At 33.1% G+C, this 72089-nt stretch overlaps 2 protein-coding genes and 1 long non-coding RNA gene across 4 annotated transcripts; 1 reads left to right on the forward strand and 2 right to left on the reverse strand.

The window, feature by feature from the left end:
* Positions 1-1217: 1217 nt before the first annotated feature.
* LOC131651151 (uncharacterized) lies at positions 1218-2834 on the reverse strand. The gene has a single exon (XM_058920821.1). The coding sequence runs from the start codon at positions 2832-2834 to the stop codon at positions 1218-1220; it is 1617 nt and encodes a 538-aa protein (XP_058776804.1).
* Positions 2835-10246: 7412 nt separating this feature from the next.
* On the forward strand, positions 10247-11745 carry LOC131648036 (uncharacterized). 2 transcript variants are annotated; one of them, XR_009298030.1, is made up of 4 exons: positions 10247-10853; positions 10935-11025; positions 11382-11479; positions 11576-11745. It is a non-coding gene; the product is annotated as an uncharacterized LOC131648036 (long non-coding RNA). The 2 variants fall into 2 exon arrangements; XR_009298029.1 differs by having other exon boundaries at positions 11382-11745.
* A 21878-nt stretch (positions 11746-33623) lies between these two features.
* LOC131651152 (aspartic proteinase CDR1-like) lies at positions 33624-34502 on the reverse strand. Its single transcript, XM_058920822.1, has one exon. It carries the CDS (start codon positions 34500-34502, stop codon positions 33624-33626), a length of 879 nt encoding a protein of 292 aa, XP_058776805.1.
* Positions 34503-72089: the final 37587 nt, after the last annotated feature.

Genomic DNA, 72089 nt, shown 5'->3' on the forward strand with positions numbered 1-72089 from the left:
CTGTTTAAGATTCGTTGGATCACTCTGCTATCAGGTCGCCCATCATTTAGTTCCACGCTCCAGACTTTCAATTCTGGATGTGAGAGAGGGTGTTAAGAGTCTTACATTAGACAATATATAACTTGAATATATGCTTATAATTGGGAACAATTCTCACCCTACAAGTCAATTTTGTATGATTGAATTAGGCCAAACCCACACATTCTACGAAAAACCCTCTTAAAATATAAATTTTATGTTTTAATTAACAATTAAATAATCAATAAACTCTAAACAAGAAGAAAAAACGTAAAGACTAAGCATCCTTAAAATATGTGCCTGTTTGGTATATGTGATTATTTTTTGAGTTGTGGTCTAAGTGTTAGGGCATGTTATGAATGAGGAACACAATTCTTAGTTTAAAAAAGTTAAGGTCATAAATATGCAGGATTTCTAAAATCGGAAGAGGGAGATGGTGTTCACTTGAGTCTTGATGAGAGATAATATGGTGCTTCCAAGAAACATTGTGATGATACAAAAGAAAAAATGGTCACAGTGCAACTACTAACTATCGATTATATTAATAATGCACGACACAAATTAAAAGAGTTTATTATAGGTCTAAGATTTGATATGCAACATGTGATAAGATTTTTGGTCGGAAATAAATATGTGTGTAGTTACATATTGTTTGTTGATTCATAAATTATCAAAGATATTTTTGGAGCCATCTTAATTGTATTAAATTGTCTAAAAAAAATTCGATTGTTTTGATGATAGATTCATCTTATAAAATCAACAAATAAATCATATGTTTTGGTGTTATTTCTAGTGAGATAACATACTCAATTTAATTTGTTTTTATGACGTACAAGAAGGAAGAAAGCGTCATTTGATCTTTAGGGGTTTGGGTTCTCTCCTTCCATCTTTTCTCTCCATTTCTCTCCTTCACTAATTTCTCTCTATCTCTCTCTTATATTTCATCTCTCTTCTTTAATTTATTATTTTTTATTATTTTTCTCTTTCATTTTACACTTATTTGAGTGAAGGAGAAGAAATGAGGGAAGGAGAGGATCCAAACTAGACCTTTAGAGAGGTGTCATAATTTGTTGAAATATACTAATAAATCTCCCAAAGTAATTATGATTGATTGAGAGAACTTTTTAAAAAATTTCCCCCCTCACCCCCAGAATGACTGATATATGTAAATATTTTTTTTCGATAAAACACCTCTTATATTACGAGAGCGGCGCAACCACCGAATTGATACAAGAAGGACTGGAATACAAATTAGGGATACACCCAATCCAAGTTTTGTTGCCTAGAGTTCTGCCAACACCCACCATATGATGAGCATCCACATTACCTCTCCTACCTATGAAAGAAACAGAAACATTCCTAAAACAAGTAATCAAATGTTTACAATCAGCCACAATTGGATCTAAATCAGCAATATAATTCAGTCCATAAATACTATCTATGACATTCAGCGCATCAGATTGGAGCACTGCATTATCCAAGTGTATGGCTTGCATCAACGAGAGCGCCCACCTAATGGCCATAGCTTCAGCAACATTCGGGTTCACCAGCACTTGTTCACGTCTGCAGGCAGACATAACCACACCATTGCCATCAGGTTTCACCACACATCCCATGGCCATAACACCATTATCATAGCACCCTGCATCAACCTGAACAATAGTCACTCCCCCCGCAGGACTGTGGTAGTCAGCTTCATCCGTAGCCATCTTCTTCTTGGCAAGATCTGGATTCGCATAATTGAATTCCTTGATGACTTCTACTGTATCCATGGCTACTTTGGCAGGATCCTCAAGCGTCCTATTGAACACACAGTTATTACGGACATTCCATACTTTCCACATGGAAGTTATCTGCAGCTGAGTTACCAACATGTTTCCACCCCGCAGAATCATGCCTATCCAGTCTATTATCTCCACGTTACTAGGGAGTCTAAATCCCAGCGACGGGGAAAAGCACATTCTTCTTGTGAATTCACAGTTTAAAAACAAATGGTGTGCACTTTCAGCTTCATGTTGACAAAGGGGGCAAGAGGGGTCCAGAACAATACCTTTTTTCTGGAGATTACTACGAGTGGGAAGAATATTCTTTGCTAGACGCCAGACGAAGTTGCGAATCTTTGCCGGAACAGGGAGCTTCCAGAGTAATTTCCAGAAATCATTCCTTTGGGATCCCGAGTGACTTGCATCATTGCTTCTTCTGTCTCCACCCAGCACGTGATACGCACTTTTAACTGAGTACTCACCATTAGCCTCAAAATGCCAAACTCTTTTATCTTCCAAGCACCTTCTGGAAACCGGTATGTTGGCGACACTACGGGCGTCATGAGGATCAAACAGAATACTCAAAGCTTGCCTGTCCCAGCATCCCAAGTCATGGTCAATGAGAGAAGAAACATACAGGCCCGTGTCCACATTCTCCTGCCGGATTAGCGGTTTAAACGTTGGACTCGAGGGAATCCAGGGATCCTGCCAAACTCTCACCTGTGATCCATTACCAATCCTCCATCTTAGCCCTCTGCTGACCACTTCCCTCGCACTTAAAATACTTCTCCAAGCGTAGCTCGGAGAGAAACCCAGAGTAGCCTCCATAAGATCACCACGTGGGAAATATTTTCCTTTGAAAACTTTGACAAACAGAGAATTCTCACCTTTGAGCAGCCTCCAAAATTGCTTACCAAGCAGGCTAATATTAAAATCGCTAATGCCACGGAACCCCATACCTCCCCTACCCTTTGCTATGGACAGCCTATCCCAACTCATCCAATGGACTTTGCTTGTGCCATTGTTAGATCCCCACCAAAACTTCGCAAGCATGGATTCGATCTCCTTACACACCCCTTCAGGAAGTTTATATGTAAATATTGAGAATTAGTTAGCAGTGTAATACAACTGCAACGTACAAAGATACAAGCATCATTGTAAGAGAACGCATATTAAATAAAAAGTGTTATAGTCACAATTAGTTGAAAATATTTCTATAAATGTTTTTCACTTAATGGATAATAAAGAAGGTCGAATGGATGGATGTGGTATGGATAAGTCCAAATGTGGTTGCTTAAGACATCATATAAATTATTGTGTGCATGTATAGGTTGTTGCACGATAAACCCATGTGTTTGGACAAAATTCACACTCACTGGAATAGGTTGCAATTCAATGATGGTAATGAAAACTTAGAGGAAGTTCATCTAGATATATATTGTCTAATAATGAGAAGTTATTATAATGTGTCCATTGTCGTTTAAGGTATATATAATTCAGTTTTTGCTGTTAGTTTTGTTTCTTGTGTAATTCATATTCTACAAACAAAACTGCATTTTAGAATTTAAATTTCAATAGTACCATAACTAATAATCATACCATAACTAGTAATCTCATTTATTTGTTCATATATCATAATACATGTTTGTGAATTACAGGCTAGATTTAAACTTAATGACTTTGGTATGAGGATACATATAAAAAAGAAAATTTCTTTGGCCACCTCCCTATGGGGTCACCCCCAGCGAAAATTCCAAAATACCCCTGCTTCGGAAGTTCATTTCCGAAAGCGTCTTTTTATGAAAAAATTGACTTATTTCGGAAGTTCATTTCCGAAAACATTATTTCGGAAGTTCACTTCCGAAATACTGCGATTTCTGCAGATTTATCAAAACACTCCCCCTCCCCCAATCATTTACCCTAAATCAAAACAAAAAGTGGCAAAGGCGAAAATTTGTGCAAACAGAATTCCAAAGCTGCATCAAGGCTCCAATCACACTGCTAAACAACATTCAAAAGCCCTCAATCCTAACACTTTGTAAGTTTTGAAATTTTTAGATCTATTATTCAAATGCATGTTATTTAGGGTTTTAATTGCATAAATGATATATGGTTAGGTTGTTTAGAAGCATTTTGATTTGGTTTGAAGTTTGGTTTAGGGGTCTGCCATGGAAGTTGCAGAAAACTCCATCGCAGGGGTGTTTCGGAAGTTCATTTCCGAAAACACCTCCATCCCAGTTTTCGAAAATGAACTTCCGAAATGTATCAGAAGTTCAAATTTTTTTGTTTTTTATTTTGTCTATGCATATTAATCGTTTTCAATTGTGTACAGGAACATGTCAGGCAACTAACCAACACGCAGGACTGCGTCTTCTAAAGAGGGCGCTAAGGGAAGAAAGGGTTCTTCAAAGAAGGAGGTGAAAGAGGTGAAGGAGGTGAAGGAGGTGAAGGAGAAGAAGAAGCTTTTGACTGGTTCTGCTTCTCGTCCCCTGGGGGTCCATGGCTCGGACGTGCAGGCTCAGCCTTCAGGCGTGATTAACGCTGATGGCATGGTTCTGATACTGAGTGGGATGAGGATTGGTATAATTATCTTCATTCGGAGGAGTTCGCTCGTCGGGAAGAATAACGTGTTTTTATTTTGTTTGATGTGTATTTTGTAACGCTCGTCGGCCAGAATAACATGTTTTTGTTTTGTTTGACGTGTTTTGTTTTGTTTTGTTCTGATTTCGGATTGTATCGCACAGTGTTTTTGTATTGGATTTATCATGTTAGTTTTTGGAAGTGGTAACCGGGGTCGGAACATATGACGGAGGAGGTGGATGTTCGGAGGAAGAAGAACCGGAGGTACGTCCACCGCGAGACAAAGGAGCCAATCAATGTAAGCTATAGTTTATCATTATCATCTGGGGACGTCATTTCAAAAAATCAAGATTAAAAATAATAAGATTTTTTCCCCAATTTTTTGTAATGACGTCCCCTGATGATAATGATAAACTATAGCTTACATTGATTGGCTCCTTTGTCTCGCGGTGGACGTACCTCCGGTTCTTCTTCCTCCGGACATCCACCTCCTCCGTCATATGTTCCGGCCCCGGTTACACCTTCTCCGTCATTTGTTACTTATAGTAGTACGTATTTTTATTAAAAGAATAAAAAAACCTTTTGAAATTTGGAAGCCTTTTTTTCTCCCCACCACTCTCTCATCCCCACCTACCCGTGTTCAACAATATGTAACTTTAATTTTATGTAATATTATCGTTGTAATCTTCACCCGATTAAATAAAGCGAATTGTTGTTGTTTTTCATTTTATTCTGTCCAGACATATTTTCGGAGGTTCATTTCCGAATTCTCCAAGGGGGGTGCGTTCGGAGATGAACTTCCGAAACACCACATTTTCTGAAAAGTAACTTTATTTCGGAGATGCATCTCCGAAATCAATATTTTATATTAAAAAAAACACGTTTTCGGAGATACATTTCCGAAAACACATTTTTTAAGAAAAAAAGTACAGTTTCGAAAATGAACTTCCGAAACAAAGGGTATTGTGGTAAATTCATCAGGGGTGGGCAAGAAGGTTAGGAGGTGGGTGAAGAAATTTTCATAAAAAAAGCACTTTAATCAGTTTTTTTTATCTATAAACAACTTTTTTGTGTCCACCTATAAATAAGGCTTAGGAACTTTACAAATAAAAAAAAAAATTTCTAATCATCTAAGAATACACATAATGTGAATTATAATTACATATCTTTCAAAATCAATTTCTTTTTCTTCTCAAATATTCATAAACTTTATAAGAATGATTCTAACAAAAATCCACAAATTAAACTAAACAAGCAAATATTTTTATTTTTAAATTTTCATTTTCATTTTTCTAATAAAACTGTATTAAAAAGCCTCAAATTTCTAATACGGCATTTAAATTGATGACGAGAAAATGAGTTGTTAAGTGAAAAATGAAAAATCCAGCTAGTATTCAAGAGAGCAAAAATGTACTAGTAGTACTTACACATTACTTATGAGACAGGTTATCCGTCTGAGTACAACAACATACGGTCCAAAGACGCGCGTGAGAGAAAATGCTACGACATCAATGACACTAATCTTCATTTCATAGTACTAGCAACACACGTGTTTGTCTAAGAAGCAACTATTTGACTCTTTTGACCTTACGTGGCTACCGCCCACAACCTGTCTCCAACGGTTTTCTGTGGTTGCAGACTCTATGGGTAGCCCACGTGATCTACATTCGGGCCCAACTGACCTGGATGGACCCACCTCATAAATTATTTATGAAAATGATGATACAAGATACAATGTCGATAGGTGATTTATTAATTCATATTATCAGCTGCATGGTTTTATATATTCATCACATGTTTATAACTTTGTCAAATAAAACATTGTATACCAAAGTTCGTATACGGTCAAGGAAAATTATTCTGGTCGTACTAGCATATAGAAAATGGTTAGTTAATTAATTTATATGCATATGTGAACCATGTTTATTGAGTGTTCACATGAGACATCTTGTATTCAAGAATGATCGATGCATATGCAAATGAAGATTAATTAAACTATTGTATATTTTGATTAACGAATTTTTTAAGGAAAAAACTAAGATCATGTCCCTTATATGCTTGTGGTGTTGTTGTCTAGTCATATTATCTTTTTGTGTTGACGGGGACACCAAAGTTTTGATACTTTGCGAATATTAAAAAAACTCCTGTTGTGACAAGGAGTTTCTTGGTACGACACTTATCTTTAATATGCACATGAAACAAGAAAGTTCGATATAATCAATTCAATTTAGTAGTACATTTTAGAAAGAGGATGTCTTTCAAAAAGGAATATCACCAAACGTGAAATCTAGGAGTAATGATCCGCTCCATTTTTTATCCTCTATTTCTTTTTTATTATAATTGTTTTTTTTTGTATATATTACACATATTTCTAAGATATGTGACATATATTTATTATTTATTTAATTTTTTTTTAAGTATAGATTCTAATTTTAAAATTATTCTTTCCTCTTTCTTATTTTTATTTGTCTTAAATTATTTATCTTTTTAGAATATTAACTATAGTATTTATTATTTTTTGACTAACTTACACTTATTTATTGTGTTTTAAATCATATTTACTCTACTATTTATTATTAATAAAATTATTTTAATAAATATATTTATTTTATCATTGAAATCAACACAATTAATCATTATTTTAAAAAAAATATGAAAATTTTTAAAAAAAAAACTTATTGTAAGATGGAGGTGTAGTATTAGATTTCGTTAATTAATTATTTTAAATAAGTTTTCATCAATAATTAAAAAAAATTGAGTTTAATTTTTAAATATATATATTTTTCTTTATTTCTTATTGAAATTGTAATTTAAAAGAAATTCTTCATTCATTTTGTTTTCTGAAGGTGAGTTTGTTTTAAGGTTACAAAAAATATTCTCAGCAATATGATCATGAGAATTTAATATTCTTATGTTTGATTCAAGTTTAAACAAATTATTCTAAAGAAATTTTTATTCTAATGAATCTACACATAATTCTTTTATTTTTATCCCAAAGTTTAAAGGGGGAGAATATAACATTTCTATGAGAATAAGTTCAACCAACTATAATTTTCCACTACTAATCACATTTTCTTTTATTTTCATTTTCATTTGTAATTTTTAATTAAAATTTTTTACAATTATTCTTAAGAAACATTAATTTCTACCAAACACATAAGTAGAAATAATATTTATATGAATAATAATCCTGTAAATACTATTCAAAGGAATATAATTTAAAACCTTGAAACAAACACACCCTTAGTTAACCAAGATTGATTACATAAGTTCTACTAATTTAATTGTATTATTCATAACAAACTTCTAACAACCACTATTTCTAATTAATTTCCTAATACAATGGTCAACAATAGTCAAAGACATTGTATATTCCTAATACTCCCCCACAAATTCAGTGTTGTGAAAGTATTACCACGAGCTTGTTCTTTAAGTTTTGAAAGGTTGCAGTTGACAATGGCTTTATTCATTCGTGACATATGATCAATGAGCCCTTAAAGTTTAGTTGAGTGATCTGAAAAAAAGTCTCTCCCTAAACTTCAAACTTATGAAGTTATTCAACAAAAACAATTTATTATTTTCTGATTTAGAGACATACAAGAACTATATCTTCTCCCACAAATTTTTTGCATATGTCTCATTAGCAATATGAGTATAAACATTATCTTCTACATATTTTTGATTAAAACCACATAATTGCAAATGTTCAAACTTACATTCTTCATCATATACAGAATCTGACTTTGTGGAACTTAGCACCGGTAAGTGCAAGTTCTTCATAAATAATAAGTATTTCATCTTGCCCTTTCACAAATGGTAATTAGAACCATTCAAAAACACCATCTTCATATTTGTATTTGACTCCATTATTCAAACAGGTAAAATAGCCCTCAACCAAGAGCTCTATAGCACTCTGATGGGAACTCACAAGGAACATCCATATTGGTTCAAGAGTAATACACGAGTGAGAGAGACACCACATATTCACCCAAAACCTTAAAATTTTAGGTGAATATGTTGTGTCTCTTTCACTTGTGTGTTGCTCTTAACGCAATATGGATGCTCCTCATGATCACCTAGCATAACAAACTAAAAAAGTTTAAACCATTAATAGATGTGGCATGCCTTAGTGACAAGAATATTTTGAAGTTGTTATGAAATATCACATATTAGAATTAGTCTCAGATGAATATATTTGACCATAATCAAAATCAATTGTAATAAGAGCATGGACAACAATAAAAATTGGACGATCAACTCTTAAAGTTTTTGTTATATCTACTCTCAACAATTTAGGACATTGTGTTTTTCAATGACTATTCCCCTTTCAAAAAGCAAATTCATCTTTGGTGATCTCAACTTTTCCCAGAGGTTTTACTTTGTGAATAGGAGCAGTGAAAATAGATGATGGAGTGAAAACACTTTTTTTTAATCTAAAATCGGATTGAAGTGGAACTTTAGTTATATTTTTTTCTTGTTAATAGTTTATTAATAAAATAGAATCGATGCTACAAAGAGGAATGCATTGTGGAACTTCCAAAAAGACCCTCAAAATCATCTTAAAGTGTCATCTACAATATAAGAAAGTTAAATGTTCTGGAAAAGACCGAACCGCCCCTTTGCTTTGTTAGTGCACCACGTGGCTGGCTTCTTTGCAATCCTTTGCTTCTTACTTTGCCTATCCTACGAGTTGCGACTTACAACGTCTCATTTCTCTGCTTTTTGTAAAATTTGATTTCTAGAACAAACTCAAATCTTTTCCAATTGCTATCTTTCTTGAAAACCCAACTATATTGTTTCCTTTACTCAACATGTCTTATCATTTCGTTACCTAAAATCTCAAACAACTCTCTTTCATCTTCATCGGTAATATCTTCATCTTTATAGGTTGGAGTTAGGGTTTGGAACTATGATGAATGTGGAAGGTTGGTTAGGGTTATCAGAGAGATTTATAGGTTTGGTTGAAGGAAAAACACAGTTGGATTTATGGGTTTGCGATATTTTTTTACACGCCTGGATTTATGGGTTTACGTTCTTCATTTTCTGTTTATATTAATTGGTATTTTATTTGTGCATATTTTAAGGTTCCTTCCTCTTTCAATTTAAAGGTACACAAAAAGACAGATCCACAACCATGGGATAGGGTAAGTTAAATCGGTATTGATTGCTTTTAATTTCAAGTTTAAACTATGAAATTTTATATGTTAATTGTTTTGTTTGAAGCTTGCAGGTTGTTTGGCCAATATTATGACTTTATTGATGATAAAAACAGTGAGGAAACATGTGTGTTGTTATTGATGCTAATAGAAAGCAGGTATGTTGTTATTGTTATAATTTATAAAGTCTGTTGGCTGGAATAATGGGGGAAGTTGAAATTGAAATAAGTGATTGCTTCTATGAATACAGATCCATAATGTTGAAAATGCTGTTGGTTTTTAATCTCTTAGTTTTTGTGTTGTCAGCTGCTGTAAAAAAATTTCCATATGCGATTTTAGAGCGCCTGAACCATGGTATGCAGTGGTTATGAGAATTTATAACTCAAGCTATGGAATAGTTGTCATGACAAAACATGGAATAGTTAATTAAAGTAGCTCTGTTATGGATTATCGATATTGTCGCTAATGATTCTTAAACTAATAGGATGGGAGAATGCCAAATTCTAATATCTAAACTTTAACACAAAAATTTGGTGAGATTGTTGGGATGTGTTTTAGAAGGAGATGGTGAAGCTGTTGAGTGAAGCTGTTGATACGACTAATTCGAACTTGGCATACACAGCTTCAGATGCTTAGATGTGAGCAATTTAAAAGCTGGTTTTTATGCCATTGTGAGGGATAAGAATATCTTGATCCACAGTTACAGGATAAGTAAAGCTATTCTCAACTATTCTTTGGAAACAGATAAAAGAGCTTATTACCTACTCTGCCTGTTTTTGTCTTGAAAATTATAGAAATAGAAATTAGAAACACATTAAGAAATTTCATTTTTCCTATTGGTTTGATTGGTTGAGTTTCATGGTTATTACTTGGTTTGATTGGTTGAGTTTCATGGTTTGGAAGGTTTTGTTCAGGTAGCATGCTTGATGCTCCATGTATTTCACATATATATCCATTTTTTTGTGGCTTCAATTTTCCTGTAAGTTACCATACTACCGACGTCACGAAAGGGAGCTGCATTTTTGGTGGCATGTAAATGTTATATTTATTCTGCACAACTTCTAACAAAGTAACCAAATCCATGTCGTTACCCGTAATCGAGAGCTTGATGCCTGGAAGTAAACCTTACAAGAACATCAAACCAATGTCATTTGTAATGGAGAACCTATGCTAAATGACATGCCATTGAAAGTTTATGATAACAAGCTCAAACTTTTTATTAATTTTGGCACTGCTATCACAGCCATGGACATCCCGGAGATTCCACATCACAGCTTCAATTTCAAGCCATTTAGAGATTTCTTAAATGGGGATTTTGAAGTCGACCGCTTATATGGTAATTTCTATTAGCATACTCACTCCTAAAATCCCTGTTATTTTCAATCATAATTTCACGTTTTGATATTTTATTATGCAGATATGATTGGTGTTATCCACCAAATTCACAGGACCCAAGTTGTTGGAGCTGGCTAAAAGGCTTGCATCAAACTTACATTATACGATGAAAGGTTTATTACAATTCATTTCCACTTCTTCATAAACTAATTTTGATACTAATAAGTGTTGATATTTTGTTTACATGGCTGATGGTTCTCATTGAGGTTTATAATTCAAATGCTCACAATTTCGTCAAATTATTACGTAGCTAACTCTTATTGTTGATCTTTAATTATACTATCCTGCTACAAAATTCCCTTAAATAAGTGAAGACGATGATGATTTGTATGGCGATTTTGATATGGTTGGCACTAGACTTTCCGCATTTACATTCTCTTCAAATCAGAAGAAAAAACAAGTTTTAGTTTCTTTGACTTATCGCATTAACATTAAAGTTAAGTGACTTCATCGACTTTTCGCATTGCAGGAATGATGTGGTTATGAAAGCAACCATTGGAGTTCTTGGAGATATAACTGATACATTTGGAAGCAATGCCGATTCTTTAATTGATGTTGAAACTATTTGTAAGATATTGAAACTGACACTAAATATCTTATGTTGAAAGATTTTGAGATAAAATCTCACAATGACAATGATTCAAAACCTTTTTGCTACTATAGGACCTAATAAAGAGAATCCTCTGACACTGTTACAAGCATGACACAATGATTGCCTCCTTAACGACTCAAATGCTGGCCACAGGTTAAAGTTGATAGAGAAGGAAGAATATGAAATGATGACACATTTTTATTTGGGTTTCTTCCTAAGCATTGCCACACAATTGATACACATTTGCTGTTAGAGAAATAGTATGATAATCCTGGATATCTTCAAGAATCGTGTTTGTTCACTTTCCGAACAAAGTATTTCGACCCTATTCTTGTCTGGGTTCACGAAATCTTTGCGGGGATAATTCTTGAAGAACAATCTGTTTCTGACAATAGAGAACAGATCAGAATGTAGAGAGGAAGTATGTAATTTCGTGTACCAAATCGATACCAAAAGACTCCTTATATAGGAGACCAATAATAGAAACGAACAGACACACCTTTTCGGAAAAACAGTTATGTCTGTTGGAAACGGGTGCAACTATTCAAACGAGTTGTTATGTCTGTTGGGAAAGGGTGCAACTATTCAGCGGGACCTGTTGAATGCAGTATAGGGCAAGCAACAAAAAAGATTTGGAAATATTGATCCGGGAATTATCGTCCTCAGAGATGGAGAGATGCCATTCAACAGTTTCTACGGTTTCGAACTTTGGATTGAATGAGCAAAAAGTAAACAAAGATATAGACAGGAAAAGAATAAACACATTCTTAGAAGAGAAATAACTTATCAGGAATGTAAATATATTCACTCTTCACAAACACACACTTACCAACCCGTTATACTCAACCTACGATACTCATCTATGTCATCACGTATCTCTCACATAAGCGTCCATCTCTGTAGCAAAAACGAGATCATCTCACAACTAAGGTTATCTCTAACGCGAAGTCGCGAGAACATCCGTATTCTCGCGTCGGCGATCTCTCGCACGCCGCTCAAACACGAAAGCATTAAGTAAAGATACCCACAGTGAATGCTAGCTCTAAATCTATCTCTAGAGTTCAGAACCAACAGATTATCATCCTAGATAAGGATTCAAGAAGTTTATCTCTAAAGCAACCCAAATCCCCAGCATAGAGCAAAAATCCAGAACAACATCAACACAGATTTGTAAAGCAAGTTAAACATAACATTATAATCGGTAAATATACATAAGATTCAAGTAAATATACAAACAAAACCCAACCAAAGAGAAATACACAAAGAAGAAGAGAAATGAACCGAAAATCTCCCGGTTTGTCAGCTCTGTTCGATGCTCAATCCACCTCCGATCATCCAAATGCAGCCTCCGAAGTTGTTTTCTAATCTAATCTAACCTAGAAATGAAGGTTGATGGAGTTGGGAACAAATACCCCAACCCATAACCTAAAAATGTGATTTTTACCCCTATTTAACGAGCTGATATCTGTCATGGTCGCTCAGCGGAGGTACTCCGGCTTAGCGGCTGACAGCAAAAGTGAAATCTTGTTTTCGCCATAACTTGAGAACCGTAACTCCGAATTGCGCCCGGTTCGAAGCGTTGGAAAGCTTATTCAATGCTCTATCCAATAATGAATGAATGGAAACCAAAATGATGATTTTGGTCATCCTTATTTTGAGCCTATGGAAGTCCGCTTGATGGTGGCTAAGCGGGCTTTCACCAAAACTGCGAAATCGAAGCCGTGCCTTTGACACTTTATTCCTCAAGGCTCAAATAAGCATGAATACCTATAAAAACAAAGGAAAAACTATCAAATGGTATAAAAGTATATGAAAATATAACTATTCACAAAGTATACGTATTTATACACAAAACGGGGAATTATTCAAACGATATTAACAAAAGTATCGATAAGTGCCACTATTTACATACACAAAATAAGTACATTTTGGCACTTATCAAACTCTCCCCAACTTGAAACTTTGTTTGTCCTCAAACAATGTCAAATAAATCAAAGAATTGAAAGTAATAAACCAAAGAATTGTGAATCAACCAGTTCAGAAAACCAAAAACAAATGTATGGCTCAATACAAAAACGTATAAACAAAGTAAATTCTTACCACTATCCTACAACGACAACATGTAAACGAAACGAATCCTAAGTACAAAAATCATTTAAAACATTCTAAATCAATACATGCTCATATCATGAATCACACCTAGCAAAAATTCATCAATGGATGAAGAACACACAAAGGTGAGGGACTTTTAACACTCATCCAACAATCTTGCAAACAAAAGATTAAATTATGCATTCATCCAAAAATCACATTGAAGATACAAAAGCAAGAATCACAAGGACTTTTCAATAATGTAATGTGGCTTGGTTAACAAATAAGGGATATGTCCTAAGGCTAATCGAAACAAAAACTTGCCTAAACCTAAGGGAGTGATCAATCCACCAAAGATTCAAACAACAAGACCTCGATTAAACTTCTTCCTTAACCACAAGTTTCTCAAACCAATCACAATACTTATTAACACAATTATTCACTTCTCTTTTCTTTTTTCAAAACTTTTTTGCTTTTTTCTTTTCTTTTCACTTTTTTTTCTTTTTCTTTCTTTTCAACCTCATAGCAACAACCACATAAGTAGCAATCATTTCTCCCCAACTTGAATTCAACCACACAATCATATGAATACTCCCTACTTTCTAAGGCAAGGTAAAAATTCATACAACAACATAAAGTTGAGGGTTCAAGAAAACAAAGAATCAATCATCCATGCAAAAATGAGAACTAAACACTCAAAGATAAGCATTTAGCAAAAACAACATGGACATTGACAAAAAGGCTCAAAAGGGTTAACAAATGATCACACACTCACAAGGTGAATTGACTATTTGGTTTTGGTAGTTGTGCTCAAAATGAAACAAAATGCCTTGATCCTTTTTATGCTTTCATAAAATCAACATAAACAAAAGATTAAGCATAATAAAATCCAGTTAAAACAAAGATCGTGGCCTCCAACATATATGAACAATGGAAAGCTTCCTCACATTTATGGTTTGGGAACTAAAGTGATTCAATAAATAAGCAAGTAATGCAAAAGAATGAATGGTATGGTAATTGTACAAATGAAAAGTTTCCTAAACATGCTATGCTATAGAAAACGATAAATGAATACCTTGAATGATACAACTTCATAAATAATATCCTACCATACATCCGCAAGTTGAAACACTCAAGCTTCGGAAAATCACCTCAAAAATCTTCGAATTACCGAACAAAATTCGAGTACAAATAACCAATAAAAGAATTAGAAATATAAAACTAATATAAACAACTAATTAGCCTTGGTGAGAGTGGGAAAAAGGAGTGAACCAAGTGGAATGGGAACCCCACTGATACAGAGCAGAAAAACAAAATTTTACTGTCATCGCTTAGCGGAGCTAGGCTCGCTTAGCGGATGACAGAAAAACCAGAAAAATCAGAACAGAAACAGCTGTTCGAGCTCTCTCCACTTCACCTAAATACCTCATAAACATAAAAATAACCAAAACTTTACAACCGTTGGGGTGCCTCCCAACAAGCGCTTGTTTTACGTCGTTAGCTCGACGCCTTTATTGTTTCGGTGTTTGGAAAGTAGCCTCCTTTCGTCATGCCATGGTGACGTCTCACCGCACAAGCCTAAAGAAATTGTCCTAACCAAAGCACTCAACAAACGTTACGGGTACAAATATATACAATGATTAAACGAACATAAAAACGAAAGTATACAACTATATACACCAACAAACACATATATACAAGTATGGAACAAATACAATTATTATCATACAAAAAGAGAAAATTGGTGAATGTTGGATTCACAAGTTGAAAATTGAAGATTTTGAATAACGAACTGGTCCGATCTCAACGTGTTTCACCAACATTCACCAACAAAGTATACTTGTATGTAAACATATACAAGTAACTATATGGTGAACATGTACAAGTAAACATGTACAAGTAAATATATACACGTGAAACTATACAATATATACGATATATACAAAGCTCAAAACCATGAAAACTATTGCGATGCAATCACAACCATCCACGGCAACGGCGCCATTTTGTTGAATGCAGTATAGGGCAAGCAACAAAAAAGGTTTGGAAATATTGATCCGGGTATTATCGTCCTCAGAGATGGAGAGATGCCATTCAACAGTTTCTACGGTTTCGAACTTTGGATTGAATGAGCAAAAAGTAAACAAAGATATAGACAGGAAAAGAATAAACACATTCTTAGAAGAGAAATAACTTATCAGGAATGTAAATATATTCACTCTTCACAAACACACACTTACCAACCCGTTATACTCAACCTACGATACTCATCTATGTCATCACGTATCTCTCACATAAGCGTCCATCTCTGGAGCAAAAACGAGATCATCTCACAACTAAGGTTATCTCTAACGCGAAGTCGCGAGAACATCCGTATTCTCGCGTCGGCGATCTCTCGCACGCCGCTCAAACACGAAAGCATTAAGTAAAGATACCCACAGTGAATGCTAGCTCTAAATCTATCTCTAGAGTTCAGAACCAACAGATTATCATCCTAGATAAGGATTCAAGAAGTTTATCTCTAAAGCAACCCAAATCCCCAGCATAGAGCAAAAATCCAGAACAACATCAACACAGATTTGTAAAGCAAGTTAAACATAACATTATAATCGGTAAATATACATAAGATTCAAGTAAATATACAAACAAAACCCAACCAAAGATAAATACACAAAGAAGAAGAGAAATGAACCGAAAATCTCCCGGTTTGTCAGCTCCGTTCGATGCTCAATCCACCTCCGATCATCCAAATGCAGCCTCCGAAGTTGTTTTCTAACCTAATCTAACCTAGAAATGAAGGTTGATGGAGTTGGGAACAAATACCCCAACCCATAACCTAAAAATGTGATTTTTACCCCTATTTAACGAGCTGATATCTGTCATGGTCGCTCAGCGGAGGTACTCCCGCTTAGCGGCTGACAGCAAAAGTGAAATCTTGTTTTCGCCATAACTTGAGAACCGTAACTCCGAATTGCGCCCGGTTCGAAGCGTTGGAAAGCTTATTCAATGCTCTATCCAATAATGAATGAATGGAAACCAAAATGATGATTTTGGTCATCCTTATTTTGAGCCTATGGAAGTCCGCTTGATGGTGGCTAAGCGGGCTTTCACCAAAACTGCGAAATCGAAGCCGTGCCTTTGACACTTTATTCCTCAAGGCTCAAATAAGCATGAATACCTATAAAAACAAAGGAAAAACTATCAAATGGTATAAAAGTATATGAAAATATAACTATTCACAAAGTATACGTATTTATACACAAAACGGGGAATTATTCAAACGGTATTAACAAAAGTATCGATAAGTGCCACTATTTACATACACAAAATAAGTACATTTTGGCACTTATCAGGACCCCAGCCAGGGGCGCTGCCCCGCACCCGCCAGGGGCTCCGCCCCTTGGACCCCGACGGGGCGCTGCCCCGCACCCCGCCAGAGGCTACGCCCCTTGGAACCCCGTTTCTATTATTCATATTCAATTACACGTTTGGCTCGACGAGCGTGCACTCCGCACTACCCTATCTCGTTTCAATCTTAACGCATAATTGCATTGGCCTATAGTAAATCACATTACTATCAAAATACATTGATGATACTAATCACCAACATTTGCCAGGGTATCCATGCATTATTTTCTGCATGTATCCACATTTGGTAGATAATAAACAAAGAAAGTGGCATGTTACATGGAAGTAACCAGCAAAAATAAACAAAGAAACTGAATATTATCCGTTAGAAAGAGCAGGGGATCCTTGTTGTTCAATGAATGTTTAATAGCAAATATTTCAGTAAGTAAATCCATTTGTTTTATGTAGGCTATTTGATTTTGTTTGTTGATATGACAGAGTTCTCTTTGCTGTCATATGTCTCAATGCTATTAATGTAGATTTTTTCATTTGTAAGGTCATGTTTATTGATGTTTTTTTAATGAATTTTTGAAGCAACCAGTATAAGATACATTGTTTGTCTTACTATTATTTCACCATCTATTTAGTTTAACATGGCTCTAAAAGAAAATATATTGAATCATATCTCCCAACAGAAAAGAAAATATAATTGTTAATGAATTGTAATTATAATTATTAAATAAATAAGAGATGCTGAATATTATATTATAATTTAATTACATATATTTATTTTGTTTATAGTATTTTTCCAATGTTATAAAATTTATTATATATATCATTTTGCTGATATTATTTAAAAATATATAATTAAAATAATGATGGAATCAGTAAGAAAAGAAAGAAAACTAAAGTGTACAATTTTGTAAAAAATATACTTGCAAGACATTCAATAATCATTTGTACCAGTTTAGTATGATTTGCTATTTTGACATAAATATATAGTCTATAGCCTTCTATAAATGAGATGTTTGAAATATTTTATAGCCTAAATTGTATTATTATACAATAAAATTTATTATTTCAAATTCTATAATTGTATTTAAATAAATTATATATCAATTAAATTTATCATTTTAGTGGTTTGATAAATATTTATTTTTAAATATTTTTAGTTATTAGTGATTTTATAAAAATAATTGTATATCATTTCATCTATATTATGTTTTGTGAATCTTAAATTAACATTCCTCATTCGAATTTTCAATTTTTTTTTTTTTGCGTTTGTAGTATATTATTCATCTTAAGATTTGATTTACCCGTGCATTTGTAAACAAAAATGAGATTTTTGACAAAAATTATTATCATGAAGAGAATGTGAAATAATAATTTGTTTACCTATAATTACATATATTTAAAAATGATGATTTAGATGTTGAAAATTATATTTCACTAATGATGAAGTTATTTGTTAAAATATTTAATTATTATTTTTTCATGGGTACCAGATATTTTTCTATACATTCAATTATTTATTTTCACGGGTATCAGATATTTTTCTATACATTTAATTATTATTTTTTCACGGGTACCAGACATTTTTTTATACATTTTTTTTACGGATATCAAACATTTTTTTATTTAAAAAATGTACATCTGAAATAAATGCGCGTCCCATACGAGAACTCGTGCGAATGCACGAGTTTATTACTAGTATATTATTATAAATTAAAACAAACCCCCCCAAATTTGTTCTTTATTCATTTGACATGTGTACTCCATTTGTGCCACATCTTCTCATAATTCTACGTGTCATCTCCAAAAACTCATTTTTATTTTTCCAGAAGGCCAAATACAATAATTATACTCATTTTCCAAAATAAATTATAGTTTAGTCTTTTCTTTTTATAATAGTGACCTATTGTAAAAACGACAATAATAATATTTACTAAAAAAGACTCATTTTTCAACTAATATCACGATAAAATCAAATAATTTTTTTACAATTCCATTTATAAAAGTTAAAATAATTAATGAAAAAACAATGAGAAAAGGGATATGCACTGACAGTGTAAAGTTTTTTTACACTGTCAACCAATCACAACCATGTATCCAATTAAAACATAATTTTAATTTTAAAAAACTAATATGACATGGCAAGTGTAAGGATTTTGATTGGATGTATGTGTAAAATTTATTTACACTGTCAGTGCACTACCTTTAAACTCAAAAACAATTACGTTAATATATAAACTAGCATTTTCAATCTTATATTCATGTGATAACTAAGGTTTGACAAAATAGACATACTTCTATAAAGTTATTGAAAGATTTATTTGATAATAATTTTAAAAATAAATAAGTATATTTAACAATTTAAAATTAAATATCAAAATAAAAAGTAAGTACTAAAAGGTCATGAGAATCAAAACAAAACAAAAAAATCATTTTAGTTTGCAAAACTAAATTATAGATGTCACTTTCAATTTACATATATGTATTTTTCTTTCAAGTAAAATGTAAAATTTTATATGTAATTAATATATATCATTGTCATAATTATAATTTATAATATATTATTGTAATATAAATTTAGGATTATTTTTTGTCAAAATAAATTTTTAACATATTTAAAATTTAATAAAAAACAAATAAACAAATTTACAATGTAACCGCACATCGCGGATCTTAATTTAGTTATAAACTAAATTATACGTTATTTTTCTCTTTGGTCAATGTATACTTTTTGATAACTTATAACACAACTAGTTTTTTAAGAGTCAACTCATTCTACAAATTAATTATGGTCCAACAAATTTTTTGGATAATCATATTATTCTATTTACGAGCCTTAATATCAGACTACCATTGATATTATTTTGAAAAAATTGGGCCCTTTCTTTACGAATAACACTGACTTATAAATTGCTTTAACGCGGCCTATGAAAATCAAGAGGTAGCCGTCAATAAGAATGCAACTACTGATACGAATTTATTTTTTATTTTTATTTTTAAAAGTTGGGTAGTTAAAATTTGAGTTTGAAAAGTGGGATTAAATGAAATTTTTGTTAGAGAATTTAGACAATAGATTAAATATTCTAAAGTGGAAACAAAATAGTCAATCGGTTCATCATTTTACAACCGAATCCATCCGATTGAAAGCTGATATGAAATCATGATAATAAGAATCTAAAGTATTCCAATATTTGATCGAATTTGATTTGACATTGATTTTATACGAAGCTAAAAGCTAAATTGAAATCAATCATGTGGTTTAGAATGAAGTTAGCAAGATTAAAAAGAGGCATCTATTCCATTTCTATACTTATCCAGATAAACAGTAAAGAAAAACAAAGTAGATTTTGCATTATAGAAGAGAGCATATATTTCTAAAAGTGACTATCATTAGAGGATCCAATGTAGTGATGTACGGCAAAATTATTAGCCCATTATCTCATAGAAAAAAGTAATTGTATATGTGTATGTCATGGAGTTATGTTATTGTATATGTGTATGACATGTAATTGTATATGTGTATGTCATGGAGTAATGTTATTTAAGAACAATATGTATTGGTGTTGTGTACTATGTGCTAATTGTGATACATGGAATTGATGAATGATAAATTCTATGCATTGTTGTGATTATTACGTGATAAATGCATATTGTACAAGTGGTGGATAATTCAATATGTTGAATTATGGTGATGTGCGTAAATATCAGAATCGCATAGATAATTCTTATTTGCATATGTTTTTGGTAATTGTATGTATACATGAGGCTTAAGTTTATCAAATGTAGATGTTGTTTTTGGTGGTTGTTGAGGATGACATTGATTGTCGTGTATGCAATATGTCATTTGTGATTGATAAAGGCTATGTGATTGTTGTGGTGATAATATATTTCTGTGTTAAATGTATTATGTTGTGGTGTATATCAAATGGTTGTGATATGAGTATGCTTGGTGTGTTGTGGATGGATGATTATGAACCGATGGTGGATGTTGATGATGAGCATGTTGTGGTTGATGCATGTATTTCATAATCATTGTGTGGCTGATCCTTAACGATGGTGGATCAGTGGTAACTAATTCCCATTATGTGGAATTAGTGAGTGGGTGTCGCCGTATCCTTGACGATGGTGGATCGGTGAGATGGGTTCGTCCCATGATTGGTACCACATGCATTAGTTGCATTGCATTAGGTTGTGTGCATAATCATAACATGAATGGAAGTTGTCCAATGTTATAATTCGTATGTGTTTGATATGAATGGTTGTGTGTTTGATTAACTGTTGTGTATCTGAAATACATGTGATGATCGGGTGAATAATAATTGTATGCATAAAGTCATTGCATTTATATTTGTGTTGTTATAACATGATTGGAAGATTTTCAGTGTTATGTCGTGGTGATGTAATCGGTTGTATTTTTCGTAACTACTGATGGATAATCTAAAAATCTAAATATGTTGCAGTTGGGTGAATAATCTGCTTATGATATATTGTCGTTATGAACTTATAATATAGTTTAATTGTGATATGTCTCACCCTTACTGTTGACATTTTTCAGATTAAGGAGTAGCGGTATGTGCTTGGTGAGGATAACTCGTAGAGTTACTTCGTTTAGTCGGTTGTGTCGGTGTCATGCTCTGATCTTGTAACACTGGGGGACGTTTATTTTAGTATTGTCTGACGGATTATTTCTTATGTTAGAATGATGTTTTGTTGGTTTTAAATCAGTAAATTCTTGATGTTGAATACCGATGTTTTATGTTATTCAGTTTTGAAGTATTTTCCGTTGTGTTAACATGATTAATGAATAATGTGTTTTGAAGGTCCTCATAAGGCATGACATTGCTTAATGTTTTAAATATTTTAAAGTTGTAATACCCTTTTCATGTTTTACTCTAAATTTTATTTTATATTCCGCGGGATTTTAGAAGGGTGTTACACTCACAAGAGGTTGGGTCCACCTGAGTATTTCTTGGGAATTAAGATCAAACGTTTGGCCTTAGGGAATCTTCTACTCACTCAATTAAAATGTATTCGTGATGTCCTTGCTAAAACCAATATGAGAAATGAAAATGGTGTCACTAGTCCCATGCTTAGCACGTGCAAATGAATCCTCTCCTCTTCATGATCCCTTCATGTTTCAATCCATGGTTGGTGCACTTGAGTATGTCACTCTTACTCGCTCTGATATTTCCTTTAGTGTCAACAAATCATGCGAATACATGGCTTCACCACTTGACTCGAATTAGGAGCCTTTGGGGTTGTTTAATTAACACTAGTTACACCATGAGTTTGAGTTGTTCATACATTGAGAGTTGGTGAGGTTGGGAAATACTTGGGTAGAAAATAGGGTTGTTCTTAGGTGCCTTCAGGATTATTCTTGGAAATCTGAAGGTGAAAGCTATTTTCTTGTAATATGTAATCTCTTGTAACAACTTTCTGAGTATAGAGAATTGAAGAGCTTCTCTCTCCCCCATAGTAGATCGTTTGATCGAACTGCGTAGATAAACCTTCACATTTTCTCGCCTTATTCTGTTATATTATTTGTGTATTTATTATTTGTTGTAGGCCATTTATTTTGGTTGCTACTGCTTTCTGCCTCACAAATTGATATTGAACCTTGTTGTTAATCACAACAATTTCAATTCCTTTTACTATTAACATTAAAGATGATCCATCAATCATTATATTTGAGTAAATTTCTTATACAAGATTTGGAATCATTCGATCAAGTACCTTAGTGAAGAAGTTCTCACCCACTCAACAACTTGATCAATGGCATCAGTATTAGGGCAAAAATTGGATTTTCATTCCCTCATAGTGAGATAGTGGTCATAAATGATCCACAGACCTTCTAGAAGAGCGATTTTATGATCTTCTTCATTCGAAAATATGACAAGATAGTATTATTGACCAAAATCAGCAATGGTCAAGATTCCTCTTTTCGCCCATAGTTGATTCAGAAATGTTTCCATAGCCTTGAATTTGATTATCCTTGAATTGTAACCATGTTTTTATAGGAGACAACTGATATTAGGGATGAGCAACATGACTGTTTTCTTAGAATTCTATTTTTCAAATTGAAATATAGATTATTTTTCTCCTCGATATATGAATTTCTTTGTGGTCTTATCATTTTATTGCACTTTAGTGTTTGTAGAAGCAAACCCATAGTGGAATCAGGCATGGAAAGTCTGGCATGGAGTTCTGGGTATTCTTTTAAGTTTTAAGTTTTGTATTCAAAACCTAAATTGTGTTCATATATGTACACTTACTTTATAATAAACAACTAATGGGATTGAAAACTACATACAAACTTTGTACAATGTCATTAAATAAATACTCCATTTCCTTTAATAATAAAGTTAATTACATTTGTATTTTAATGTTGAAAGAGAGATAAAAAAAAGATATTTTATAAAAAAATAAAAATTGAAGTTTAATTCACAAATTTATTTTAGGAGTGATGAAGTAATTAGCACATAATTTATCATAAACGTTGTAATAAGAATGACAAAAATTCAATTATTATTTTGTGACATGTAACTAGAGTGAGGGATTAAAAATAGAGAGAATATTATGTAGGGGTGCTCGCGGTGCGGTTTGGGCGGTTTTGACGAAAAAAATCATCCGAACCGCAAGAAAAAAAATAGTGCGGTTTGGTTTGGTTCGGTTGGCTTTTAAAAAAAATCCGAACCAAACCAAACCAAACTAATGCGGTTTGGTTCGGTTCGGTTGGTTCGGTTTTTTACAAATATTTTATTGAGCCATACATACACATATAGATGATAACATAATTTTGTATTTATACATTCATACACTATCAAATAACAACAAAACTCGTCATATTTTGACAACAATTTTCCATTTAATATGTAAAAATTGAATTAGACAAAAGTGGAATATTAAACATAAAATAATAGCATAAAAAATATAAAAATTATTATAACGAAACAAAAAAATAGAAAAGACGAAAGATTAGTGAAAATGAAAAAGAAAAAAGTGTTAAGGGATAAGAGAAGAAGATATGCGATAAAAACGAAACTGAAATACAGAACATTTACATAAAAATGAAAAGGTGAAAAAGAAAGAATATAAGGGAGTATAGATTATAGAAGAAGAGGGAAGATGTATGTGGCAAAGAAGGTGCGATAATGTTATTAGAGATTTTAGAAGATCGGGACTGAAACTATATGTGTAAGGATGAGAAAATTGTTCGTAATCATAATGCTAATGTATAATAAGTTTAAGTTTTGGTTGGATGTATGTGAGTTAGTAAAATTTAGGTTGTAACATAGTGCGGTCTGATTCGGTTTGGTTCGGTTTACAAAATACAATCCGCAAACCGAACCGAACCGTGCGGTTTTGTAAAAACTGACCCAAACTAATCCGAACCAAATGCGGTTTTTTGCGGTTTCGGTTTGGTTTGGTTTGGTTTGCGGTTTTCTATTGGGTTGGTTTGGTTTTGATCACCCCTAATATTATGTGATACATATAAAGTGTAAAGGTAATAAATAGTGAATATTATTAGTCTTATTTTGTGACATGTAACTAGAGTACACATATAAAGTGTGAAGGTGAATAAATAATGAATATTGTAAATCTTCAAATAACCTCACTCCCACAGTCCCACTCTCAGTGACTTAATCACAAAACGAGCATAATTTCCTCTCTGTAGCAATCACGAGTAGAAACGTGGAATTGAAAACAATACTAGTAACTTTTTTATAAAATTTTTTTTACTAAAATAACAGAAAAAAAAGTAACAAGAGTTCACGTGTACATTTGAAAATGTTATCAAAATGAAATCCCGATTAACAATCAGAAGTTAAAACTATTTCTTTTCCTTTTACTATCTAACTTTCTCTCTTGAGTAAAAAATTTGTACGTAGGGTCAGTTTGATAAAAATAGCGATTGACTGATAAGTTAGCTGATAGCTTATAGCTTATGACTGATGGCTGATGACTGATGACTTATAGCTTATAACAGATGATTGAGACTGATAGCTTATAAGCTCATTGAAGTGTTTGGTAAAATTAGCGGTTTAATTAACTTATAAATGTAAAATGACAAAAAAGATATTTAATATATAATTATTTTATTTTAAATTAAAATAAATTATAAGGGTTAAAAATGGATATTAATTGAAATAATAAGGGTAAAAAAAGGAAGAAAAAGTAATAAGCTATAAGACATAAGCTAAAACGCTATTTAAAATAGCGTCTGGAAAATAAGCTATAAGCTAGTAAAATAAGCTATAAGCTCGTGATGAAAAGACCGTTACCAAACGAGTCTAAATTATCATATGAGCTTATAAGACATAAGTCATAAGCTATAAACTCGAAAATATGTCTTACCAAACCGAGCCGTAGAAGGTGTAATTGGGAGGTGGCTGTCTTTGGTGTTGATTTTACCTTCTGTTGCAGAATTTCTGTTGTAACGTTTTCTCCTAGCATGCCTAGTGCTAGTGACTTTTTTTTTTTCAATTTAATTTATTTTGCTTCTTCAAAAAAAACTACTGTAACCTCACTTTATTTTGTTTTAAAAAACAAAATCAATTTTCATAACATCACCTTTCCAATTTTCTTTATCCTCCTTCACGTGTTCTCTCTTCTCAATATCATCTCTCTCTTCCTCTTCTTTCTTCTCTTGTCCCTCTCTTCCTCTTCTTCTTTCTTATCTCTTCTTTCTACTTTAAATTTGGACTGAGTGAATAAAGGGCATGTGATTGATTTGTTGAGAAAGTATAGTATTGTTAGAGAAACTCATATGTGGTAAGAGATTTTTTCTTTTTGATTTTGAAATTTCTTCGATTTATATATCGGTTTGTTGGTTGAGTTATTAGAGATTATTGTGTCTGTAGTTTTGAATCATAGCATGATAGAAGTTATGGGTTTACCAATATTTTAAAAAATAATGAATAGTTTAGTTAATAAAAGCAATGCAAAAAATTTATTATTTTCAAACAAAAAATCATCAAAAATACCGTATTAATAGTACCGGAGAAATATTTCTTCTTTAAATTAAAATGGATTGATTTAGATAATAAAATAATCACACTAAGTCAAAGTGTGTATAGCCTCTTTGTTAAAGATCTTCTGCTCCCAAACATTAAGCAATGGGATGTTACTAAGGTAAAACAAGTTTTTGATAAGGAAGAGGCTGAAGCCATTCTTAGAGTTCCCTTAGTGGAGGATGTGGTGGATGATAGGTTGATTTGGCACGAGGAGAAGAGTGAGGAGTATAGTGTAAAATCAGGTTATAAACTTTGGAAAGGGTTACATAGTAGTACTCGGCACCATGGTATAGAGGGTAGGTGGAAGAATATTTGGAGTATTTCGCGCCATCAAGAGCTAAACATTTATTATGGAGAATTTGTAAGGGCTGCCTCCCGACGTGTTCAAAGCTTCAATAACATCATGTTCAATGCCCGTCTTTATGTCCTTGGTGTGAGGTAGAAGATGAAGATGAGTGGCATGTGTTTTTCGGATGTTTTTCCACTTCTCAAAGTTGGCGGACAGCAGGTTTGTCTTCTATAATAGATCATCGGTTACATACTTTTCACGATGCTAAGTCCCTTATTTTTTATGTGTGTAGCCGTGAGGACCGTAGGGATGCGGGTAGATTTGCTGTTTTGCTGGAGGTTCTTTGGAGAAGTAGGAACAATGTGGTTGGACAAGATACTCGGGATGATGCTATGAGGATTGGATTACAAGCCTACCATAATTGGTATGATTGGTTCTTAGCTAGAGACGAGAACATTTCAGGTGTTGTTAATAATATCTCAATTGTGCGGAGTCCGCCTATGAATAATCAATTGAAATGTAATGTTGACGCAAGTTTCAATAATGTGCATGGCACTACAAATAAAGGGTGGTGCTTTAGGGACCACTTGGGGAGATTTGTTTCAGCTGGTGTGTCGTGGGATGTGGGTTTTCTCTCCGTTATTGAAGTGGAAGCCATCGCCTTGAAGGAAGCTATCCAGGATGTCATTTCTCTTCATTTATCTCATGTTATTTTTGAAAGTGATTGTCAACTTGTTATTAAGTCTATTCATGATACACATGTAGGTAGCTCCGAATTTAGTTTTATTATTAAATCTATTCGGCACTTGTTAGCTTTGTTTCCGAACTTTGAGGTAAAGTTTATTAAGCGCCAAGCGAATTCGGTTGCCCATTTGTTAGCTAAGGCGGCCAATTCTTGGGCTAGACGTAGTTCCCTTAATATTGTACCTCCTTGTATTGAACCTTATTTGTTGAATGATATCCGTAAAGTTTGCTTTTGTCAAAAAAAAAAATCACACTAGATTGTCCTTCCTAAGCTCACTTTTTGCTCCCCTCCAAATTGGAGGGATTTGGAGGGGAGAGAAGGTTTAGTAATTATAATTTTATTATTTTCCCTATTATAACCTCAATCATTTTTTTAATTCCAAGATTGTCCTTTTTAAATTAAAGACTAGATTTTCTCTCGGTATTATTTCACGTTTATTTTTTTCTATTGTACGGTTGTTATTTGTGCATTGTTCCTCTCAGATGAGTTTTTTTCATTTTTATTTTGTTGAAGTTCTCTTTTTTATATTATTATTATTTTTTATAATAATAACATACTTATACTTATATCGGTTCTTATATATGATAGTAATAAGGCTTTTTTTTATTATACTATTAATAATAATAACAATATACAATATATGCAAATATAATATATTTATGTTATAAATAAAAATTTTAACTCTAATATTATTTGGTTAATTTTTTTTAATATTCTAACCTTATTTTATTTATTTTTAATTATAGAAATTGTTTTATTGGGTTAGATGAATCATAAGATCAGATAATAGTTTGATTTGTGTTAAAGTTATATAGTTCAACTAATATGTGTTGTTGCTTACGGTTATATTATGGTCTATGAATTAACAAGTTTTTATTTGGTGAAATTTACTCAATACTATTGTTATTTAGAATTATTTTTACTAAGCACAAATAATAATATTTATAAGGATAAAAAGGTAAATTGATTTTAAAATCCCTCCCCTCCCCTTGTGAACCAAACATACTTGTTGTTAAAAATCCCTCCCCTCCCCTCCCCTCCCCTTCCCTTCTTTGAACCAAACATATGTTTAGTTAAATTCCCTCCCCTCCCTTCCCCTCCATTCCCCTCCCCTCGATTAAATTCCCTCCCCTCCCCTCCCCTCCGTTGAACCAAACGGACCCTAAAGCATAAAATTTATGGATCATAATGAATTAATCAATAATTTAAGTATGTGGTAAAGAGTAAATAATAATGGACCAATAGAATAAAGAGTGCGATAAATCAATAAATAATTTTAAAAATCTAAAAATTTAATTTTTTAATAAGAAAAGTTTATTAGAAATGGATTCAAATTTTTGCTTAAAACTGTAAATATATTTTTTAATATCTCTTATTTACTTTTTTAAAAAATAAAAAAAATATTTTCAAATATATCCCATCATTTTCTATCTTAAAAAATTATTTTGTGATGAAAAAGAGTCCTATTATTTTTCTTAAAAAGCTTAAAATCTATTTAATCTATTTTTTTTTTTGTAAAATTTTAATAGATTTAGACAAACATAAAATAAAAGTATCATTTGTCATTTAATTTTATAAAGTATTTTTTAATTTATTATATTAAATAGTTTCTTAAAAATAAATACAATTAAACGTAACATTGAAAAAATATGTTATTTTTTAATTATTTATATTATTAATAAATAAATGAGATAAATATTTATAAGTAAAAAGATACTATACAAAAAATATAAGTAATTTAGGGGTGTAATCAGATCGGTTTGGATCAGTTTTTTGTCGAAAAAGGTCCAAACCCATGGTATCTCCATCAGTTTGGTTTGGTTTGGTTTTTAACATTTTTTAAAAATAGAACCAAACCAGACTAACCGGCTTGGTTTGGTTCAGTTGACCGACTTACAATGTTTTTTCGAAACATTATATGTAATTTATGTATTTTATGCTATTATTTTTTTAAAATAATACATTTTATGTAATTTATTTGATGCTCTATTTTTTCAAACAAATTACAAGTTGCTCTTAATCCACACAAAATATGGATATGATTTCCATTGCATCATAAAATACTATCAAATATAAAAGTTGACACTGGACATTAGAAATTTGGGAGTGGATTTGAAAACTTAACAAATAGAACACAACAAAATCCACATCAAAATATTTTGTAACAAGACTAGAAGAATTGTTTTGAAAAATAAATAAAAAAAAAGATAAAATCAAAATATGAAAATTAATGAAGAAAACATGAACACGAAGAAGGCAACCATAACATACCATAGCGACAATATAGAGAGCAACAATTATGGTGGGCAGCAAGAGTGTATTTTAGTGAAAGCAAGTTTTATTGAGCTTGGTTCTAGATGCGTGTTTTGCTGAAAGGAATGAAGTATAAACAAAGATGGAGAATAGTTAGACTGATACAAAATTTAGGCTTATTAATGGGTGGAATAAAATATTTAGAGCGTAATTATATCCATTTGTTTGATTCATCAGTTTGTTGGTTCCTAAAAACTAAAACCGAGAACCGAATCAAACCACATTGGTTTTTATTGGTTTGGTTCAGTTGGTTCAGTTTTTAAACTGAACCAGAAACAATCGATTTTATTTTAATTTGATTTGGTTTGGATTGTCGATTTAATTGATATTTTTGAATTCATTTACACCCCTAAAGTAATCTATGGATTAAATGGCATTAATATTATAATATTAATATAAACAATTCATAATTATAATATTAATATTATACACCGTAGTTTATAAGCTTTTCTTTTATCTATGGCACAAGTTCCAATGCTTATAAAAAATAAATAAATAAACCAAACATAAAGAATACCGTATGAATATACGGTGTGGAGGTAACATTCAATGTAACTATAGCATTTCTCTTATTTTATTAGAACTCAAAATAATATTTAAATACTTTATAATTTAAATAAATTACATGAACTTCAACACATAATAATTGAATGAACACATCAGTAACATATTAGAATAAGTATAAACCCACGGGTATTCGAACTAAAATCGATGTGAACTTATCACATTTTTTTCACAATAAAATAAAAATAAATAAATTTTAAATAATTTTAGTAAAATAATTTTGTTTTTATTTTAAAAATATGCCTTTCTTTTTAAAACAATTTTGTCTCATTTATTTTCTCATTTAAAAATTATAAACTATTTTGGTTACACAATGTCTTGTTTTCTATTCTATTTAAAAATTATAAACTATTTTCTTACACAATGTATTGTTTGTATGACTCGAATCATAAAAATGATTGATTTGAATCACATGATTCAAATCACGACTTTAGTAATTCAACTCATTTCCAGATTTTATCACCTTAATTAAAAACATCCTTTCATTTATTCAAATTATCATAACCGTATGATTTGACTCAAATGAGTTGTTCAATTTCTCAACCATTTTGTGCCTAACTTCTATCACATATATAAATTTTTTTTGTCATTTCTCCAAATGTAAAGTGTTTATATATTAATACATATACATTAAACCCCTCTCTAAGATTTTTACAATTTTAGTGAGATCAAATGCATACTTTCACAATTCTTGAGAAAATTCATGGGAGTTCTTCCAATCGCTAACATGTCCTCCCTTGTTTTAACCTTGTCAAAAACTTTTTAGAATATTATTTGTGTGAGATATATTGTGTTATGTGAGATTATTTATATAACCATCATCTTAAACCTCGAACCAAGAAAACTCAATTGTTGGGGTACTCAACTCTAAAGATTGAGAGTTAGTGGTAAATAAAATGTATATTAGGGAATTTAATGTTTTTTGTTAAGTTTTGTTGTGTGTATACAGATAAAAAAATCTCTTCGAGACTATGGTATCTAGAGACTAACTTCCATCAAATAGTAAACACAAATCTTATCAACTGTATGTTGATGGTATCTTGAGAGATCGAGTGAAGATCAAAAGCTCAAGAAGACAATGACAGAGAGTCATTGTGAAAATCCTCTTAGAAAACCGAGTGAAGGTCAGGACTCTAATGAGGTAAATGAATGTTATATCTGTTGCGATCACTGAACGGTTCATTTCTTTATAGTTAGTAACTTCCGGGTAGCTTGTGCAGGGTTAGTCACTTGCGGGTAGCTTGTGCAGGGTTAGCCACTTGCATGTAGCTTGTGCGTTGTATTGTGAGTCATCAGCGGTTTCCTGCGCAATGTTAGTCATCGGCGGTTGCCCATGCAATTGTAATCATTTTGGTCATAATGGAGTAAGACCTTGAGTTCAAGGAGAAATCACCTCAAAAGGGTGGTTTGGACTAGCTTGAGAATTTCTCAAGTGAACCAGGATATATCAAGTGTTGCTTGCTTCTGTTTATATATTTCAGATCATCACTTAGTCAGAAGCTACAACAAAACTTATTTATAAAAGGCTTAAGTGTTAGTGTGTAGACTCAAGAAGACTTTGATAGGTATTCGCTGTAGAGAAATCTCCTTCAAGGAGTCAGTGATCGTTAAACCTCTTAGGGGACCGGGTAGGTCAGAATCCTTAAGGAGTCAGTGATTGTTAAATCTCTTAGGGGATTGGAGAGGTCGGAATTCTTAAGAGATCACTAACAAGTTGATCATTGCTTTATTTGTTAGTCACCGGCGGGTAGCCCGTGAATTTGTAATCAGTTTGGTTATAGTGGATTAAGTCCTTTTTGTAAGGCAAAATCACCTTGGCATGTGGATAAGAGTAGCCTTTTCTAAGGTGAACTTGTATAAACCAATTGTGTCATTATTTCTCTCTTAGCATTGCTTTTATTCTTAATTGTTTGTGTGTTGAAGAAATTTTTCTAAAAAACCCAATTCAAACCCCTCTTTCTTGTGTTTTTCTCTACCTTCATATGTTAGGACTGGTGACATTGGATTTAGTAAAAAACTATTCCTCCCTCAAAATAGTTTTTGGTTTGGAGGCTTTTACTCAACAAGCTTTCAATTGATGACCAATTAAAGAGAAGAAAATTTTCACTCCCTTCCAAACGTAGCCTCTATAATCTTGTTGAAGAATATTCCCCCCCACCTTTTCTTTTAGTGTACTTATGTTAAAAAACTGTGGATTTGGTTAGTCAAAGCCTTGAAGATTAACACTCGGATTCATTGTTGGGAGGATATTTGGATTCTTTGCAATATAGCCTGGTCTGGTCAATGTTAGTTAGTTTTAAATGTTGCTTTTATCCATCTATTCAATGTTGTCTGGATTGCTCGAAAAAGTGTCAAATTCAAAGAGAAATTCATCACTTCTTCTGCTATCTCTTATATAATATATGCATGTTCTTTTGCTGAAAATAATTATAAGGCCTCTTCCTTTGTGAACATTCATGATATTGAGGTGCTTAAATATCTCAAGGTCGAGATTTGGCCTCCTAACGCCCCTAAAATTTTGGAAGTAATTTGGAAGCCGCCTCAGGCTAACTGGATTAAAATAAATTATGATGATGTTTCTTTAGGTAACCTGGGTCCCTTTTCTTATGGTGGTATTGCAATAGATTATGATGGATGTTTTGTTGAAGCTTTTGCTTATTTGTTGGGTATCTCGAATTGTCTGATTGTCAAACTCTCTAGTCCCATGTCAACAATTGAGTTTGCGAATGAGAATAGTTGGCAAAAATTATGGTTAGAATAGGATTTTATAGCCGTGGTTCAAGATTTTAAGCCTCCCTTCAATGTGTCTTGGAAAATTCGCACCAGATGAATTAATTGTGTAAATATCATTGCTAATATATCTTTTGTTTCTTATCACATCTACAAAGAAGAAAATAATTGTATTGATTCTCTTACTAACATAAGTCTTAGTGTTACAAACTCAATTCACTTTAGCTCGACACCTATTTCTTTAGAGCAGATTTTGTAAAGAATAGATTTGGTTTTTCTTTTGTTTGTAACCGTTTCCTTTTGTTATATATATTACCTTATTCGGAAAAAAAAATAGTCCCTTTGAAATATTAAATTGTTAAATGAAAGAATAGTTTAAGAATTTTTGAGTTAATTTTAATAATTAATTATAAATTTAATCAAATATTTAAGGACTAATTGATTAGAGGATGATAGTTTAAGAACTAAATTGACTATTTATTCTTATATAAATATGTTACTATGTATTATAGTGGTGTAAATGAACTAATCAATTTAATCCAAATATAACATAATCAAGTAAGGTTGGATTCAGATTTTTTTTCTAGAGTAAACAATTAAAATATGACGTATTTCTATGATATTTTAATCTTTAGACTATTTTTTTTTCTCAAATTTGTTCATTACCAAAACTCAAACACCCTTAGTAGATTTTTCTTTTAAAAATATTTTCAATGACGGATTTGAATGGTTTCATAAAAAGAATGAACTAAATAAAATTATATAAGGGACTTAGATAATAAATGATATTTTCATAACAATGTATTCATTCACTATTAATAAATATTTTGTTTTAACAATAAAAATTGTGTATGAACTTTATAAAAGTGATATAGAATTGTGTACGAAATGGTCCATTAATCTATGCTCCTAACAAATGACGACTGAAAATACTCTTAAAATACATATGGAATAAAATATAGATTTTATTATAAAATTACATTATAAGTCATGCAATGAGTCTTTATACGCATTCAATAGTTGGTACAATTCGTAGACTTGAAAGAGACCATGTTCTTATTGAGGTCATAACCAACTAAATAATTCACTTGGGCCATGTTTTCAAATAGGCCTAATCCATTTTTATACGGGATAAATGCAAAGCATTCAACCCCCTTATATAGGGAATAAAAGGCACCCTTAGAATCTAACTTAACATATGCGTCTTTAAAATGTGCTGTAATTGATGGAAAGTTTTGTTTGGATGTGGTATTGTAACAAAGGCGAAATGTATCTGTGTCATCTTGAAAATGTGGTAATTTAACCACTTTTTTCACAGCTGATTCCATCTTATAGTAAACACGATGAGGAAGAATACATACATTTGTACCAGAGTCAATTATGATGTTGTGGGTGGAAGCATTTGTTCCTTCACGTTTAAACCCTCTATACTTTATTCTTGTATTTCCCACACTAAATGCTTTCATAGTTAGGTAATAATAGTCTTTCTGGCGGTTCCCTATCATTTTAATTATAGGAGTTGAAACAACATTATCACCGGTAACAATAGCATCATCTCCAAAATTGAGTTTGCTAGATCTATTAGATTTGCTAGTGTGCTCTTCAATTAAACAATATGAGAATTTTCCGCCAATTGAAGATCCTAATTGTTTTATTAGTGACGTATCTCCACTTCCAAAGCCAATTACACCAGAATTTGGACCATTATACAATGGTTCACTGTTATTTTGTCCACATCCTATAACAATTTTAGGAAACGAGACAAAAGAGCCAGAGGCAAAATCCAATGTAAGAGTCTCCTCACTAAGATCTCCATGTGTATCTATTCCATTACCATAATCCAATGTATATTGGGAAGCATCTCTACCATAAGAACAAGAAGTATCTTCCATAGATTTGCATGTTCTAGAAGAGCATGGAATATTTTTGTAACATGAAGATTTTGAAGGATCAAAAGTAGGAGAGGTTTGGTTGTAACATGAATTACAAGGTTTAGCCAATTTAAGTTACTAGCTGTATCTAAAATCCTATAAACTTGAAATGGTGGGGTGCCAACTGAATAACTCACGAGATACTCACCGTAATCAAATGGCATATATGATTCAAGTTTGTTTTTAGTAGAAGAAAGTTCTTTGTAGAAATAATTAGCACGAGTGATTGACCGATGCACAATATTAAAATTTCTTTGGCGTTTAGTTTGTGTGGGCCGGATTGTAAAGTGGTGATCACGGTGAATAAGTTCAACACTAAAACCATTGTTTATTGTATGAAAAATAACTACTAAACAAGATAAACAAATAAAAATAAAGGTAAAAAGTGAAAAATGAAACATTGTTCCGGATGTTTGAGTGAAAACTTGTTCATTCCAGTTATATTATTTTATTGCTTTATATAAGAAGGAGAATACAGACAAATGAAAAAAAATTAAAAACAAGAGAAACTAGAGCAAGCAAATTAACCCCTAATTTTTTATGATAAATAAAATTTCAATTTTTAAATTATAATTGATGTACTTAGTCTATATAAAGATAAGATACATCACTTATTGATTGAATAAAAAAAATAAAATTACTTATAATAAATAATAATAAAAAGTAGGAAATATTGGTTCAAATCATATATTTAATATTCTTTTTGGTAAAATGAATATAATGATACCTTTTTTCAGTGTTTTAAAATCGGACCGGACCGGTCGAATTGAGAATCGGCTAGGTAATCGGTCTGGTTCAATAGCTAAATCGGGAATGTCAGTGAACCGGTGTGAACCGGTCAAAATCGATGTAAACCGCTAAAACCGGGAAAACCGGCAGTTTTTGTGAACCGCTGGTTTAAATGCATTTTTTAATTTTTTTATTTTAAAAATTAAAACAATTTCATTTTGTTTATTTTAATTAAAAATTAAAATTAAAATAAAATAAAAAAATGGTTGTAGATGCGGTTGATTTTGTTACAGATGATTTTGATATTGATGAAGGAGATTCTAATATTGAAACAATTTTTCTTTTATTGAAATTAAATTTAATAGACAATGAAATTATTTTGTTATAAATTATTCAATTAAATTATGTTGCGATTAAACTTTTGTTTATATTTTATAATTATGTACTATTTGATTGTGTGTGATACCTATGTGTAAAATTTGAATTTAAATTATGAACTTGTGAATTTTTTTATAATATAATGTTTTCAAAAAATTTAAGTACTAGTTATATTTTGTAGGGACTGAATCATCCGGTTCGACAGATTTTATACCTATATAATTTTGTTATAACAACCGGTCTATTCAAGCGAGTTATCCAGTTTAACCTGGTTTAGTCATGCGGTTCGACCAGTGATCCAGTGATTCGACCAATAAACCAGCGACCCAGTACCCTCACCGGTTTGATGTCCAATCCGGTTTTTAAAACACTGCCTTTTTTAAAGATTTGATTTGACTTTTTTTTTACCAAGATAATTTATTTTCATTCAATGTAAAAATTTAAATATTTAATATTTAATTAATTTTATATTATTTTTAAAGAAGGAAACATTATATTCATATGATAAAAACTAATACTACCTTATTTTTTTATATAATAAAAAATTTATTTTTTATATTTATTTAATAATTAATATATAATAATTATTCAATAAATTTAAAAAATGAGATGTTGGTATCACTGTAATGTCCTGTTTAGTGTTAAAATCTGATACTGCATTGGATATTTTTCTTAAAAAAATATATTCAAAGAGATTGGATATTTTATGAGTTTATTACGTGGTTATGACGTCTATTTTAAATATAAGAAAATATTTTTTTTTATTCTTTTTGTAGATTTTATAAGTAAATCATTTTTAAGATAGGATTGTTTATTACTCCCTCTGTTCCAAAATAAATGTCATTATGTCACGTTTGTAAAAATTATTTGTCCTAAAATAAATGTTATTTTTAGTTCCCAATACAATTTTAATTTTTATCTTACATTTGTACCCTTTAATTAATATTTTTAATTTACTATTTCTCTTAATTTACTATTACTCTTAATTTACTTATTTTGGGGGAAGAAGTATCATAAATGCATATGGTTTGGAATCAGATATATTTATTAAAACATTCAACATTCACCTAAATGCATAAATATTATTAATCTGTTTGGTGTTTCTTAAATCATATTTTTAAAATAAGGATATTATTATTATTTTTTTTGTAAAAAGAAGGTAAGGATATTTTTTTAGTTATGATTTTTCCAATTATATTTATTTGTATCAATAAGATTTATATTTAGAAATATATGTTTACTATAATTATTTGGATATGAACTTAATACAAATCGGATGCAATTTTTATTTTGAATTTTAAATCTAAAATAACAAATGTTTCATTATATCTTTTTACTTTGACATTTTTATTGATATCCTTCCGTTTAATTCACTTTTTTATATTAAAAATACTTTTTGGAATATAAGGAATATAAATAAAATTTAATTGGAATATATTGGTAGTGTATATTTTACACTATTAATTAAACATAATTGTTGATTTGTTTGAATTTTTTTAATTATTTTTTTAAAATTAGTGCATTTGAATGATAATGATACATTGATAGTGTAAATAAACTTATATATAAATATTCAATAATTATATACTATTTATATTTATTGATAATTCATCGCCTCGTTTTAAATACACATCTCAAATTATTATCATTAAATAATATAATACAGAAACAAAGTTTTAATTGTGTAAATTTTAAAAAATTATTTTGAAAATTCTGTATTTATTTTTTTTTGGCTTTATACCAGCGGTTTAGTCCGGTTCGGGGGCGAGTTCTGGCATCAAGTGGTTCCATCCCCCTCCCGGCTTTATACCAGCGGTTTAGTCCGGTTCGGGGGCGAGTTCTGGCATCAAGTGGTTCCATCTCCCTCCCGATCGCAGTTGCAGGGGATCGAACCATGGTTCTCCCTACCAAGTCCAGCGCCAATCACCACTGGACCAACTAACTATCGGTAAATTCTGTATTTATTGATAATAACAGTTTGTTAATATATTATTGTATAAGTCTTACTCAATATTATAGTTTTCTATTGATATAATATTCCCACTAATGATATTTGATATGATTCTAGTTATGCTTTAATGGTTGTTCTCACAATCTTTTCTTTCGGAGAAATTCAATATTGTGGTTGTCTCGAAAGCTAACATACTATTGAAAGATTGTTTACTGAGGTCGAATATTAGAAATGTGCACTTCTTTTTAAAGTAGGGTTAAAGTATGTTTTATAAAAAAACATATTTTAGTTCCTACAAAATTTTTATGCATTCAGTTTTAGTTCCGGCTATTTTTTAAAATTTTGAAAACCGTTTAATTATCCTTAAATTTTTAAATTTTCTAATAATTTTTTGCATACGTGTTTAGTATACTATAAAATATTTCTTTACCAAATTATAGAATTATTTTAAATGAGAAGAATTAAATATTAATTTTTTAAATTTCAAAGATAATGATAAAAGTTATGCAAATTTCAACTTACAAATCAAATTTTGAGTTCATATTTTTTCGAGGAACTTTTTATAACATTCTAAACTTGTTTGTAAAATAATCATTCAAAAATACATATCGATTTAACAATAGAGACTAAAACTACATACATAATTAAAGGATGGAAAAACACTTAGAAAGGGGGGGTTTGAATAAGTGTAGCTTTAAAAACTTGACAGATAAAAATAAATTGCACAATTATTTTTATCCTGGTTCGTTGTTAACTAAACTACTCCAGTCCACCCCCGCAGAGATGATTTACCTCAACTGAGGATTTAATCCACTAATCGCACGGATTACAATGGTTTTCCACTTAGTCCGCAACTAAGTCTTCTAGAGTATCCTGATCACAACCTGATCACTCCAGGAACAACTGCTTAGACACAAGCTAAGACTTTCTTAGAGTATCCTGACCACCACGTGATCACTCTAATTACAACTGCTTAGACACAAGCTAAGACTTCCTAGAGTATTCTGATCAACACGATCACTCTAGTTACTTACAACTTAATGTAATCAATTCTAAGAGTATTACAAATGCTTCTTAAAAGCGATAATCACAAACTGTGATATTTCTCTTAACGTTTAAGCTTAATCTCACTAATATATTACAACAGCAATGTAGTGAGCTTTGATGAAGATGAAGATTCTGAGTTTTGATTTGAACAGAGTTTCAGCAAGTTAATATGAGTTGTTTTGTTTCAGAATCGTTAACCTTGCTTCTCATCAGAACTTCATATATATAGGCGTTTGAGAAGATGACCGTTGAGTGCATTTAATGCTTTGCGTGTTCCGTACAGCATCGCATTTAATGTTATACGCTTTTGTCAACTACCTCGAGCCTTGTTCACGCTGTGTCTACTGACGTTGCCTTTAATAGCTTCTAACGTTCCTTTTGTCAGTCAGCGTAGCCTGCCACTTGTACTTTCTTCTGATTTGATGTTTGTAAATACAGCGTTTGATTATCATCAGAGTCAAACAGCTTGGTGCAAAGCATCTTCTGATCTTCTGACCTTGAAGTGCTTCTGAGCGTGATACCATCAGAACTTCAGTGCTTCTGTTCTCTTGTTCTTCTGATGCTTCCATAGATCCATGTTCTGATTCTGCTTCGACCATCTTCTGATGTCTTGCCAGACCATGTTCTGATGTTGCATGCTGAACCATTTGAGACAAAGCTTCTGAGCGCTGAATTATGCATACTCTTTATATATTTCCTGAAAAGGAAATTGCATTGGATTAGAGTACCATATTATCTTAAGCAAAATTCATATTATTGTTATCATCAAAACTAAGATAATTGATCAGAACAAATCTTGTTCTAACAATCTCCCCCTTTTTGATGATGACAAAAACATATATAAATGATATGAATTTGCGATCAGAAAGAACAGACGGCAAAAGACAAATTACACAGCTATAGCATAAGCATGTGAATATGTCTCCCCCTGAGATTAACAATCTCCCCCTGAAATAAATACTCGAAGAACTTTAATAAAAGACTTCCCTGATTATTTCGGTAGAGACGATCATATAAGCTTCTGTCTTCAGAGAATTCATAGCTTCTGACTTCTGCTTCCATTGGACAGCTTCAGAACTTGAATTTCTTTAGATCCCTAGAACACTCACAGCTTCTGATTCCTGCTTCCATTCAGGACAGCTTCAGAACTTGAATTTTCTGGATCTTTAGAACATTCACAGCTTCTGATTTCTGCTTCCCTCGGATAGCTTCAGAGCTTTGAATTTCTTCCAACATCACTTCATGCTAGATTTGTATCAGAACATTGTTGAATGTACCAGAGCATCATCAGAGCATCTCTACATCCTAAAATGTTACAGAACAAAAACTAAACGACAAAAGTCAGCATGAACGAGTCAGAACATAAAATGTATCAGAGCAAATAGAATTTTGTCAAAGCAAATAGACAAATTTTGGATCAAATTCTATTCTTAGTGCTTCTGATTCTGAAGCTTGACAGCACTCAGCTTGCTTCAGTTTCCATAAGCTTATTCTTTTTACAGAATAACGCTTCTTATGGTTTTGCTTCTTGTGTTTGCTTTGAAGATTTTCTTCACTTCTTTATACCTGCAACACACTTAAACCATATAGAACTTGCAGTTCTTGTTAGTAAATGTGTGGGAGCTTTACCCAGCAACTGATAGATTAATCAAATCATTTATCATTTATCTTCTCCCCCTTTTTGTCATAACATCAAAAAGAATATTCTAAAAGATTCAGATGTATAAAACGACAAATAAAATCACTGGAATGTAAAAAACAAAGAAACTTTTCATTGATAATCAAAAGATTTTACAAAGGTTCTTATGTTTAACAAGATGAGAAACATTCCTAGCAAATACATAAAAAGTCATCCCAAGAGGAAATGACTACAAAAATTAAAAACAAAACCCTAGCAAGACACAATCTGTGTCAACCCATCAAGAATCCCTGTGGTCATCTTGTCTTTTCAGACTAGAACCTCCACTGTAGGAGAGATTCAAGAGACCAGGGAGGAAGTGAGGGACAGTTCACAGACAGGGAGCTAATGTTGCAAACGGGCTCCAGTGACTCAAGAAGGTCTTCTTCCTTTGGATAAATGTTGATAACAGCATTGAAGAAGAGATCTGTCTTGAAAGAGACTTGGAGAGCCATCCCAAGATATGCTTCACATCCGGTAACTGAGTAACCCTTCCATCCGTTCTCATTGAGTTGAAAGGATTCATGATGAACGCTAGGTTTGAACTAGGAATTTTTTAAAGAGATAAAAAAAAACTTTGTTTGAGCAAGAAAAGAAATAGAAGAGAGAGAAAAAAAAACTTGATGAGGAATGCAAAGGAACGGAGGATTTTAAATAGACAAAAAAAAAATTAAAAAAGTATAATAGAGAAAATGTAAGAGGGAAGGAGAAACGTTTGAAGAGTATTTAAAAGAAAATAAAATGAAACGAATGATGAATAGCATTTAATGTTACGTGACATGAGGAGAGATAATAAAGACAAATGAGGTGACTTGCACAGTTACCTATGGTCGGCGTCCCTTCAACTGCACGCGCGCTTATCCATGAACAGTAAAGACAGGTTTACCATCCCGAGATAAAACGTTACAGCAATTTTGCTTTAAAAGAGGTTCTGAATCAACTTAGACAATGAAACGTTAGTAATAACTGAATCATAATTTCTAATTGATTTCAATCAGAACTTCTGATTAAAAAAAATCCACTTTCATTTCAGAAGATACTCATACATAAGAACTTCTCATCTTCTCATTCTGGGCATAAATCCATACTGATGTTCTTCAGAATGAACTTAAACCTATCTTCAGCCAGGGGTTTTGTAAAGATATCAGCCCATTGATGGTCTGTATCCACAAAGTTTAAAGATAGAACACCCTTCTGAACATAGTCCCTTATGAAATGATGTTTAATCTCGATATGTTTAGCTTTTGAATGAAGAATAGGATTCTTAGATAAACATATGGCAGAAGTATTATCACAGAATATAGGAATGTTACTCTCAAATATCTGATAATCTTCCAGCTGACTCTTCATCCAGAGCATCTGTGTACTGCAACCAGCAGCAGCGACATATTCTGCTTCTGTCGTTGATAGAGCAATAGTTGCTTGCTTCTTGCTATACCAGGAGATCAAATGACTTCCAAGAAATTGGCAACTTCCTGAAGTACTTTTTCTTTCAATTCTGTCTCCAGCATAGTCAGCATTGCAGAATCCTACTAAGTTGTATTCTTTAGATTTTCTGTAAACTAAGCCAACGTTAGTAGTACCTTTCAGATACCTTAGAATTCTCTTAACAGCAGTTAAATGAGATTCTCTAGGATCTGATTGGAATCTAGCACACAAACAAACACTGAACAGAATGTCAGGTCTAGAAGCAGTCAGATATAGAAGAGATCCAATCATACCTCTGTATAACTTCTGATCTACCTTCTTACTTACCTCATCCTTACCTAGGATGCATGTTGGATGCATAGGAGTTTTGGCTTCTTTGCAGTCTAGAAGATTAAACTTCTTCAGAAGTTCCTTCACATACTTGGTTTGGTGAACATACGTTCCTTCTGATGTTTGATTTATTTGTATTCCAAGGAAATACTTGAGTTCTCCCATCATGCTCATTTCAAACTCAGCCTGCATAGACTCAGCAAACTCCTTTCCAAGTGTAGCATTAGATGTTCCAAAAATAATATCATCTACATATATTTGACAAATTAAAATATCCCTTTTAAAGGTTTTACAAAAGAGAGTAGTGTCCACTTTTCCTCTAGTGAAACCATTATCCAGAAGGAAAGAACTTAAGCGTTCATACCAAGCTCTGGGAGCCTGTTTCAATCCATACAATGATTTCTTAAGTTTAAAAACATGATTAGGAGACATAGAGTCTTCAAAACCAGGAGGTTGATGGACATAAACTTCTTCATCTATATAACCATTTAAGAAGGCACTCTTAACATCCATCTGATAGAGAGTGATGTTATGTTGAGTGGCAAATGAAATTAATAGACGAATAGATTCTAACCTGGCCACTGGTGCAAAGGTTTCTGTATAGTCAATCCCTTCTTGCTGACTATAACCCTGAGCCACCAGTCTGGCTTTGTTCCTTACCACTTCACCTTTCTCACTGAGCTTGTTTCTGAAGACCCACTTTGTACCAATTATATTGAATCCATCTGGTCTAGGAACAAGATCCCAAACATCATTCCTTGTAAACTGATTCAGTTCTTCTTGCATAGCAATTATCCAGTCTGGATCTTCTAGAGCATGATCAACAGAAGTTGGCTCGATCAAAGATACAAGACCTAATTGACAATCTGCATTGTTCTTAAGGAATTCTCTTGTTCTGATTGGGTCATCCTTCTTTCCAAGAATGACATCTTCTGAATGACCAGAGATGAGTCTGGATGATCTTCTGACAGATGGTTCTTCAGAAATGCTTAGATCCTCCAGAGAAGCTGATACTTGATCTTCGGATTCTTTGCTTCTGAGAAGCTCTGCTTCTGATGCGTTGCTTCTTGGCTCAGCAACTTCTGATATATCAATATCACAATCTGCAAAATTATCAAACTGCTTTGGTTTTTCAGAACCAAGCTTATCATCAAACCTGATATTGATTGATTCTTCTACAATCAATGTTTCAGTATTGTATACTCTGTAGCCTTTTGAGCGTTCAGAATATCCAAGAAGGAAACATTTTTGTGCTTTGGAATCAAACTTACCAAGATGATCTTTAGTGTTCAGAATAAAGCATACACATCCAAAAGGATGGAAATATGAAATGTTGGGCTTTCTATTCTTCCACAATTCATAAGGAGTCTTATTTAGAATAGGTCTGATAGAGATTCTATTCTGAATATAGCATGCAGTGTTTATTGCTTCTGCCCAGAAATGCTTAGCCATATTGGTTTCATTGATCATGGTTCTGGCCATTTCTTGCAGAGTCCTATTCTTTCGTTCTACAACTCCATTTTGCTGTGGAGTTCTAGGACAAGAGAAATCATGGGCAATACCATTTTCTTTGAAGAATTCTTCAAAGGATCTATTCTCAAATTCACCACCATGATCACTTCTAACCTTTATGATTTTACACTCTTTTTCAGATTGAATCTGAATGCAGAAATCAAAGAACACTGAATGAGTCTCATCCTTGTGTTTCAAGAATTTTACCCAAGTCCAGCGGCTATAATCATCTACGATGACTAATCCATATTTCTTCCCTCTGACAGATGCTGTTTTGACAGGGCCAAACAGATCAATGTGCAAGAGTTCTAATGGCTTTGAGGTAGAAACAACATTCTTGGACTTGAATGCAGGTTTGGAGAACTTGCCCTTCTGACATGCTTCACAAAGAGCATCTGATTTGAATTTCAGATTAGGGAGTCCTCTGACCAGATCCAGTTTGTTAATCTGAGAAATCTTTCTCAAACTAGCATGACCTAATCTTCTGTGCCAGACCCATTGCTCTTCAGAAACAGACATAAGACAAGTCACCTTCTGACTCATAAGATCTTGCAGATCTGTCTTATAAATGTTGTTCTTCCTCTTGCCTGTAAATAGGATTGAGCCATCCTTCTGATTTACAGCCTTGCAAGACTCTTGATTAAAGATTATATCATAACCATTGTCACTCAATTGACTGATAGATAGGAGGTTATGTGTTAATCCTTCTACAAGAAGTACATTAGAAATGGAAGGAGAGTTACCAGACTTTATAGTTCCAGAGCCAATTATCTTGCCCTTCTGATCTCCTCCAAACTTGACTTCTCCTCCAGACTTAAGCACCAGGTCTTGGAACATAGACCTTCTTCCTGTCATGTGTCGTGAGCATCCAGAGTCCAGGTACCATGACATGTTGTGCTTTGTCCTTTTTGCAGTCAAGGATATCTGCAATAGGAATAATCTTATCCTTAGGTACCCACATTTTCTTGGGTCCTTTCTTGTTAGATTTTCTCAAGTTCTGATTGAACTTGGGTTTAACATTGTAAGCAATAGGAGGAACAACATGATAATCTTTAAAAGGAGATTCATGATATTTCTTAGGTCGTGTCACATGTTTCTTGGTGTGAACAGTGTTAAACTTCTGTGCATGTGATGTGTGCCTAATATCATGGGAGTGGCCATACTTGAACTCATCATACAATGGCTTGTATGTGATTTTCATCTTATCAACAGGTTCAAGTTTGTATGGGGTTTCACCCTCATAACCAATGCCTACTCTATTATTTCCAGACACAGCATATATCATAGAAGCAAGTTGACTTCTGCCTATGCTTCTAGATAAGAATTTTCTGAAGCTCAAGTCATATTCTTTCAGAATATGATTCATGCTAGGAATGGCTTTTTCTGTTTCAGAAGGAGATCCACTGTTTTTGGATAAATTTAAAACTTTTTCCTTCAGTTCAGAATTTTCCAATTCCAGCTTCTTAGTTTCAAATTCAAATTGCTTCTTCAGCTTTTTGTATTTGATACTAAGATGAGCTTTGAGTTCCAGAAGTTCTGTTAGACTGGAAACTAACTCTTTTCTAGATAGTTCAGAAAATACTTCTTCAGAATCTGATTCTGATGTAGATTCTGATCCGTCATCTTCTGTCGCCATCAGCGCACAGTTAGCCTGCTCATCTTCAGAGTCTGAATCATCTTCTGACTCATCCCAGGTTGCCATAAGACCTTTCTTCTTATGAAACTTCTTCTTGGGATTTTCTTTCTGAAGTTTCGGACACTCATTCTTGTAATGTCCAGGCTCATTGCACTCATAGCAGACAGCCTTCTTCTTGTCAGATCTTCTGTCATCAGAAGATTCTCCACGTTCAAATTTCTTTGAACTTCTGAAGCCTCTGAACTTCCTTTGCTTGGTCTTCCAGAGTTGATTTAGCCTTCTGGAGATCAAGGACAGTTCATCTTCTTCTTCAGATTCTGATTCTTCAGGATCTTCTTCTCTAGCCTGAAAAGCGTTAGTGCATTTCTTGATATTAGATTTTAATGCAATAGACTTACCTTTCTTTTGAGGCTCATTTGCGTCCAGCTCAATTTCATGACTTCTCAAGGCACTGATGAGCTCTTCCGGAGAAACTTCATTCAGATTCTTTGCAATCTTGAATGCAGTCACCATAGGACCCCATCTTCTGGGTAAGCTTCTGATGATCTTCTTTACGTGATCAGCCTTGGTGTATCCCTTGTCAAGAACTCTCAATCCAGCAGTAAGAGTTTGAAATCTTGAAAACATCTTTTCAATGTCTTCATCATCCTCCATCTTGAAGGCTTCATACTTCTGGATTAAAGCTAGAGCTTTAGTCTCCTTGACTTGAGCATTTCCTTCATGAGTCATTTTCAAGGACTCATATATGTCATACGCCGTTTCCCTGTTAGATATCTTCTCATACTCAGCATGAGAGATAGCATTCAGCAAAACAGTTCTGCATTTATGATGATTCCTGAAAAGCTTTTTCTGATCATCATTCATTTCTTGCCTTGTCAGCTTTACGCCTCTGGCATTTACTGGATGTTTGTAACCATCCATCAGAAGATCCCATAGATCACCATCTAGACCAAGAAAGTAACTTTCCAGTTTATCTTTCCAGTATTCAAAGTTTTCTCCATCAAATACTGGTGGTCTAGTATAACCATTGTTACCGTTGTATTGCTCAGCAGAGCCAGATGTAGATGGAGTTGGATTTGCTTGAGATTCACCAGCCATCTTTTAACTGAAGCGTTTTTCTCTTCCTGAATCTTTTCTAAACACGGTTAAGTGCTTGCACCTTAGAACCGGCGCTCTGATGCCAATTGAAGGATAGAAAAACACTTAGAAAGGGGGGGTTTGAATAAGTGTAACTTTAAAAACTTGACAGATAAAAATAAATTGCCCAGTTATTTTTATCCTGGTTCGTTGTTAACTAAACTACTCCAGTCCACCCCCGCAGAGATGATTTACCTCAACTGAGGATTTAATCCACTAATCGCACGGATTACAATGGTTTTCCACTTAGTCCGCAACTAAGTCTTCTAGAGTATCCTGATCACAACCTGATCACTCCAGGAACAACTGCTTAGACACAAGCTAAGACTTTCTTAGAGTATCCTGACCACCACGTGATCACTCTAATTACAACTGCTTAGACACAAGCTAAGACTTCCTAGAGTATTCTGATCAACACAATCACTCTAGTTACTTACAACTTAATGTAATCAATTCTAAGAGTATTACAAATGCTTCTTAAAAGCGATAATCACAAACTGTGATATTTCTCTTAACGTTTAAGCTTAATGTCACTAATATATTACAACAGCAATGTAGTGAGCTTTGATGAAGATGAAGATTCTGAGTTTTGATTTGAACAGAGTTTCAGCAAGTTAATATGAGTTGTTTTGTTTCAGAATCGTTAACCTTGCTTCTCATCAGAACTTCATATATATAGGCGTTTGAGAAGATGACCGTTGAGTGCATTTAATGCTTTGCGTGTTCCGTACAGCATCGCATTTAATGTTATACGCTTTTGTCAACTACCTCGAGCCTTGTTCACGCTGTGTCTACTGACGTTGCCTTTAATAGCTTCTAACGTTCCTTTTGTCAGTCAGCGTAGCCTGCCACTTGTACTTTCTTCTGATCTGATGTTTGTAAATACAGCGTTTGATTATCATCAGAGTCAAACAGCTTGGTGCAAAGCATCTTCTGATCTTCTGACCTTGAAGTGCTTCTGAGCGTGATACCATCAGAACTTCAGTGCTTCTGTTCTCTTGTTCTTCTGATGCTTCCATAGATCCATGTTCTGATTCTGCTTCGACCATCTTCTGATGTCTTGCCAGACCATGTTCTGATGTTGCATGCTGAACCATTTGAGACAAAGCTTCTGAGCGCTGAATTATGCATACTCTTTATATATTTCCTGAAAAGGAAATTGCATTGGATTAGAGTACCATATTATCTTAAGCAAAATTCATATTATTGTTATCATCAAAACTAAGATAATTGATCAGAACAAATCTTGTTCTAACAATAATAATTTTGTGGAGACCAAAAATAAAATTTAATAATTTTATAAGGACAAAAAACATACTTAACCCTTTTTAGTATAAATAGATAGATTATATAAAATAGAAGATTTACATAATTTCTTACTATTTTGGTATTGAACTGATAATTTTCAAATAATTAATTTTTTTAATTCAATTAAATAATTATTTTTATATATTTATATTATTAATTGATTCTTATTTGAATTAGAAGTCTATATCGTTGAAAATCTTGTCTTTGTTATGACTAAAGTCTAATAAAACTATATTTGAAAAAAAAAAGGTCTATCAAAATTTGGGTCGCTTAAAAAGTTCAATGGTATATCCTTACTATTTAGGATTTTGTTTGATAAAAATATCAGTTGACTGATAAGTTAGCTGATAGTTTATAACTCATGACTAATAGTTTATAGTTTATAACTGATGATTGATGACTTATAGCTGTTAGTTGGGATTTTCGACAAAGCTTCCAAAATCTAGCTAAGAGAAGAGGAAAACGAAAAGACCTTGGGCGAAGTTTTTTGGGCTCATGGGCGAGAGCGTAGTCGACACATATATGGGCGACAAATTGACATGAAGGTGGCGAACTAGATGTTGATATTTGGCTTGAAGAGAGAGTCGTGGACTTAGGATTTTTTTTAGGTAACAACGCGGATAGTTCGACCAAGGCAGTTACTTTGACAGTTGAAGCAAGCAAACATGATGTGGTAACCACTTTTTAACCTTATACTCAATATGGAGATATGCAGAAGCAATTTACAAAATAAGAAGATATGTAAGGGAAACATGGTGTTCAGTGGGAAAAGCCCACCTTGAAGTAGTTATTTGTATTTTTATTAGATTTAGAGGTGTCCAAATTTACTCTCAAACTCACAGAAACTCAGAGTATCCAGTGAAGCGCGAAATGAGTCTCACGAGTGCAGTGTATGTTTGATCACCAAAGTTCCATTTATGCAAAGTTTTGCATTCAAATTTTATTTACTTTCCTTTACGCTTCATGGTTGAAATCTGTACATTTCCAATCAAAACTTTACTTTCACTCGCTTTAAATTTCACAACGTGATCTTTACCACTGTCGAAATCACCCAAACTTATTTTTACTATATTTGAAAAACTCCAAGCACATTGTTATGAGATTCACTAGTCGATCTCGCAGAGTAACATTTAATAAGAGACTAGCGTTGTTTACCAAATTGGCACGCCCACTGGGACATTGTGTGTCGTTACGTGAAAAATACACACAAACAGAATCGCTGCCGAATGTTATTTATCCCTAAAAAGGGAAAGAAAAACATCGTTAAAACCAAAGAAATGGAATGAACAAGGTCTCGCAACCAAATTCAGGTTCGGGAGTCTATTAGACAATGGAAAGGTGTTAGTATCCCTCAGGTCCATTTTACTTAATGGGATCCACTCCTGTTGTTCTAATCAAAGGGTCTGTTATATCTAAAGCTTAATTTCTAAGGGAATGCATGAAATAGTTCATAAGGGAAAAACAAAAGGTTTTTACTATTGAGTTTGTTTGAGTTATGTAACCCAATGCCTACATATCCCCCGGAAGGAATCAGAACTCTGTAGTTCTCTTCAAAAAGGTTTTGCTTATCGTATGCTTTTTTTAGAACCGATGTTAAGTTCACATTCTTGCAGTTAAACGAATCTGTTTGCGGTAGAAAGGAATTAACATGTTCTTTGTTAAAATGTTTTAAAGAAAAGCCTTAAGGCAAAAAGGATTTAAATTTTGTGAGTGTTTTTTAAGAGAATACATCAAATGGTCCTCCAAGGCCAGAGGTATCTGAGTACTTCCCCTTTAATTTTTGAAAGTGTTCAAGTATTATTAAATTTGTTTGGGTTTATAATCACAAAAGAATTTTAGTCTTAAGAGAATGCAATGCAAAAGAAAGAACAAAATTCTAAAGGGGAAACTGGGACCTATTTATTATCATGCAATGATAGACTTATGTTTGAGATATCAAGGAATTCTATATCCTAAAGTTGTCATAATGACCCTAAGGTAAGATGAAAGGGAAATCCTAAATATGTTATCATGATTGGATATTAATCCTAAGGTCTACCTCAATTCAATCTCAAATGAGTTAAATCAAGATCCTAAGGGTGCATGTGAACACACAAAGTAAGCAAAGTAACAACTTCAAAGTAAAAGGTAACAATGCAAAACAAATCAGACAAGTAACAACTTCAACTTTTAGAGGTAACCACCAACACAAATCTTAAGTACTTAACCAATACTTAAGACAAATCATACTTAACCAAACAAGACTCAAAATAAATACAAGTTATGCATAGCAAGACTCAAGACAAACACAACTCAAGCCTAACAAGACTCAAGACAAACAATAGGAAATTAAGCAAGTATTAGGTAAACAAAGCATCAAGCCACTTTTAGGTAACAACCAAAGTAGCATCAAACAAGTGATCAAGATATAGCATAAAGATTGATATCAAGATCCACAATACAAATCCCTAAGGAAAGTACTAACTCATGTCAAAAGGAATCAAATTTTCAACCTCTAAGGATAATAAAGAACATATCACAAGAAACTCAAGGAAATACATACAATACATGAGATAAGAAGTGAATTCAACTTCCCAAAACAAATTCTCTAAAGAACAATAAAACATGGCAATATTAGACAAAACAAGACCCTAAAGTCACAACACTTGTCAAGGCATGGCATCAAAACATTTGAACATGATTCAACAATCAACAAGTTTTCAAAAGCAAGTAACTCAAACAACTTCAAGTTGTAGCCCTAAACATGCATTAGGTTCTATTCTACCCTAACAAAGGCATCACAATTTGCAAAGGCAAAGAAACAAGTCCAAACATTAAGTAAGATGGACGCACACATCAAGAGAAGAAACAAAATCAAGTTGAACATCTAATTAAAATTATTAAACCATGCTTCAAGCTTAAAGGTAAAACCCTAAGCATCATGACAAAGCTTAAAATTTTAACTCAAAGGAGTTCATGGAATCATGTGCATAATCATAAGATTCAAACCATGAAGGAAGATTCAACAATCAACACAAATTTTCAATCATCAAGGTAAAAACCCTAAACATGCTTCAAACTCAAAGCATAGTATCAACATATGTCAAAAGGTAACCACCAAAACACAAATTCAAACCCCTGAGGTTCATGCTTCTAAAAATTAGGCATTATGGTTTCAAGACCTAAGCGAATCACTTACATCAAGTGCACAAGGAAACAAGTATTTAATCATCAACATGTTCTAAAAACTTAGCACAAAAGAGAGTTTCAAAGCATATGAGGTATAGGTCAAAACATGCCAGACACATGGTAAAAATATTTACTTCAAACATGACTCAAAGCTATAGGGGTGGAAATAGGCTAGGCTAGGCTTTATAAGGCCTGGGCCTGGCCTATGATAAACTTGAAAGGCCTGAGTCTGGCCTGTGGCCTATAATAGGCTCTCTTTTTTGGCCTAGCCTTGCCTGAAAGCCTATTTAAAAGCCTATTTTTTATTATGGTTTTCAATTAATCCTTATTATTTAATAAACCTTATAAGTCTTCCTATATATGCATATATAAGCCAACCTATTTAGCATTTGTTCTAATATATATGCATATATAGGCTTGCCTATTAAGTCTTTTTTTTTAATATACATGCAAATATAGACCGATTTATTTAGCCTGTTTTTAATATACATGAAAATATAGGTCGGCCTATAAGGCTTCATAGGCTTTTTTAATAGCCTAAGCCTGGCCTATTTTATTAAATAGGCTTTTAAAAAAGCCTAAGCCTGGCCTTTTTGTTAAATAAGCCTGGCTTGGCCTGACCTTATATAGGCTAGGCCATAGGCCCCTGTAGGTCGGTCTGGCCTATTCCCACCCCTACAAAGCTAGAGAAGTTTCAAAAGAAAACTTAATCACAAACTAGGTCAAAACCTTAGGCAATCATCAACAAGTAACCAACACATTAATTTATTTAGAACATGGCATAAAGTTGACTAACACCTCAAAGTATTAGAGCATTAAAGCATGAAAATTACTCAAGTTATCTGTCAAGAAATTTCATTAAAAGTATTGCACAAAAATATGGCAAACAATAGCATCTACACAAGGAGAACTCAACATTTAATCATGCATCGAGGCTCAAGAAAACATATAAACATTCCATCAAATACATCACAAATTTGAATTAAATCAACATGAAATACTAGGCATCAAAGTGCCTCGTCATGGCAAAAAGATTGATAAGAAAGAGATTCAAACAAGTATCATACATGGTTCAAAGTAAGGTCAACAACAAAGCATACCTTTGGTAAAAAGGCCTCTAATAAAATCAAATAAAATTGGAGAAAAAATATGGCATGGAAGATAAGACCTCAGTATTTAAAACATATTTTTATTAATTTTTATCATAAAAGGAAAACAAAACTTAAAAGCTAAACGAAAAAGAAATGAAATCAAATAAATAAGTCTGGCTGGGGGTGTAACACCCCGAATTCTAGATTAATTATTTATTTAATTGATTTAGCGTGAATATGTGAGTCTTTGTGAAGTGTTTGATATATGTGATGTTTAGGTGTTTTGAGCTGATTTTGGGTATTTTAAATAATTTAGAATAACTAAGATAATTAGTTGGAAAAATTCGAATTAGAAAAATAGAATAATATTGGTGTTAGAGATGTCGAGGACAACGTAGTCATTTGTTAAGTATTAAGTGATGACAAAGGTGGAAAGACCAAATAAGGGTCCAAGGGTTAAACTAGGAAAAAAAGTGTCAGTAGTCTCATTCTGTGCAATCGTGAAATTTGGAAGAACACTGTCAAGAAAAGTTAGGGCACAGAGAGGCAAGAGGAGCATAGGAATCTCGGTAGGGTAGAAGAGGATTCGTTAGCAAACTATAATCTAAAGTAAGGGGAGTTTCATCATTGTTATTATAACTGATTTAAGGGTTAGATAATTGTGGAATGATTGGGGTTTGGTTTGAATTGTGATAATGTGATGAACATGGTGAAATTGATAATTGATTTAGATGTAGTGATCACTTCCAATTGATGTATATGATGTATAACAAATGATGTTATTAGTACACGAGTAAAATATGGGAAACTAAGAGGATTTGAGGCTGCACTATGTTGGAATCTTGTAGAATGCAAAAAGGATTTCTCTGATCGCACAGATTTGCCAAGCAAATCGATCTAATAGCCGGGAAAATGCAGCTTGCCCAGGGAGCACCGGGAGAGAGTGCATGCGTGCAACAAAGGAAAAGGGAAAATTTTATGTCTCCGTTCGCTCATGTGTTCGCCGAGAAAACTGCATGCGAATATAATAACATCAATTATTATTTATGAGTGAATGAATATTACTTATAATTATAGTCTTCAAATAATAACATGTTAGTTACTGCAGGTGACCCCCCACGCCCAATGAGAAAAAGAAACGTGGTGAGTTAAATCTGAATTAACCAATGATAAGTTAAAATGCTGAATTGAAACTTTTCCTTTTATCTCACTTTCGCACTTGGGAAACTGAAATGGAACCTACCATATTCATCTCTCTCAGCTCTCTCTTCTGTCAAACTTGTGTGAGACGAGTACCCTGTCTCTTTGCCAAACTCTTCAAGGGGTGAGTGAAACTTCTTTTTAAGATGCAACATATGGATTCCAGTACAATTCTATTATTGTTAAAGAAATTAAATCTGCCTAACTTCCATTACTCCTCATTTCGAAGCTAAACGCATAAAAAAAAATTGGTTTGGATATTGTGTGGTTTAGTCCCAGTTTAAATTTAGCTTGAAAGATTTGGTTAACCCCAATATTTATTTAATTATTATTCAATAAATATTTATCTATTTCAAACTCAAACACAATTTCGAATGCATTAGCTAAACAACAATAAGTTAGAATTTACTAACCAAATACTTTATCTCTCTTATTCAACCACCTTATTAATACTTCAAAAATGTTGTACACTTAATTCTCTTCTTTCTTTTTTTCTTTATGAGTGTTTATTTAGTGTGTGAAAAAATTGATTCTTGTTCTACCCATGGTATATAAAAAAAATATAGATTAATCATTTTAATAGCACAAAATAATTTAAAATTCATGTGATTAAATAATTATATAAACACTTTTTAATAATTAGTTAATGGGATTAAAAAACAAATAGAAACAAACTTTGTAAAAAACTTGAAATTTTTTTTGACAAGAATAAACTTGAAAATTTAATTACATCTCCATCTCCTATAATAATAAACTTAATTAAATTTTTATGGAAAATTTTAAAAGAGATTAAAAACAAATTTTAATTTGGTATAAATGTTGTAATTAAAAGCATAGTTGGATAGTGAGGGAAAAGTGTGAATGTAATAGTGTCAATTATTATTTATGAGTAACTGAATATTACTTATAGTCTTCAAATAATAACATGTTAGTTACTGCCGTTGACCCCCCACACCCAATGAGAAATAGAAACGTGGTGAGTTAAATCTGTATTAACCAATGATAAGTTAAAATGTTGAATTCAAACTTTTCCTTTTATCGCACTTTCTCACTTGGGTCATTGAATTGGAACCTACCATATTCATCTCTCTCAGCTCTCTCTTATGCCAAACTCGTGTGAAACGAGTACCCTGTCTCTTTGCCAAACTCTTCAAGGGGTGAGTGAAATTTCTTTTTTAGATGCAACATATGGATTCCAGTACAATTCTATTATTGTTAAAGAAATTAAATCTGCCTAACTTCCATTACTCCCCATTACATTATGAATCAACTTCCTAGCAATATAAATAGACTTACTGGCCGCCTGAATCAATCCATCACATCCATCTTACTTGAAACAAAAATGAAAATTATAATTGCATTTTCTCTTTTAATTCTTTTTATCATTTTTCCTTTTCTCACAATGAAGGTGAAAGCGGCTAGCCCTCAATGCACTGGGGCTAATTGTCATTGTAGGGTACCTCCTTTCCCTCCCGCCGCATCCGCGGCTAATACCGCGACTACTTTCGTTTTTGCTACTTGCCCTCAAGGGGGTAATTGTCACTGTAGGGCACCTCCCTGCACTCCAGCCGCTGCTGCAAATACTTCTGCGACTACCGTCGTTTCTGCTACTCGCCCTCAATGTACTGGGGTAATTGTCACTGCAGGACACCTCCCTGCACTGCAGCCGCCGCTGTAATTACCACCTCGACTAACGCCGCTTCCGCTCATCTTCCACCTTCCGATGATAATAATTAGTTTATTATCATTTGTGTAATAAAATTATGTATCTATGTGTGTATTGTTATACCTCTGGGTACAATTATTAAATAAACTTTATGTATTACTGTGTGTATCTATTGTACCTATGCGAAGGTACAATTATTAAGTAAACTCTGTGTTACATTACTACTATTTACTTTGTCTATTAATCATCTCTTTCTATCTTTGATTCTTGGAGCCTCATTCTAAATTTCTCCAATAATAACTAATTTCAACTTTAAAAACTTGATATCTCAAATATTCTTAAACAATAGTACTACAAAACTAATCTAACATTACTGCATTCCGAGACAACAAATATTATAAGTGAAGCTCTTAAAATCATTTCATTTCCTCAAAAACCAATGTTAAATTATTTTTAAGTTTAAAAAATAATATTGCAAATATCCATTTACTTACCTCAAATAAACTTAATTATACTGGTATATATAGATTACGTAATGTTAAATTATTTGTAGTTTAAATTCTGAATACTTTTCAAATGATGTCTTCCTTTATATATCTTAAATGCCTATGTTTGCATATTTAATTTTCTACAATGCACTTTATCCGCCTTTTGATTTCAACAAAGGGGGAGAAGTATACTTTCAGAGGTAGTAGAGTACTATCTCTATTTAACTCAGGTGGAGTTTAATTACACTAAACATATATGTGCTATTTTCTTTTACCACCTCCCTAGAGATATGTGTTATCATAAGTAAAAATTGGGATAATGTGGAACCTTATTTTGTAGGTATATGCTTTTAACAAGGGCAACAACTTTTGATGATGACAACGAATGTCTTTTAACAAGTCAAGTATAAGTGATTAAGCGGATAAAGATGCCAACCCAATTATTAGGTTTTGATGGACTTGACTATCCTATGATGTAAATCAAATGGAATATTAACTCAAGTCTCATCTTAAGTGAAATCAATCAAGTGTCTACAAGAAAGAAAGTATCAAAATCGTCTTGAAATACAAGAAATCCCTACCATGATCAACTTGAGTAAATGTTTAGTAAAGTATATTGGCATTCTTGTATAGGTGCATGGCTAAATCACACAAAACATCTTTTCAAATTGCTTTTTCTCAAGAAAAAATTTCCAAAAATATCTTGAAGTTGTGTCAGATGAGTTAGAAGCTGTCTGAAAAGCCCAGCAAAATTTTTTTCTTAAGCAATCAATTGACATCTTATCCCAATCAATTGGAAAAGTTCAAAAATCACCCTAAACGATATGGATAACATCTTAACGAAGTGCAATGACTAGATATATTTTCTTTTCTTCTTGAACTTAATTATAAATTATTTTAGGGTATCTAATAGATTAGGACTATGTGCTAATCAATTAACAAGTCTTAAAATGTATTAAAAACTATTTCATTTTAGAGGCAACCTCTAGCCTATAAATATATGTCCTTTCCATCATTTCAAATCATCTAGAATCATGTTTCATTCCACACTTCTCACACAAACATTCTCCCTCTCTCTAAAATCTCTCTTTGTTTACTTTCTCACATTAAAAGTTTAGCCGAAGTGCTTTTTCGAAAAAATCCTTTTGTGAGTGAGAAACTTTTAATACTGGTAGAGTTGAATTTTAAAATTCATTAATGAAATTTTGATTACACTTTGGTTGAATATTATCGACTTATGAATTGTGTTATTTGAATTCGAAGCTAAACCCATAAATAAAATTTGGTTTGGATATTGTGTGGTTTAGTCCCAGTTTCAATTTAGCTTGAAAGATTTGGTTAACCCCAATATTTATTTAATTCTTATTCAATAAATATTTATCTATTTCAAACTCAAACACAATTTCGAATGCATTAGCTAAACAACAATAAGTTAGAATTTACTAACCAAATACTTTATCTCTCTTATTCAACCACCTTATTAATACTTCAAAAATGTTGTACACTTAATTCTCTTCTTTCTTTTTTTTCTTTATGAGTGTTTATTTAGTGTGTGAAAAAATTGATTCTTGTTCTACCCAAGATATATAAAAAAATATAGATTAATCATTTTAATAGCACAAAATAATTTATAATTCATGTGATTAAATAATTATATAAACACTTTTTAATAATTAGTTAATGGGATTAAAAAACAAATAGAAACAAACTTTGTAAAAAACTTGAAAAAAATTTTTTGACAAGAATAAACTTGAAAATTTAATTACATCTCCATCTCCTATAATAATAAACTTAATTACATTTTTATGAAAAATTTTAAGAGAGATTAAAAACAAATTTTAATTTGGTATAAATGTTGTAATTAAAAGCATAGTTGGATAGTGAGGGAAAAGTGTGAATGTAATAGTGTCAATTATTATTTATGAGTGACTGAATATTACTTATAGTCTTCAAATAATAACATGTTAGTTACTGCCGGTGACCCCCCACGCCCAATGAGAAATAGAAACGTGGTGAGTTAAATCTGTATTAACCAATGATAAGTTAAAATGTTGAATTCAAACTTTTCCTTTTAACTCACTTTCTCACTTGAGTCACTGAATTGGAACCTACCATATTCATCTCTCTCAGCTCTCTCTTCTGCCAAACTCGTGTGAAACGATTACCCTGTCTCTTTGCCAAACTCTTCAAGGGGTGAGTGAAATTTCTTTTTAAGATGCAACATATGGACTCCGGTACAATTCTATTATTGTTAAAGAAATTAAATCTGCCTAACTTCCATTACTCCCCATTGCATTATGAATCAACTTCCTAGCAATATAAATAGACTTACTGGCCGCCTGAATCAATCCATCACATCCATCTTACTTGAAACAAAAATGAAAACTATAATTGCAATTTCTCTTTTAATTCTTTTACTCATTTTTCCTTTTCTCACAATGAAGGTGAAAGCGGCTAGCCCTCAATACACTGGGGCTAATTGTCATTGTAGGGTACCTCCTTTCCCTCCGACCGCATCCGCGGCTATTACCGTGACTACTGTCGTTTCTGCTACTTGCGCTCAAGGGGGTAATTGTCACTGTAGGGCACCTCCCTGCACTCCACCCGCTGCTGCAACTACCTCCGCGACTACTGTCGTTTCTGCTACTCGCCCTCAGTGTACTGGGATAATTGTCACTACAGGACACCTCCCTGCACTGCAGCCGCCGCTGTAATTACCACCTCGACTAACGCCGCTTCCGCTCATCTTCCACCTTCTGATGAGAATAATTAGTTTATTATCATTTGTGTAATAAAATTATGTATCTGTGTGTGTATTGTTGTACCTCTGGGTACAATTATTAAATAAACTTTATGTATTACTGTGTGTATCTATTGTACCTATGCGAAGGTACAATTATTAAATAAACTCTGTGTTACATTACTACTATTTACTTTGTCTATTAATCATCTCTTTCTATCTTTGATTCTTGGAGCCTCATTCTAAATTTCTCCAATAATAACTAATTTCAACTTTAAAAACTTGATATCTCAAATATTCTTAAACAATAGTACTACAAAACTAATCTAACATTACTGCATTCCGAGACAACAAATATTATAAGTGAAGCTCTTAAAATCATTTCATTTCCCCTAAAACCAATGTTAAATTATTTTTAGGTTTAAAAAATAATATTGCAAATATCCATTTACTTACCTCAAATAAACTTAATTATACTGGTATATATAGATTACGTAATGTTAAATTATTTGTAGTTTAAATTCCGAATAATTTTCAAATGATGTCTTCCTTTATATATCTTAAATGCCTATGTTTGCATATTTAATTTTCTACAATGCACTTTATCCGCCTTTTGATTTCGACAAAGGGGGAGAAGTATACTTTCAGAGGTAGTAGAGTACTATCTCTATTTAACTCAGGTGGAGTTTAATTACTCCAATCATATATGTGCTATTTTCTTTTACCACCTCCCTAGAGATATGTGTTATCATAATTAAAAATGGGGATAATGTGGAACCTTATTTTGTAGGTATATGCTTTTAACAAGGGCAACAACTTTTGATGATGACAACGAATGTCTTTTAACAAGTCAAGTATAAGTGATTAAGCGGATAAAGATGCCAAACCAATTATTAGGTTTTGATGGACTTGACTATCCTATGATGTAAATCAAATGGAATATACACTCAAGTCTCATCTTAAGTGAAATCAATCAAGTGTCTACAAGAAAGAAAGTATCAAAAACGTCTTGAAATACAAGAAATCCCTACCATGATCAACTGGAGTAAATGTTTAGTAAAGTATAATGGCGTTCTTTTAAAGGTGCATGGCTAAATCACACAAAACATCTTTTCAAACAGCTTTTTCACAAGAAAAAAATTTACAAAAATATCTTGAAGTTGTGTCAGATGAGTTAGAAGCTGTCTGAAAAGCCTAGCAGAATTTTTTTCTTAAGCAATCAATTGACATCTTATCCCAATCAATTGGAAAAGTTCAAAAATCACCCTAAACGATATGGATAACATCTTAACAAAGTGCAATGACTATATATATTTTCTTTTCTTCTTGAACTTAATAATAAATTATTTTAGGGTATCTAATAGATTAGGAATATGTGCTAATCAATTAACAAGTCCTAAAATGTATTAAAAACAATTTCATTTTAGAGGCAACCTCTAGCCTATAAATATATGTCCTTTCCATCATTTCAAATCATCTAGAATCATGTTTCATTTCACACTTCTCACACACACATTCTCCCTCTCTATATAATCTCTCTTTGTTTACTTTGTCACATTAAAAGTTTAGCCGAAGTTCTTTTTCGAAAAAATCCTGTTGTGAGAGAGAAACTTATAATACTGGTAGAGTTGAATTGTAAAATTCATTAATGAAATTTTGGTTACACCTTGGTTGAATATTATCCACTTATAAATTGTGTTATTTGAATTCGAAGCTAAACCCATAAAAAGAATTTGGTTTGGATATTGTGTGGTTTAGTCCCAGTTTCAATTTAGCTTGAAAGATTTGGTTAACCCCAATATTTATTTAATTATTATTCAATAAATATTAATCTATTTCAAACTCAAACACAACTTCGAATGCATTAGCTAAACAATAATAAGGTAGAATTTACTAACCAAATACTTTATTTCTCTTAGTCAACCACCTTATTAATACTTCAAAAATGTTGAATGCTTAATTCTCTTCTTTCTTTTTTTCTTTATGAGTGTTTAATTAGTGTGTGAAAAAATTGATTCTTGTTCTACCTATGATATATATAAAAAAATATAGATTAATCATTTTAATAGCACAAAATAATTTATAATTCATGTGATTAAATAATTATATAAACACTTTTTAATAATTAGTTAATGGGATTAAAAAACAAATACAAACAAACTTTGTAAAAAACTTGAATTTTTTTTTGACAAGAATAAACTTGAAAATGTAATTACATCTCAATCTCCTATAATAATAAACTTAATTACATTTTTATGGAAAATTTTAAGAGAGATTAAAAACAGATTTTAATTTGGTATAAATGTTGTAATTAAAAGCATAGTTGGATAGTGAGGGAAAAGTGTGAATGTAATAGCATCAGTTATTATTTATGAGTGACTGAATATTACTTATAGTCTTCAAATAATAACATGTTAGTTACTGCTGGTGATCCCCACGCCCAATGAGAAATAGAAACGTGGTGAGTTAAATCTGAATTAACCAATGATAAGTTAAAATGCTGAATTGAAACTTTTCCTTTTATCTCACTTTCTCACTTGGGTCACTGAATTGGAACCTACCATATTCATCTCTCTCAGCTCTCTCTTCTGCCAAAGTCGTGTGAAACGAGTACCCTGTCTCTTTGCCAAACTCTTCAAGGGGTTAGTGAAATTTCTTTTTAAGATGCAACATATGGGTTCCAGTACAATTCTATTATTGTTAAAGAAATTAAATCTGGCTAACTTCCATTACTATACATTATGAATCAACTTGCTAACAATATAAATAGACTTTACTGACCGCCTGAATCAATCCATCACATCCATCGTACTTGAAACAAAAATGAAATCTGTAATTGCAATTTCTCTTTTAATTCTTTTACTCATTTCTCCTTTTCTCACAATGAAGGTGGAAGCGGCTAGCCCTCAATGCACTGGGGCTAATTGTCATTGTAGGGTACCTCCTTGCCCTCCGGCCGCCTCCACAACTACTGTCGTTTCTGCTACTCGCCCTCAATGTACAAGGGGTAATTGTCGCTGTAGGGCACCTCCCTACACTCCAGCCGCTGCTGCAACTACCCCCGTGACTTTCGTCGTTTCCGCTACTCACCCTCAGTGTGCTGGAGGTAATTGTCTCTGCATAGTACCTCCCTGACTACCACCGCGACTAACGCGCCTTCCGCTCATCTTACACCTTCCGATGATAATAATTAGTTTATTATCATTTGTGTAATAAAATTATGTATCTCTGCGTGTATTGTTGTACCCCTGGGTACAATTATTAAATAAACTTTATGTATTTCCGTGTGTATCTATTGTACCTATGCGTACAATTATTAAATAATCTTTGTGTTCTGTGTTATATTATTTACTTTGTCTATTAATTATCTCTCTCTATCTTTGATTCTTGGAGCCTCATTCTAAATTTCTCCAATAATAACTAATTTCAACTTTAAAAACTTGATATCTCAAATATTCTTAAACAATACTACAAAACTAATATAACATTACTTCATTCCGAGACAACAAATATCATAAGTGAAGCTCTTAAAATTATTTCATTTCCCCTAAAACTAATGTTAAATTAATTTTAAATTAAAAAAATAATATTGCAAATATCCATTTACTTACCTCAAATAAACTTAATCAATTACCTAACTAAGAATATAACATGCCTATTAACACCCATAATTGCCCTTCCATCAAAATTAAATTTGCATTAAACAAAGGACATTTCAGTAACTTGCTAATTCAATGGAAATAATCAACCAATAATATTATCCCATTCATCCAAGTGGCACACATTTTTTAAATTGTGAAACTTTTATTTCGCCCTTTATTTGATATAGTTTGTGAAGCTTTCCATTATCCGGTAGACAAACTTCAGACACCCCTTTTACCCGGTTAAAATATTCAACATGTACAGTTGCCTTCTTTTACCCGCCTACCATCTTTCAAAAAATTTCAAACACCCATTTTCTGAAATTGTACACATACCCCAATTTTTCCTTTCTATCTCTCTCCCGTTTACCACTTTTCCCCTTTCTTTTCTCCTCAAACCCTAGAACCTCCGCCGCCGCCCCTCTTTCCACCCTATCTACCACCACGTCAAATCAAAAAAAAAATCCATATACGTATTATTCATCACATGACCTTTCTAATGAACCGGTTGAATTTTTGTCTTGAGTAACCTCGTCGTCGACCACGGTTTCTCCCTCTTCGATTGTCACAACTCGAAACAGGAAAAGACACATAGTTCATCATTTTCTCAACCAGGTTTTTAGAACATATTGTTTTTCACTCTCTGTATTTCTTGTCTATTTCAATGCTTTAGTGAGTGTGATTTGTGTACTCGTGTGGTTCTTTCTTTCCTTTTGTGTTACTATTTGTTTGATATGAATGAGTGAAGTTCAGTGTGTTGTTCATGTTATTAATCTGAATCTGGAAATGTTTTTTTTCCCTTTTGAATGTTAATTATTGATTAATTTTGATGGAGGAGTTATTTTCTTCAAGCGGATGAGGTTGGCTTGATTTTATTTGTGTTTATGTGTTTTTTTAATACAATTTGATTTGAGGATGTGTATTTTTAATTGGTGGTGGATATTGTAGATCCCATCACTAAGTAATTATATGAAATATATTTTTAAAGAGCTTTTCTTTACAGATTGTGAGAATATTCAAAATTGCTACTGTTTAACTTTTTTATTTTTCGAGAAAGAAATATCTAATTAATTATGTTACAATATGTTTGACAATTTTTAATTGAATGCTGATTTGAATTGTATAACCGTTAATATTTTCTTTTTGGTTGTGCTAGATGAAGCATCCGAAGGACATGGGGAGAAAGGGATTGCAGCACTATTTGATGACTCTAAAGGTATCATCAAAAGGTATCTTGTGTATATGTGTGCACAAATGAAGATGAAACTGAGACTTAGTTGTATTTCTCATAATTGTACAAAAATTTGATAATACACAATAATTATATAGACAATTAGTTTTCCATCTCACGGTCACTATTTGCATAATATTTATTCTATTTCAATCATCAACTATATTTATTTGTGAGATAAAATTCTCATATTTAAACTGCAAAATTTTCTTTTTTTTTTCTTCCATCCCACATGTTTGTCCCATTTTATAATTAAATAACTTATTTCAAATTTACATGTGTATTTAAATAATTTTATATCATATAAATAAATAATTTTAAATAATTTATTTCAAATTTACATGTGAGATAAAATTCTTATATGTAAATTGCAAATTTTTCTTCTATCTCACATGTCCCTTTTTGTCCCATTTTCTATGAATTTTATAACTTAATTTTATTATGGGTCATTACCGCCACAATACTTTTTTTTACCTTTAACTCAATAAAAGATTATAGTAACTTTTACTAACTCCTGTGAATTCTTAGGTAATGGACTTGATGTAACTTTTACTAACTCCTGTGAATTTTATCACTGAAACTCACTATTTTCACGGGTCACTATCACCACAATACCTTTTTTTATTTTAATCAACAAAATATTTGTACATATTTATAGGTATCAGTGATATATGTAAATATTTATAGTTATTAACAATTGCATATCACTAACAACCTAACCTTATTGAATGACCTAAGATATGAATGACTATTATATTTCCATTTGTTTACATAGCTACTATATATAGATTCATTTCATCTATAATATGTTTTGTGAATCTTAAATTAACATTCCTCATTCGAATTTTTTAACTTGCATTTATAATAAAGTATTCATCTTAAGATTTAAATTACACGTGCGGACGCACGGGTCTTCTACTAGTTATATTAGTATATACTATATATAGATTACGTAATGTTAGTCAGAACGTGTTAATTTGCATTTGCATATAGATGACATGGTAGAACAAGTACATTTGCACATATAGACTAGATCCTGACATTCTTGAAGGTGAATAAACAAATTATAGATGTTGATAAATCTATTCAAAATTATTTAGGGCAAATTGCACTCACCACCCTTGAGTTATGTTGAAATGTCAATCACACCCCCTCTATTTTAAAACTCAACACTGACTTCCCCTACTTAATTTTTACCATACACTAACCTCCCTTTATTTCAATTTTAATGATTTAATAAGATAAATCTCTCTTAACACCATTTACCTCTGTTAAAACAGAAGAGGTTCCCTTCCACTTTCCTTTATTTTCTTCAAGGTTTCACTAAACAATACAAACATCCCCTCTAATTTTGAATAAACACTCCCCTCAAATTATGATTGTTAACACCTTTAGCATATAAAAAAAAATCCTGCACATGATTTTTGAAGTTCTTAAAATTATGCTCTTCCTTTCTACATTTTCCTCATCAATCATTTGAATTGGATTTTAGTTTTATCATTTGTAATTGATTTCTTTGAACTATTTTACATTTCCTCTAACATTTTTTGTTGGGATTCTATATCTATAACATTTGTAAAATGAAATCTTGGTACATTAATTTTGAGCAAGGTACTGCCTTCTGAGTAGGCATTAATATATATGTTATCAAGTTTTTAGCAGCATGGTTATGACATTGTGGATTTGTTGTCAAGGCAGCAACTTAGCTTAAAATGCTCTCTAATATTTGAATAGATGTCAATTTCATACTACAAATCTATTACAGAAACAAAAGTAGAAATAAAATAAAAGCGGAAGAAAACTTAGTAGCCGGAAAAAATTAAAGGAAAGTGGAAGAGAACCTCTTTTGTTTTTATAGTGTTAAGAGAGATTTATCATATTTAATCATTAAAATTGAAATAAAGGGAGGTTAGTGTATGGTAAAAATTAAGGAGGGGAGATTAGTGTTAAATTTTAAAATAGAGGGGGTGTGATTGACATTTCAACATAACTCAAGGGTGGTGAGTGCAATTTGCCAAATATTTAATGATAGAAGAGTTGAGGTGTTATTTGATGAAAATAATGAAAATTCATAAAATAGTCTTACTTAGATGTTTGCTTCTATTTTATTATTTTACTACCAACAGTCTACTTACATATTTGTTTATATTCTACTATTACTGATCGTTTTGTTTTTAGAATTTTAATTTATTTTAGATTTTGAAGTTGTAATTAGTGGTACAATTGTTTTTTGAATTTTAAAGTTGTAATTGTTGATACACTTGTCTTTTAGATTTGATCATATTATAGTGTTTTGGATATGAGCAGTGATGAAAATAAAAATTACTATTTTTTCTTGAGTAATGCTATATAGTAAGAATGATTTGAATAAGAAATGTAAGAATGAACATTTGTCATTGTTTTAGAGGATAATTTTAAATTGATTTTAAATTTAATTTCTTTTTTAATAGGAATCATGGGGTGGTGGTAGTAAATAGTAATGAGTGGTTGAGATTTAATTCTTGTCTTTCTTGCTTTCATACTTTCTTACTAATAAGCATTTTCCTTTTTTCTTTGAAGGAAACACACTCTCAAAACACAAATTTTCACCATTAAACCACATATACACCAAAATAAAAAAACAAAAACATCAATTTAACTAGTGTCAAAATAAAGATTCAATTTGACTTTCTAAAAGTCAAAAAAATTATTATTTTGATTATTTGACGAAGTAAGAAGAAGTGAAAAAGAATAATGAACAATATTTGAATTTACTTCAGTTTTTTGTTTTTTAAATTTAGAAACCAAATTGTCTATATTAGTTTTGATGTAGGGATCTAAATGTTTGTAATTTTCTTATAAATACAGCTGAACTATTTTACATCATAATAAAGTGTCACATAAGAAAATTAGAGTTAAAAAAAAGAAAAAGGAAGAATCGATTAAAAAAAGGAAATTTCTTTATAGACCTCCCAACCTTCTAGGTCAGCTCTGGTGAAAAATCCAAAATACCCCTTACTTCGGAAATGCATCTCCGAAATGCAAGAAAAAGGTGTTTTCGGAGATGCATCTCCGAAAGCGCCTTTTTTTTTCTTCAAAATTTGTCTTATTTCGGAAACGCATTTCCGAAAACACCATTTCGGAAATGAACTTCCGAAATACTGCGCGTTTTGCAGATTTAGCAAAACAGCCCCCCTCCCCCATTCACTTTACCCTAAATCTACTTCAAACTTCCTCTCTTCAAAAATTTCTGCAAAAGCAAGTGTGTATCAAACATTTAGACATTGCAAAAGCTTCCCAAACTCAACCTAAATCATCCTAATCTCTTCAATTGGTAAGTTTTTCAATTTTTTCAATTTTTAGATCCATTATTAAAATCTCTATTAGGGTGTTTAGAAATTGCAAAAACTGTATTAGATTAGGTTGGTACTGCTATTTAGGTTGTTTAGATTGAATAAAAGTTGTTTTGAAGTTTGTTTTGGGGGTCTTCCATGGAAGTTGCAGAAAACTTCCTCGCAGGGGTGTTTCGGAAGTTCATTTCCGAAAACACCTCCATTCTCAGTTTCGGAAATGAACTTTCGAATTGTATTAGAAGTGCAATTTTTTTTAGTTTTTTCTGTCGTCTCGCATATTAATCGATTTCAATTGTTTTTAGGAACATGTCAGGCAACCAAGCACGCATCAGACAGGGTAGAGAGACCCAGACTGCGTCGGCTAGACGCGAGCGGGCGGCGGCGCAGCTGGCGTCGACACAGGGATGGGGGCAGGGCCGGGGACGACGTGTGCGAGTTCCCGTGGAGATGGACGAGGGTACCTCTACATCTGGATCGAGGAGTCGTCTAGCTCGGGTATCTTCTTCCCGCCAGCGAGAGGAGGAGGAGGTGGCAATGTCATACCACGAGGCGGAGGAGGTACCAGATGTTGACCCTCCACTCGGGGAGGAGGATGAGCAGGAGGAGGGCTACCCGGGAGGGCCCAGTGACACTTCTGTGTTGCTTACCTACCGCGAGCACGTCGCTCGGCGTATCTGGGAGGGAGAGGTATTTTTTATAATTTGCCCGACTACATTATTTAACCGTTTATAATTTAGACGTTTATTCAATATTTTCTTAACAGTCTATTTAACACTTTTTTATTTGTTTTTTTTGTAACAGGAGAGAGATCCGTTGAAAATGGTGAATCACGCCCGAAAGGTTTTCAGTCTGTTTAAACCGACTGCTAAGTGGTTTAACGACGCTGTGAGAGGTTCAGGGCTTAGTGGGCTCTGCATGACGGGGTATTCCACCATCAGCCACGGCATGCAGGGGGCCTTTGTGGAGCAGTGGCACAAGGAGACGTCTTCTTTCCACTTGCCGGTTAGGGAGATGACGATCACCTTGCATGATGTGCAGTGTCTTCTCCACCTGCTGATCAGGGGGCACTGTTGACCCACTCCCGGATCCAGAGGATCGAATCCAGTGAGTGGATGGCGCTTTATTTGGGTATGGAGCCCGAAGCTGCTGACTACGAGTGCATCACGACATCTGGGCCTCATATCCGGTTCACCACACTGAGCCGCTATTTCGAGCACCACCTGGACGCGGTGGCCGATGCCGAGGATGCGGGTGACGACCTATTTACACATTATTACCGTGGCTGCGCTCTCCGGTGCTGGTACATGCATGTGGTAGGCGCTGCGATCTTTGTGGACAAGAGTGCGAGGTACGTCGACGTGACCTACCTCCGCTACTTCATGGACTTGACCACCGTTCACCAGTGGAACTGGGGGGCAGCTACTCTGGCATACCTATACCAGAAGCTGAATGAGGCCTCCAACTGGAGGACGAGGCAGTTGACCGGATCCTGCACACTACTCACAGTACGTTTCATTTTAATTGTTTCGTATTTATTTATATTTCGTATTTGTGTTTCGTATTTACTTATGTTTCGTATTTATTTATGTTTCGTATTTACTTACGGTACGTTACATTATCGTGTTTGTGTTTCAGAGCTGGATCATCTCTTACTTATCCCGGATCCACGGCTTTCACATTGATCCTGAGTACGTTGACGCCATGCCCAGGGCCGCCAGATACGTTCTCCAGAGGGGGAACAATGCGGTGGGACCATACCGTGGGTACCTGGACCGCACGATGCACGATGACGTCACCTGGAGGCCATTCAGCGACTACACTCAGGTTGTCCCCTTTGACGACATGTCTTTATATTCTGGCTGGTTGGCATACGAGACCAGCATCATGGTCCGGTATCTCCCTGAGCGGTGCATGCGGCAGTTCGGATTTGTACAGATGATACCCAAGTCACCTTTTGAGGCTGCTCCCGACATAGTGACCAGAGTGCAGCTCACTGCCATATTTGAGGATTGGGAGCATCATGTGGTACCGGAGGAGTATCGTCGCATTCGGTTCACCCAGGACTGGCACAGTATGGAGGGGTACGTCACATGGTTCTACCGGGTGTCACATCCTCTGCTGACACCCGACGCTCCTGACGCTCCTAGGCCAGCACACGAGGAGATCCTGGAGAACCAGCAGGCCGAGGATGACCACGCCATTGATCTCCTGCCGATCTGCCAGCGGATAGAGATGCTTGGGCGGGACGCGTTGGATCGAGGTGTCGTTCATCAGGGCGGTCCAGAGGCAGTCACTGTGATGGAGATGATCGTCACTGATGCGGGCCGTGCGGCGGCAGAGGAGGTCCCAGGGAGAGAGGGTTAGGCATACCCAATCGTGGTCGGGTTTATTTTTTTTGTTTTCGGATTGTATCTTTCGTACACTATTATTATTTGGATTTGGATCGAATCGGCTTGTATATATTACTATTTTTATCATTTAGTATTTTCTGTTTATATGTCGCTTATTTTATTTGCCGTCTTCCTTTAATTAAAAACACGAGAGAGTTTCCAAAAACATAAAAAAAAAACACAGTTTCTGCATAATTCGGAAGTTCATTTCCGAAACCCCCCAAAATCTGAAAAAAGGTGTTTTCGGAAGTTCATCTCCGAAAACACCCCCCATTTGGTGTTTTTGGAAGTTCATAAAATTCAAATGTAACTTTTTTAAAATTTTGATCTCTATTAAAAATAAACTTCTCAAATTATCCTTAGATAAGGATGATTGTAACAATAAATTATTCTTTTGAGATGAATTAAATCAAGATAGTATAAATAGTACGTGTTATGTGTTTTTGGGTAAATAAATAAATATAAAGAGAGTAAAGTTTAAAATAATAACATTTATATCGGGGACCGTACATGAGGAACTTCTTCGGGAGACAAAACCCTTCGATTATCTTGAGAAAATGCCCCCTGACGCTTGAGGTTTAAGCTTCGCATGAAATTTATCTCAAAACTCATGCGAACCACCACACGTATCCAGGTTCCGATCGTTATTCCTCGAAAAATTCATACGAACCGCTCTATCGCGTCAACCGTAGGAGCTAAACAATGAAAAAACAACGATGCTCCGCCCAAAGTCGATGGCGCCGACGTTCGAAAGTAGTAAAACCACCGTCAGAAACCAACATTCCACTTGAAAATGCCCTAAAACTATGTTCCTCCTATCCTAAACCACAAACATTCTACTAAATAGCGAAACTAAAATGAAGAAATTAAGGAAAACAAGAGAACTTACGTGTTCGGCGAGAAACTGATGGTGGTCAGAAAGTTAATGCGACCGCGAACGGCGGAGAAGACTTCGAGCAGGTGTCGAGCAAGAGACCGAGAGAGAAATGGAAACGAAAGTGACAAATGACTGCGCTCCCTCCTATTTATAGAGGCCCCTCCGGTCACGTGACCGAGCACGCGCCTAAACCTAGCCTAGCGTAGCCATCATTACGCCTTTATGATGGCACGTGGCTCAACGCATGCGTGCAACGTTACCGATTCGTTTTCCATCAGTCTCCTCAACAACACTTGACTCCTCGGCCCTCTTTCCTCCTCGGGCAAGCTGGAACGTTAAAACCCTCGACAAATGGGCATGTCCCCACACACTATTCCTCGAATCTGGGCCTACAGTTAAGTCATCATTTTCATGCTCGGAGCAACGACTTAAGGGGATTCTGTTCTAGATTGGTCCAATAGCTAGGCATGGCCCAATCTGCTCCTGCTCTTTTGACATCCAAATAATCCTTGATCCAATCCCCTAAGGGAAAAAGAACGTCACCTCCTTGCCACCACTGACAGGCTCACTCCAAATCGGCCCCGCGCCCGCGACAGGGAACACGTCCAGCTCCCCACCGAGGAGCAGGGCCAACCCTGCTTGTTAACACACTTCATTAATGAAGAGTTGAGCAATATAAAGAGGAGTTACATTAAGGACATTACGCTTAGTGTAACGCCCGTAATTTAATTAATTATTTAATTAATTCTTTTTGGATTATTTTCGAATTAATTGTCGAAGTTGTGAATTATTATGAAATGCTGATTTAAGTTGTCGTGTTGTTAGTCAATTATTTGGTAATTAAGCGGTAAAAATAATACTGAAGTAATACTAGATTTATTACAAGGGCTTAATTAAGTGATGGAAGTAGTAAAAATGAGGGTGTGGAAATGAAGCCCAACTGGAGTAAATAGAAAGATAGTAGTAGTATTACTAATGTATTAAGTTAAATAGAATAAAAGTAGGAGAATTAGAAAGTAGCAGTGGAAAGAATTCTAGGTTATCATAAAAGAAAAGCGAGGGTTTTGGGAGAAAGTGGAATACGTAGAAATTGCGGAGAGGAACAAAGGAAGAGAGCCAAAATCTAGGAATTCAACTGGAAAATTATAGAGAGGTGACCTAAGGTAAGGGTGAGGTTCTGACTCTATAATAGGGTATATGATGAACCGTATGCGGGATTGGATTTGTAAAAAAAATTATGTGTTGTGTTTGAATTGTTGTGGTTGATATTGAAAATTAGTTATGGTTGATTATTCCGTTATTGAAATTTGTTCTCTGTTGATATTATAATCATCATGTGGTTGTATTTTGTTATTGTGTTGGTCTGGTACAAGATGGAAAGAATACTGGAAAACTGGTTATTGTTAAGAATTGTTGTTGAAAATTGTTCGATGTGGATTGGGTATAATTTTAGTTGTTGTAATGTTGCTGTGTTGGTCGAATTTGAAAACTGCAGTCGGAAGAGGAATTGAGAATAGGTGGAACTGAGGTAGCAGCAGAAGAAGAAAAAAACAACAAGGGGCGCCCACCCCCTATGGAGATGAAGGAGGGGCGCTCACCCCTTGGGTAAGTGTGAAGAGGGGCGCCCATACCCTAGTGGAGAGAGGAAAGGTGGCGCTGGCCACCAGTAGTGGGGTGACCGCCCCTTAATTCAATGTAGTACCCTGTTACAATCAATTTATTAGGCACTAGATAATCAAGTAGTACCATGTATAAATTAATCCCCAAATAAATTATAGTTATAAGTGTATTGGGAACACATGCAAGTTAATGAAAATAAAAGAAGGAAAACTGTTTGGTAGAATATATTAGTAACTAGTAACAGAGAAACTGATAGCCGATAGTGAAATGAACAGTACCAGGAATATATAAAAATATTAGAGACTGGTAGCATAATTGTTGAAATAATAATAGAAGTCTTGTAATAGTAAAACAATAGCAGAAAATTAGCAGGAGAATCAGTAAGTGGATTGCATAAAATTATGGGATTGTTACTAACAGGTGTAGCAGTACATAACAGAAAATATTAATAGTTGTAGTAGGAAATTAATTAGCGAAATATAGTGTTAGAACAAGATTGAGAATCTATGCTCAGAATCTGGTTTTGATGATAACGAACATATATTTTGTGAGTAACAATTTTATTATTAATGGTTTCATTTAGTATGCATAAATTATGCTTATACAGGTTGCATCAGAATCAGACATGAAAGAAAATTAACTAAAGCCGAGACATAAGATGTTCTAAATCAATAATTTGTCAAGCAAGCATAAGACCACAGATCATAAGCAAGAGAAGCAATAATAAGAAACAAGACCATTCAGAAGAACAATCAATATCAAGGTCTACATACAACAGTCTCAATCAGAAAGTACATCAGAAGCTGCAAGGAAATAAACAAGAAAGGTCAACCCCAAGAAACTGTGCAAGCATAAGAAGATTATACAAGTATGAAGATCAGAAGTTCTGAAGCTACAAGTTCTGAAGACTACGATACAGTGACACATAACATACAAACAATCAGCAGAAGTTACGTACAAGCTGTTAGAG

The sequence above is a fragment of the Vicia villosa genome, linkage group LG2 (genome assembly GCF_029867415.1).
Source record: "Vicia villosa cultivar HV-30 ecotype Madison, WI linkage group LG2, Vvil1.0, whole genome shotgun sequence".
Lineage (NCBI taxonomy): Eukaryota > Viridiplantae > Streptophyta > Magnoliopsida > Fabales > Fabaceae > Vicia > Vicia villosa.

What these genes read in the sequence shown, in the direction of transcription:
- LOC131651152 (XM_058920822.1), bottom strand. Translation starts at nt 34,502, where the DNA reads ATGGAAGATACTTCTTGTTCTTATGGTAGAGATGCTTCCCAATATACA.
- LOC131651151 (XM_058920821.1), bottom strand. Translation starts at nt 2,834, where the DNA reads ATGCTTGCGAAGTTTTGGTGGGGATCTAACAATGGCACAAGCAAAGTC.